General features: G+C 48.3%; 2 protein-coding genes across 2 annotated transcripts; both read left to right on the top strand.

Annotated features, from left to right (window-relative positions):
- Positions 1–18,503: 18,503 nt before the first annotated feature.
- Positions 18,504–54,769, top strand: CAPN5 (calpain 5). The gene is made up of 12 exons (XM_068181744.1): positions 18,504–18,694; positions 34,063–34,194; positions 42,702–42,910; positions 43,328–43,520; positions 44,070–44,263; positions 44,911–44,988; positions 45,551–45,746; positions 46,831–46,953; positions 47,633–47,829; positions 48,306–48,427; positions 50,986–51,122; positions 51,443–54,769. Exons 1-12 carry the CDS (start codon positions 18,533–18,535, stop codon positions 51,623–51,625), a joined length of 1,926 nt encoding a protein of 641 aa, XP_068037845.1. The 5' UTR covers positions 18,504–18,532; the 3' UTR covers positions 51,626–54,769.
- On the top strand, positions 36,686–39,050 carry OMP (olfactory marker protein). Its single transcript, XM_068178446.1, has one exon. The coding sequence runs from the start codon at positions 37,422–37,424 to the stop codon at positions 37,899–37,901; it is 480 nt and encodes a 159-aa protein (XP_068034547.1). The 5' UTR covers positions 36,686–37,421; the 3' UTR covers positions 37,902–39,050.
- Positions 54,770–65,739: the final 10,970 nt, after the last annotated feature.

Raw genomic sequence — 65,739 nt, 5'->3', positions numbered from 1 at the left:
GGATGAAATCTCACCTTGAGGTTCCCTGCATGAGAAGGAACAAGAAATATTCTTGGGAGGAAAGAAAACCTCACTAAGTCATCTGCTTTGAAATCCCAGAGTGAATCATGATATTCTATTTGTTGGAGGAATCACTGGCTGCGGCTTTCCTCATCCACTTTGCCTTTTACCTTATTCCTACTTATGTTTGGGGTCTGGTTTTAAAGAATCATTATTTCTTCTTTTCCCCTGCACAGCCTTCATGGGAGCCCTGTCACTGTGGCTTCATTTGCATGACACTGAGGACACGTGAAGGGTCGTTATAAATTGTACCTACATAATTTTCCTTCCCCCGCTGAGGCTGAAATCGAAAATGCAACTAAGATAATCAGGAAGATCTGGGTCTGCCACGAGTGCAGGCTGGGGCTCCACTTCCCTGTGGGGCAAGAGGAATGTCTGGGGACCCATTTGCTGCTTAAATGCAGTGGAAAAACTTCTCCCTAATGTTTTCCAGCTTTTCCCTAGTGCTTTCCAGCCTGCTAACAAAATAAAAGCCAGGCTCCTGCTGTTGATTTGTCTCAAGGGTAAGTCCTTTTTATCTTTTCATTTTTCCTCTTTTTAATCCTTTCATCCAGCTCTGTACAGCATCACTTATCACCCTTGTGGGTGACAAACTCCACCCTGTGCCCCTCTGTCCCCATGTCCCCAGTAGTGAGATCCTCCCCTTCAGCAGCTTTGGGGTCAAATTGGTGAAACAGCTCAGTAGGAAATTACTTTTTACTAAAGCAAGCCCACAGTGGTTAACTGGGCAAGAGGTACTTCTACTGGTGAGAGGAAGGATGGATGGCATTAATTAATTTACACTGATGGAGTATCTCTCAATTAAAACACATCACAAATCAAAAGAGGCTCTATGCTCTCCTTGCCCTCCCAGGGGGCAGCAACAGCACCTTCCATCCCTGCCCTAGTCTGCCTGCCAGCTCGTTTTAAGGCTATTAGGGGGATTCTGGGGTTGGAGACTTGTTTAGGGTCTACTCTTCCCCTTAAAAATCTTCAGAGACTGAGGGTTTGTCTTTTATTTTGGTCTTTGCCTTTTGCTGCTGGAGTTTTCCACCATGGAGGGGTGATGGTTCAGCACTGCACATGGACAGACTTGAGAGCTAAATACAGCAGGGGTTAGGGTTATTTTCTTGGGTGATTTTGATGAGGGGAGAGAACATAGTATATGAAACATCTGGTTTTGAGCAGCCCTGAGATCTGTGGGGGAGAGGGCAAAACAAGCAAAGAGAAGGAAAATGTTAGAAAACAGCTTTTGCTGCCAAACATAGCCTTTGTGGAACTACAGTGTTTTGGCTTTCCTAATCATTCAACTAATAAATGAATTGAAATAATTGTAGCACAAATACTGCATGAATTGAATAAGTAATGAAATTATGAAACTATCAGGAAAGTACCTTAATATGAAAAGTTCAGGAGGGTTTCAGATATTGAGAAATGGCTGGTCCTGGAGGAGGTGAATCACTCATGTGATTTGTAGTGACCACGTACAACTGCAGGGGACACCTCGATGGGAACAGAAGCCTGTGCCAGGCCGTGCTGCTCTGGGCATGGCCTCCTTTCTAATTTTATCACCAAAATTTCACTGCATTACCGCTAATGTGGCAAGCAGATGTCCTTAAGCATTCACACTCTCACTGCCAGGCAGCAGCTAACCCTGTTTTTTAAGCCGTTTTTTTGTTGTTTAGAAGAGTCTGACCTCCCATGATTTTAAACGTGAGAAGTTTATTCTTGTCACTTCCAAATGTTTTAATTGTTCTTTCCTTGTCATCTATGTTTGGCTTAAAATATGATCAACCATGAACACTACCAATAAAGTTTGTGTGTCAAGTCAGCACATCAGATCAGAGCTGCCCCTGACAGAGGGTCTGTAAAACCTCACTGGCTCCTTCCCACCAAGGGGGATGCACTTTGTATGGCTCTTGTTTGGTTTTCCCCTCTTGAATGTCTTTTTGTGAGCTGGGAAAGCTTTCCACCAGTCTGGACACCTTGGCCCCATCACCAGCCCCATGATGCCTGTTGCATATCTACCTCCATGGATGTGCAGGTGGGCCAAGTGCATGTCCAGCCTTTGATCCTCCCCATCCCACTGCCTCAGCTTCCCTCTTACAAAAGAGAAAAGGGGATTAACTTTGGTCTTGGGCTGGAAAACACTTCTCCTCAACCTCTGTGATCATGGCCCATGCTATTCCTTATGGAAGATGTGTCCTTTGCACCCAAATCCTGCAATCTCTGATGACTCTCCCTTGCACCCTCCACGAGTTATGTCCCAGCTCGCTGGTGTCTAGGTGGCCCAGCTAGTGGTGGTGCATAGTGCTCCAGTTTGTCCAGTTCCCAGTGCCAGGGCAAGGTCCCAGGCAGGGCCAGGGGGACCTTGTCCTACTATCCGGTGCCAGGGCAATGCTGGGCCAAGCGCCAGTGCCTGGAAGGTCCCAGTGGCTAGTGCCAGTGTCCAGGTATGCAGGTGCTGGTCCCAGTTCCAGCTCCCAGCTGGTGCTGCTGGTGTCAGGGTAGCCCCAGTTCCCCATTCCTGTTCCCTACCCAGAACGGTGCCAGCTCCTGCTCCCACTGATGGGCCCATTTCCTGGATGATCCCAGGTGTTGGTGCCCGGGCAGTGTTGGACCTGGATCCCTGTTCCCAGTTCACCACACTGGTCCCCAAGTCCTGAACAAGCGCCAGCTGGCGTCGTTCCCATTTCCCACTACCGGGTGGTGCCAGTCCCCTCTCCCAGTAGTGACCACAGTTCCCAGCAGTGGGGCGTGCCGGTTTCCGGTGTCGCTTCCCATTCCCGGTGAGAGTTCCCGGTGCCGGTTCGCTGCCCAGTTCCCGACCCCGTTCCCGGTTCCCATTCCCGATCCCAGTGCGGGTTGCCATTCCCGGTGCCGGCCCTCACTCCCGGTGCCGTTCGCAGTACCGGTGGCCGGTCCCGCGGCGCGTCCCGGGTGCCGGTGCCGGTTCCCTTCGCGCTCGGAGCCCGGCGCGGTGCGGGGCGCAGGCGCGGTCGCTGCCCGCCCGCCAGGGCGGTGCTTGCGGGAGGCGAAGCGCTGCGGGCAGCGGCGCGCCCGGAGCGGCGGCACCGGCACCGGGCACCCGCACCGGCCCCGGGCAGGTAAGGCGACCCCCGGCCCCGGGAGGGGGTGGCTCGTCCCTGCAGCCCCGCCGCTGCTCCCTCCGCGGGGGGACGGCTCCGCGCCCCGCCCGGGGGTCCCGCCGCTTTCTCGGGGGATGCTCGGGGGCACCTGTGGCTTTGGGAACCGGGTAGCAGCTGCATTCCGGGGTGGGGGGGCAGTGTGTGTTTGCATGTGAGCCTGTGTGTGCGTAAAGGGTTTTTGGGGGAAAAAAGCCCGAAGCAGGCATCCTCCTCCTCCCCTGCGCGGGGCACGCTGCTGCCCTTGCCTACAACGAGCGCTGGTGTGAGCGCTGGTGTTTGGGGGTGCTGAAGTCGGGGTACTCCGTGTGGTGCATAGGAAAGTTGCGTCCCGGATGGTTAAAACCCCACAGCTGCCCCCCAGTTCAGCTTGTGGAGCCAGGCTGGACAGAAACTTTGAGCACCGAGGCCTGGGCGCTGGCTAGAGAGCAGCAGGATTTCTGCACTGAGAAAAAATCCTGAGGTTTCAGTATTGTTCTTTGTTCCGTTTTTTTTTGGGACAAACGCAGGGGCTTTTAGAAAGTCTCCTGGAAAGTTAAGGCGAGAGAGAGCTCCTGCACTCAAGAAAGGCTAACTTGCTGCTGGGGTGCAGGACACTGATGGCTTTTGGGGTTTCCAAGCAGAGGTTTGAATATGAGTTTCCCAAATCCCAGTCTTTCCTCCCTTCCCTGAAAAATGTTGTTTTGAGCCTGAGACACCAGCTTGGTGCTTTCTAGCAGAGGGTGTCCCATTGGATGTGGCTGTGGTCTTCTATCCCTCACCTCCCACTCTGGTGGCTGCAGGTGAGTGTGGGCTGCACGCCTGGCTCTGCAGATCCAGCCTGTGTCATGCTTGGATATATTGCCAGTTATTTATCACCAGTTACCATTTCTGCCTGGAGGCTGTGTTAGCTCTGAGCTTGGTGCGGAGTGCGGCCACGGCAAATGGAGCTGGAAGCAGAGCAGGGAGCTCACTGCGTGGTGGAGAATGCTCTTAAATGCTCAGCTGCTTGTCTTCTGCATCCAGCAAGGACCGTGCTGCAGGCTTTCCCCAGGGCACCTTTCATCTCCATCCCATCTCGTATCTTCGGGGATCCGCCTGCCAGGGTCAGCCTGGGTTCCAAGCGTGCTGAACCGCTGTTATACTGGAGGGAAGGCAACGTGGGGTCCCTGGAGCTGCATCTCTCACCCCTTGCTCTGCACATGGATAGTGTGTAGCCCAAGGTGCAGGGAGCCTGGCTGGCCCCGCTGCTTAGGGTAGCAGTGAACTGAGGAGGAACCAATTTTGGGATACAGGTGAAAGCAGGTATCACCTGTTGGCAGCATCCCTGGGGCAGCAAGGACTAGTGCAGGGGAAAAGCAGCAGAGTCAGGCATGGATGGAGGTGCAGTCTGATGCAAGTGCTCACCACTTACTCCTGCTCAGTGCAACATATTGCTACAGGCACATCTGTCCTGGTGGGATCTATTTCCCCCTGCTCTCCCCAGGAACATCAGCTGCCTCCTACTTATTTAAGTAATTCTTTCATGTGGATTACCTGGGGCTCAGCTCCAGCCCATGACCCAGGCAGTGGGGTTGTAAAACCCAAGAGGGAATGAGATATGCTCTTTCAGAAACCCTTTTTCTACCCTTAGGAGTGGGATGTGAGGTCTGAACCCCTCCTGCAATGGGTGCATGTGTACAGGTGCTGCTGCGTGCATGGGGGCTGGCTTGTTCGGTGGCTGGTGCTTGCCAGCAGCCATGTGCTGGAACTGGTTGGGAAAAACTTTCTTGTTGGCACCAGAATTAAGGATCAAGTAATGAGTGAAAGGAAGAGCAGGTTTTGAGGAAGCCATCAGGGCTTGCTCTAGCAGGCCCTGCTGAGAGTAGAAATCAAGTCCCTTTGTCATGGTTGTAAGGGCACCATGATGACACACAGAAGGAATAATGCCACCTGCAAAGCAGTGACACATGAAATAGGGGCAAAGTGACATGACCAAGGCACTCAGGTTTGTGGCAGACTCAAGTTCACCCTGCTTCCTGTCATCAGCACCCCAGTCCCTGTATGAAAGGACTTAGGTGTGGCTTTGACATGGCCACAAGCCTAGGAGAATCCCTGCCCAGGTGCTGTGTCCACCATGGCATTTTCTGTTCAAGGGAGCTTTCAGCTGGTGATGGACAACTACTGTGGGTATTCTCAAGCCTCTGAGGTGGAGGGAGATGGAAACCCAGAATTATTACTGAAGGGGACTGACCCGTAGCTGTGCCCTCGTTTTTGGGGAAAGGAGATGCTCCCGGTCTCCTTTACCTGGATGTGCTGGCAGTTTACATGGTTCATGTGGGAGTATGTCAGTGGAGAAGATTTCTGGCGGGGGGGGGGCTGGGGGAGGTGACAAAGGGCACTGCTGGACAGATTAAGCCCATGCAGCAGAGCTTCAATCTGCTTAAAGCCTTTAAGGGAGGATCTGAGCTCATTCTCATTTTTCATGCCGAGATTCGCCTGCGAAACCAAGCTGAGAGGTGGATGAGGTGCTCAGCCAGAGGGCAACAGCTGACCTCGAGGAGGGGTTTCAGGCTATGGGGCTTTCCCCTAAGTTGTATACCAGCCTGTACAGTGGGGCACGCTGTGTCTGGACTTTGTGCTATGTTTAGAGATTGAATCATATTGGGATAGCTGAGACTGGGGGTACAGGGCTGCTTTGATCCTGGATGCCTCTGGGAGCATTGCAAAAAAGCAAAGGGAAGCAGGCAAAGGATGTTTGTGGGACATGGGTACGGAAGAGTTAACATGGAAGAACCAGGCTCTTCGATCTGGTGCTTGAGAGGGATTAACTCAGCCTGGAGCAGGTGCAGGGAAAAGGGCTCTGAAGCTGCTCAGAGGGATGAAGAGCTGTTATACGAGGCTATAAAAGCCAAGCCCAGCGAAACAAAGGCAGAGAGAGGATGTGCTTGCTGACTCCAAATACATCCAAGGGGTGAACTCCAGGCAGGCAGAAGAGCGATTTAAACTGGGGGCAGTGCTGGTGTTGGGGTGTGAATTCTTTCAGTTTAGCTTAGGAGGCTTGCCTAGAGGCTCTGCAACTGTGTCACATCAGAGGAGAGTAGGAGAGCATGAATTAGAGCACATCACCTCTCTTGCAAGGTGCTTGGCTGTGATATAAGGAGGTCTTAGCATTTGTCAGTGTAAGAGGCCAGGACTCTGTGGTCCAGACACCCTGTCCTGGTGTCTCCTTTGGGAAGGGCTGTGTTAGCCAAGCAGGTCTCACCATCTTCCTGATGTGGGACCAGACCAGCGATGAAGCAGATGAAGCCCAGCTGAGATAATTTGTTGTCCTTGATTATGCCTCAAAGAAATGAATCCATCTCTCCCTTTCCTGGTTGCCGCACGGATTAATAACAAAGCATCCATGCTTTAAAAAAGGCTTTGGCTCTTATCCCAAGAGGAATTTAGACACTATTCGTGCTGGGCTATGGTGATACAAAGAACGGGTGCATCCTCTAAATCTGCTCATGCTTGTGCATTAATTATTGGATATTTTTGGCTGTCCAGAGATGCCAAGATTCTTCTCCTTATGCTTTCTCCAAGCAGGGCAGCATCAGGTTAATACAGAGAGAAGGAGAAGGATGCAGCTGTGCCTTGAAGGCTGGGATCAGGCAGTCTCTCTCTTCCTCCTCACTAATCTCCAGAGTTGTCAAGTCCTTTCTCTGCAGATGTCCAGAGGTGAAACCCCTTCCACAGAGAAGCCTCCTCAGCCCAAACAGAGGTGTGCCACACTGCTCGTGCCGTGGTAGTGCAGGGCACACTTGGGCACCGTTTACTTGCTGATGTCTTCATGCCTTCACCTTCACCTGCTCTTCTGAGGGGCTGTGGGGCACAAAGCCTCAGCACTGGGCTTGTGCTGACCTGCTCCTGCATCTCCCAGCCCCCGGGGCAGTGTCACGGGTGGGGAATGAAGGGTGGAGATTACTCCACTCTGCTCACTTCCAGTTGATTACCCAGGGAGAAAGGGCCAGGCTCTGGGCACTGCAGAAAATGGACACAGACCCAGTGGCTTCATGGAAGCTATGTTTTTCACCAGTCGAGCATCTGTCTGGCTGCATTAACCCTTTACCTGCTCTGAGCTCTCCCTTTCACACCGTAGAGACTTTTCATCCATAGCTTATTCCTACTAAATTCACTTGCGCTGTAGGAGGCACTCCTTCAACATAGGGGTGACTTGTTGAGGTCGTGGAGGGAAATAGGATGGTTGCCATTCAGTTTTTCACCCTCTCTGGGAAAAAATCCTTTCTGCTCCACACTCTGTGTCCAAGGAGACTTCACAGTTTTTGCTTTTTCCACGTGATGCATTGGTTTTTCAGCCAATATTGCAGATCCTCATGCTTTGGGGATCTTCCTGGACTGGAGATGTGACAGATGATACACCTGCAAAGCCGTGCTGGGAGCCTGCGGGTTTTGCAGCATCTAGGTCAGAGACTGGCTCCTTTGGGCCTGGTCCAGCCCTTCAGAGGGGCTGGACTGAGCTCCTAAGCCCCTGCCTGCAGCTTTTGTGTCCCAGTTCAATAACACTTTGATGCATTTTGCCTTAAAATACTCTTCTGGCAGAGGAAAACTCTCTCCGCCCCTTGATTTGCCCTTGTGCAGAGATGACCAGTTTTAGTCATTCCACCATCCATCTGAGCATCAGCTTTGTTCCCTCCTGTCCTGTGACTTCCATCCTTTGGGAATGCAGGTTAAAGGGAGAGGGGACTATAAAGCATCCCAACCACCTTAAGTCTGGCCCATTCTGGGAATGGGCTTCTTAATGTGAAGCTCTGAAATGATTTGTGGGGGAGGGCTCCTTCTCCATACCATGCAGGGACTTTCCTAGCAGCCCCCAGCAGAAGACAGATGTATTGGAAAGGCACCAGAAGAGGTCATGAGGACAGTCAGAGGGCTGGAGCATCTCCACTATGAAAACAGGCTGAGGGAGTTGGAATTATTCAGCCTGGAGAAGAGAAGGGTTCAAGGCGACCTTAGAGCACATTCCAGAACATAAAGGGGCTGCAAGAGAGCTGAGACTTTTTTACAAGGGCATGGGGAGATAGGACAAGGGGGAATGGCTTCAAACTGAGAGAGGGCAGGTTTAGATTAGATGGTAGGAAGAAATTCCTTCCTGTGAGGATGTTGAGGCACTGGCACAGGTCACCCAGTATACAGCTGTGGATGCCCCATCCTCTGCAGTGTTCAAGGCCAGGTTTGATGGGCCTTTGAGCAACCCGGTCTAGTGAAAGATGTCTCATGGCAGAGGGCTTGGAACTAGATCATCTGTAAGGTCTTTTCCAACCCAAACCATTCTGTGGTTCCATGATTCTATGAAATTTTCTCCTTGCCTGGCTGCAGCTCATCCTTTTATGAGGGAGACTGCAGCCCTGGTTGATTCTTCCAATGTTTGTCTTGTGACCTAGACATAGCTATCAAACAAGGCTGCAGCAGACCAGGGCAGGGCCATGTTTTTACCATCAGGAAAGGTACATAGAATATTGCTTCCTATGTAGCTACAGCATGACAGGCAGCAACAGATCTCTGAACTCCCAGTGAAAAGGCAAAGCTCCAGCTCTGCTCCTGCGTTACCTTCCCTTAAACCATGGTGCACCGTGTTTTTGTGCTTGTTCCTGGAGTGCTTTTGTTACCTCTCCAAATAATCCATACAGTGATTTCTCTGGGTGACAAAAGGCATCCCTCCCTTGCAGCAAGCACCCTCCATCCCAGTTTTCATCACATTTCCACTGGTTTGAGCTCCCCTGACTCCTTGGTGCAGGATGCAGGTGGCTTTGGTTGACTCCATCCCTTCACAGCCCCTCCTGGGCTGTTCCACCATTTCCTCCAATCCTGTATAGAGACGAAGGATGTGTGTCTGTTTGTCTCTTGGGGTTTGGGGGTTCATTTGTTTTATTTTTTCTGAGGCACACCCTGGTAATCAAAAGCTTCCTATGAAATGTTTGCAGGCTTGTTGCTCTGAAATCCTTGAAGAGCTGGTCCTACCAGTTGTTTGAGCATGTGTAAATACTGTGAGGATTGCTTAGGGGTGGTTAAGGGAGGTGATTTCTCTGCTGAGCAAAGGGAAGCCTTGATTTGATAAAAGCTGCAGCTGCAAACTCTACTTTTTCTGAGCCAGACTACCACTGCTGCATGAGTGCAGGATGGGGATGGTGGCCACTGGCTGCCTGCCCAGCAAGTGTTGCCTTTGGATCCTGGCAGGCCTTCATGCAGAAGCAGGAGAGTGGTGATTTATTGCATCTAACACGGGGCTGTGTCAGGGTCCTGTCCCATGCAGGGGAGTGAAACTCTTCCCTGTGTCACAGGGTACATCTCATACATGCTCTGAGACTTGCTGCTCCAGCTCAGAGCTGCTGCAACATGAGAGTGTCTAAAGAGATACAGAGCAAGCACTTGTGACAGGGTAGTGTCTGGGAGAGGAGGAGAGGGCTTAGTTCTGATCCCAGAGGGCTGTGTTCAGCCCACACTCTCCTGCTTGCTGCTCAGCATGGGTTAGGAACATGCTCTGAGCCTCCTCCTGAAGACAAGCCAGGCTGTGCAGAGAATCCAGGCATTTTTGTTTGAGTGAGAGCAGGGTGATGGATCTGGCTGCCAGCCATGGTAGCAGGAGCAAGCACCAGCCTTGCTGAGCTGCAGCAAAGCAGTAGGTCTTCATAAGAGGAGGAATCCTCACCTGAAAAGTGAGAGGTGTACCTGTCCATGGCAGAAGGTGTTGGACTTCATGACCTTTAAGATCCCTTCCCACCCAAATCATTCCATTACTCTGTGATCTGGAACAGAGTGGATGCAGTGCCCAGCATTGTGACCTGTATCCATCTCCCTGAATGAGGGGGAAAACTTATGTCCAGTCCCTGCCTAGAGAAAGCAGCAGCCTTTCTGCTCCAAAGGTTGTATGGCAAACTCCTACCCCTGTGTTTGGAGAAGGGCAGCACTGCTGAAATGAAGGAATAATGGCGGGAAAAGCTGGCTGGAGGTTGGGGGAGTTGCAGCATCCAAGGCAGAAACAGTTTGAAGAGCCCAGATGAAGACAGTGGGAACTTGCATTCAGACCTTTCAGCTTGTAAGAACTGAGTGGATCCAGTAAAAAGGATTTCTAGTAAATCTCGCAGATTTGAAGTGGTCCAATCTGCTTAAGAGAGACCTGTTCAAAAGCAGTAGCACTATCAGTTGCTGCAAGCCTTTAAATATTACTTTTGTGCTCATGATGCTTTAGAATAGTCACAGAAAGAAAAATTCATTTAAGACAGAGAAGGAAAAGGAGGTAAAATTAAATTTAAAGCCAGCAGATTTGCTGGGCGATCCTGAAAGTTTTACAGACAAGGAGAATGTTCTTATCAGTCAGTACCAGGTGTGGTCTGATATTTGCTGTTGTGACGTTGGAATTTATAGGAAGTGGGTTTGGGGAAGTGACTGGCAAGTGGGTTGAGGGCCTATCAAAGACAAAACTGAGCAGGGAGAACCCAAGTCTGAAGTGGACTTTGTGCCTTCTTGGACTTTTTCACAGAGTGCCTTGGTGCTTTTATTCAGATTTGGGTCAGGCAAAGAGAAAATCCTAAAATGGTTTATTAGCAAAAGCTGGGAGTCTTGGCAGAGGTTTGAGACCTGACTTGAGGCCAGCAGCTGTAGGACTGGGGCAAAACCTGTGGTGTGGACCCTATTGTCAGAAGCATTTGGGGTGACCCCATCATCTGGAATTGCAGGAGATGTCCCTATCCTGCTTGAAGTGGAGCAGGTCAAGGGGTACATTTCTGGAGTGGCCAGGAGCCTCTCAAGAGGAGACCTGAAGGATGTGGTTGTACCTCCGGGCCTCTGTGGGGATGGAGTTTTGGGCTCTGCCTGCAGCAAGGGGTGAAGGTGATGGAAAGAGAAGAAACCCATTGCCTTGGGGATGGTGTTGTTATGGAGTCGCAGAATGGTTTGGGTTGGAAGGGTCCTTGAAGACTATCTCATTCCAGTACTCTGCCATGAGCAGGAACATGTCCCACACGCCCCATCCATCCTCTCCTTGTACACTCCCAGAGGGAGATAGGGCATGTTATGAAGTGGTCAGGGCTGAAGCTGCAGGAAGGATGCTCTGGATCAGCCAGAAGGACAAACATCACAGCTAGCCTGGGAGGGATGATCTTGAAGGATCCAGCTGCCTCTCCTCACTTTCCTACAGAGTAGCTGCAGCCTGTTATCTCTTCTGCTCCTCCCGAATGCGTCTCTGTGCGAATGCATCTCTGTGCGTCGTTTGAAGTTCAGTTGCTTTAATCATCCCAGAGGCTGCAGAAGCTATTGAAGGCAGAGCATTGCATTTGCATGGAGACGTGGTGCATTTTATCTGTACTAATGATGAGTTTTCTGAATGGATTTTCCAGTTCCTCAACCTCTTAAATAAACACCTATGTCACCTGTAATGTCCAATAAAAAGGCTAATATGGCCATATCAAGCAATGCCCTGTTACTCTTCCGTCCTAGTCTTCCCCTCTTTCCGCCTCATAAAGGTACAGGCCTGCCTTTAGACCATAATTCTGTTGCCCAGCTGGCAAGAAAACCAGTGTGAGTGTATTGATGTGGTGCAAGGCTCCCACTGGAGTCAGTGTGACTGGACTTAAAAGGAGCAGGTCTAGCTGTTAAATTAGAAATGCTGAATAAATAATAAAAACACATTCTCAGTCCAAACCTGCAAAGATAGCATCCTCTCCCCTCCTCTTCTGGTGATCAAAATGGATGCTGAGAAGGGCACAGCGTCTCTGTAACCTCATGGGGTGTGTGGTTGGTGTTCAACATGATCCTCATGTGGGGTGACAGCCCTCCTGGGCTAGGCAGGATCCATGTGTCTGGATGACCATCGGTGCAGGTGGCTCAATGCTGTATGTGTGAGTCTGCTCTTCCTAGGTTGTATTTTTCCAGTGCCTGAAAACCTGCTCTGCGTGAGCAGTGTCATGTACTGGAGAAGGTTCCTGCCTTCTCACGCACAAAGGTGTTTTTTTGGAAGCTGCATTGGCTGCTGAGTGAGCTTGGGAGTGCTTTGGTGTTGCTGGCCCTGTGCTGCTCCTTACAATTATTAACCAGGGTCAGGGTGTGCTGAGGCGTGAGGGGTTAGTGAAGTCATGGCTGTCTCCAGGGACTTGGCATTGGGAAAGCTTATTAATTCACCTTTTGTTACTTGTCCTGCAACTCCTGGTGATCTCCAAGGGTTTTTAACCCTGCTGTGGCCTGGGAAACAAGCCTAACATCACACAATCAGTAGTGCTGGGTGAGGAACCAAACAGAATGTGGAAGGTACCCAAAATTTAGCTTCTGCATTGTCCCCAAACCGTGAGTGGATTGGGGTGAGCTGGACCCTGAGTGGTGAATATATTCAGCATGTCTCTGCTTTCCCTCAGCCAAGGCTGGCTGCCTGGTGGCATGTTACTGCCTTGCTCTTTACACTGCTTTTGGGTCTGTCTTTCTGCCACCACCTTTTGCCGTTGTTTCATTCTTCTCCCTGCTATTCCTGCATCCCTCCAGCCTCCTGCATTTTCTGATCCAGTGGGAGATGCTGCCACCAGCTTTGCTTTGAGCTTGTTACTCGTTCCTGTGTCAGGATGCTTTCAGACATGCGTCCTGGTCCCATCTGATCTTCGAGTCTGTGCTGAGGGAAGGGCTGGTCTGGCTGGTGCCACAAGCCCGACTTGTGTGCAAAGCTCTGGCCAGGCAGAGCTGGAGCCAGCACAGGGTTATGAGAGTGTTGCCAGTGTGGGGCTCCTTTTCTCCTGCAGCTCCAACATCTGACTGTGTTTGCAAACGGTGACTCATAGCTGCAAGGAATGAGGAACTCCCCAGTCAAAGGCCTCTGTCCCAGTGTGAGTCATGCAAGCAGAAAGGGAGCTCCTGGCCAGCACACCCAGCTGGCTCCTAAAGGAGATGGGTATTCAAGGATGCCCAGACCCTCCTGTTAACCCTGGCCTTCCCAGGAAGAAAATATGCCAATCTTGCACATACATGCAGACCTGCTGACTGGCTATGTCTCTCCCTGTGCTGTCATCTTGCTGTTAAGCAATAGAGGAGTGATGTTCTGGTGGAAAAAATCCAGAGGAAATAAAGCAAGTATGATAAAGGTCACTGTGCATTGCCGGAAACAGCCTCCAAATGTGACATCTTATCTCCAGTTGATTTTGTGCAGATGCTGACAGCCAGACATGTTTTGGTGATATGGAGCCACTTGCAGTAGCTTTCTGCCAGGATGCAGATGCACTTTTTAATGAAAAATTGCTTTTGATTCATACAACCGTAGAATGATTTGGCTTAGAGGTACCAACGCCCCAGTTCCAACCCCCTGCCATGGGCAGGGACACCCTCCACTAGACCAGAGTGCTCAGACCCCCATCCAGCCTAGCTTAGAACACTTCCAGAGATGTGGCAGCCACTGCTTCTCTGTGCAACCTATGCCAGTGCCTCACCACCCTCACAGGGAAGAATTTCTTTCTGATATCAAATCTAAATGTACTCCCTTTCAGTTTGAAGCCATTCCAGATTGTCCTATCACTACATGCCCTTGTCAAGAGGACTTTTTTTTTGAGTTTATTTTCAATAATAGCCAGCTGTTAGACAGCAACTTCCTTTGCAGGTCTTGGAGTGCTTTGCAGAAGGGACCAAAATCTCTGCAGTGGGAGAGTGATGCTTTTTCCTGCTTCATGGAGGAGGAGGATTCATCAGGGAGCATTTGCTCTACTTATATGCTTGCAAAAAGCCAGAGGGTTTACTCACTTAGAACAAACAACCCTTAGCCCCATCAGGATGTTTTTTGGGGCTAAATCCATCACCTGAATTTCTGAGGGGGAGCAGCTAGTCCCTGTAGTTGCTCATGCAAGATTAACCCTCAGGCTGAAAGGGGCCGTGTTAAGGTGTCCTGATTTGGATGCCATCTGTGCTGTAGCAAATCACTGATTAAAATCAGAGCTTGATATAAACAAAATTAAGAGTAAAAATTATTATTTTTTTTATAATTATTATATAATTTCAACCTTTAGCTCTTAAATGAGAACAGAGATATGACCTGATGAAGAAAAGAGATAAAGGCCAGAAGGGGACATTCAGTGCTCTGTTCTTCAACAGTTTTATTTCAGCAAGTAACCACTGTAAACGTTCAGCAATTTGTATTTTGGCTAAAGCAGCTGCTCTGTAAAGATATCCAACTGTGCTCAAAAACATCTGGACGTGAGCTACCTGTAACTTCCCATGGGAATTAGCTTCCCTGGTTAACCACAGTCAATTTGAGAAGAAATGATGCCTTGTTTTCTAATTTCCATCAGTGTGGTTTCAGCTTCCCTCCTTGCGGACATCGCTAATGCAGGATGCTGCACTGTGCTGCTGGCTCTGGGCCATGCCATTTGGGGTCCAAAGCAAAACTGTGGTGCGTGCACAGCTGGGAGTGGGAAAGGGCTTTGGGAATGTCACAGGCTCTGGCACAGGTTGCCCAGAGTAGCTGTGTGAGGAGGGTTGGAACTAGAGGATCTTTAAGGTCCCTTCCAACCCAAACCATTATATGATTCTAAGAGGACTTGAGGCTTTTTTGTTCATGGTTGGCATAGAGTTATTGGCGAAGAGATGTGTAGTGCTTATCTTATGTTCAGTGTAAACAGTGAGTGGCAATTCAACTGCTTCTTCTTCTTCCCTGGGGCCCAGAGAAACAGTGTATAAAGCTCTCCTTGCATCAACAGGGCTTCCTCTGCTCAGCTGGACTTTTGTGTTGGTAGGTGAGATGATAGCCCTGGTGTTGCCACATGCCTGTCAATAGAAACACCCAAGGAGGCTGTAAAAAATTATTACATAACATTGAATAAAAAGCCTGCCTGCTGCTCTGAACACGCCACTACTGAGTCCCGTAACATTGCATCTGGTTGAGGGTTGTGCAACCACATGCCTGGCTCCTTCTTTGTCTTCTCCTTGGCTGATCCTGTGCTTTTGCAATGTGATATCAAAGCCCTCTCCTGTTTAGTAGGAGCAGAGCTGAAGGGCAGCAGATCCTGTCCTTTAGAAAAAAGTGTTTTGTCTGACCTGGAGGCAGGCTCCTGGAGGCTTTGCTCCTGGCCAGGCTGCAGCCTTGCATAACACTGGCTTGGTGAGCCCATGCCAGCCACCCAAGAAGCCCCTGAGCTGGAAGGCAAGGAGAAGAAGATGTTTGGAGGGGAGGAGGGAAGAGCCTTTCAGCAAGTATTTGGTCCTGGCCAGTGCAAACACTTTCAGTCCTTCTCCCTGTTGCAGTTCTTAGAGCCATGACTGTTACCAGCTGGCAGGAGCTGGAGCACCTGGATGATGCTGGAGGTGAAAGGGGGAGTCCACGACACCACTGAGTCATAAGTCTGGCTCAGTCTTCCAGCAAATTAGTTTTTTGCTTGACTCCTTCATGGCAGGACTGAGGTTGGGATCAGACCACTGTTTATAAAAATTTGTGCTAAGAGTGCAGATTCCCCTCCCTGCTCACAGGCAAACACATGCATATGCAAGTGTAAAGTTGTTAATTCAAATCAGGCATAAAAACACCAAGTTCTTGCGCTCCTGGAGCATCTGAGCTTGGTCCAAGAAGGCAAAGAGTAATTAGACAGCCTTTGGGCATTTTAATGTGGCAGAGGTGAAGTTCAGCCTGGTAAGCATGAAATGTTGCAAATTAGAGAGAGTAATGAATTTTAACACTGCCCTAAGAACATTCCCTCTGCCCCTTCCTTTTAATTATTTTGCAAGGTGCTTTTTTATTATTTGTTTGTTTTTCTAAATTATCCTGAACAGTATCCCTTCCCCTTCTGCTTGGCATTTCCTTTGCAACTCAAATCCGTCTACACGCTGTCATGTGAGAGTAGCCCTGCAGCGAGGACAGATGGCTGGCAAGGGTACAGTCACTGTAGGGTGGGATAGCAGGGCAAATTTCAGGCAAATCTGGGCATCAAAAGGGCTGGAACTCCTTGGCTGAGATCACTGTCATCCTGTTCTCATAGGGATGGACATTGCACAGGGTGTCTCGTGAAAGTCAGTGTTGCAGGGATCACTGGAAAGCACAGCTCCAAGCTGCAGGGTGTACCAGCAATTTTATGAATGAGCAGCCAAGTGCCAGCCCTTGGCCATGGTACAGGCTGCAGAGAAGCATCCAGCATCTCCTACATCAAACCCAAAACTCCTGCCTTTAACTTGTGTGGCTTTTAGAAAGGCACCAGACCTCCCTCCTCCCCTCCTTTCCAGGCTCCCTTCCTGATGTCTCTGGTTCTTTCTGCGCAACCTCCCATGGAAATCTTCTCTCGTGTCTCTCAGCCCACTTTATGCACCAGTCCAAGCAATTCATCTTGCATGTCAGCTAGCAGCATCTTCCTCCTCTCTCAGCCTGTTATATTGTTGCAGAAGGCAGTTGCCAAGCATCCTTTCCCAGCACTGCTGCTTTCCCCATGTCTCTCTGTAGAAATGGGTGCTACCACTGTGAAAGTCTTGGCCTCATTGTCATTCAAAAGCTGCTTGTTTAGTACCAGGATGTCCCCATGACCTCCCTGGCTACACCTCCCTTATTTTTCACCCCTTCCTCTGCTGGAGATCTGAAGGCCAGTAACTTCCCTGACCCTCTTAGCAGGGTAGTTTGGACTGCTTTCCTGACTGCTCAATGAGGCTGTCAGCCTTTCCACAAGGATCAAATTTGGTGTATTATTTGGGGGTTTATATCAGGCCATTTATTTTTAAGGCTTTTCTGAGGGCAGGTGATGCACTTGGGCCTCTTTGTAGCATCTGGGATGCTACAAAGCATCTGGTACTGATGGGAGGGAGAAAATCCCCACAAGCTGCTTTTGCAACTCCTCCTCAGTAGCACAGACCTGTGGAGCAGCCAGCAAGGGGATTATTTTGGGTTCACTTAAGCTCTGAGTGATGAGCACTTGTGCTGCTAATCAAGCTGATAAATGTTGTCAATTAAAACCTGTGCTTTGCTCTTCAGCTTTCCATAAGTGAAGTGTTTTTGTCTTTCCCAGAGGAGAGAAGGCTGGCTGGGTGGGCAGTGCTCCTGGGGCATCAGAATGGGCATTAGTTTAGCCCTCAGACGCCTATCTTCCTTCTGCTAATCCTAGTGGTTCATTAACAAGGGATGTGACATTGCTACTTAAATTGGTGCCAACCATAAGTGATCATATAATCCTTTGGATTTTGGGTGTTTACAAATTAGCTGCTTACAATTAGCTGTTATTGCAACTTCATTATCCCTCCACATGTTATGATGCCACAGCAAGCATATGGTTTCTATATGTCTTGCTAGGAGGGATGAGAGGTCAGCTTGCTGGATGCATCCACTCACTGGATGGGGCACCCCACCCTTAGTTTTACCATGTTGGAGACTAAAGGTGGGATTATGTCACATAGGAATGTGCTTTAGTGGTGGATTTGGCAGCGCTGGGTTAACAATTGGCATTGATGACCTTAGAGGTCCTTTCCAACCTGAATGATTCCATGCTTCCGTGGTTATGTGGCACACACATTCCCATTTCTTTAGGAAACCACACTAGATATTTCCAGACTGAGGTCACTAATGGCCAGCTTTTGAAAAAGGACATCCCATTTTGGGGAGAGTAAGGATTGTACATGGCTGTTATAAATAAATACAGACAAACTTTACGGAAGGAGTTTTGGAAGAAGTCTATGATTAGGTAGTGGGGAACTATGCAGAGCACCCCTTTTCCTTGTGCCTGAGCAGAGGGCTTGGTACCCAGTGACCAAAAGGTAGGGGTGATAGAGCAGTGATGGAGAGGTGCTGATCTCTCTCTGGGGGGCATTTGAGCAGTGGTTTCCGGCTGTTGTCTAGATTGCTAAATTCACATCTCTGCCCTGGAAGCAAGATGCTTGTCAGGAAAGAATAATTAATCCAGAAACACGTGGTGCTCTGCCAGGAGACCTTTTTTTTAATTAAAAACCAATCTGATAAAGTCTGCTGAGAAATTGGTGTCTCTGACAAAATCATGAAATGCACAATTTTGTGAGTTGAGGCTTTGTGGTCGGGGTGCTCTGGACAGGGCTCAACCCCCACAGCTGTGCACACCCATCTTGCAGGGGGTATCTTTTCCTCCTTTGCCTCTGAGGGCTGTGGTTTTTTCCCAAATGAGTTACAAATTTGTTGAGAAGTAGGGCACCAGTTATTATCTACTGCTATGCCTGGTTTGGTGTCGTTTGGCCAGCATGGGGGGCAAATGGGAGTCCCAGCCCCGGGGGATCACCAAGGTACACTTGGGTTCAGGGGTGGTTGTCTACAGCCACCATGTCTTGGTGCTGTCGCTCAGATGCAGCAGAGAAGGATTGAGTGTCCCTGGGCAGATCGTGCCCTGTCTCATTCCTGCTCTGCCTGTCCTCCAGAGGCGGTGGGAAGGATGTTTTCCTCAGTGAAGCCGTACGAGAACCAGCGCTACGCCTCTCTGAAGAGGGAGTGCCAGCGGCGGAAGCAGCTCTTCGAGGACCCGCTTTTCCCTGCCAACGATGACTCGCTCTTCTACAAGTCAAGGATTCAGGGCATCCAGTGGAAGCGACCCAAAGTAAGTGCACCTATCCCCTTGCCCCTCAACACTGCTTTCTACCATCTCTGCTATCAGGCATTCCTAAAAATGCACAGTGCACCCTTCACCAAGGTTGTCAAGCCCCAGTCGACATCTCCCCTCCCCAACAGCATTTATTTACCCAGACCTGATACTATGAGCCTCTAGGGTGCCAGGAAGACCTGCTGCACTCAGGTCCAAGCTTTTCTGCATCCAGTGAGGTCCAAGAGCAAAGGAGGCTTTTCTGTGACTCATTTTCCCTATGCATAAACCAGAGAGATGGTTTGCAGCTGGGTTGGTGTTGTGTACTCCTGTAAAGCTGGTGGGTCCAGCAAGGCAGAGTGTTATTACTGAATCACAGAATAATTTGAGTTGGAAGGGACCTTAAAGATCTAGTTCCAACCCTCCTGCCAAGGGCAGGGACACCTTCCACTAAAATACTCTTGGTGGTCCATTTGGAAAGGGAAAAGAAGATAAGCTTTGGGAAGGTGAGGCGATTTTGGCATCTTTGGGCAAGAGGGTGGTCATGCCCTTCCTTCCTCTTCTGTGCAAAAACCATGTCCTCTGCCTCTGCTCCATGCTGCTGTGTCTGTCATGAAGGCAGGTTGCAGGAGGCTGGGGATGACATTGGCTGTCCCCAGCCTTGCCAGTCCCTCTTCTGCTGTCCTCAGTGCCAGCCCAAAGGATCTGCATCAGGACCTGAGGGCACTATGGGGAATTTGTATGTCTTGTTATGGCTGTCCGCTTGGAGTTAACCATGAGAGCTTCTGACTGTCATGAAGCACAAGGAGTCCCAGGTAGCAGTGATAATTGTGGTCGGGGAGTGGCAGTATCCCAGCATCTCACACACCTGGCTTTCCTTCCTTCCCTGTGGGGAGCAGCAGCCCTCTCTGCCCAGTCTGTGCTTTTCCATACATGACTTGGTGGCATTTGAGTGTTGTAGGGCTGCCTGAGCTGCCGTCATCGTCTTCGCCCCTGCTGACAGCCCAGAAAATCAGATGGCTTTCCACAGGACAGTGCTGTGTCTGTCTGGGTGAGGGCGGTCTGGAGGGGGGTGCACAAAAGGCTCTGTGTGAAGGGAGAGAGGGAGCTGAACTGACTCTTGTGTGGTCAGAGGGGCCGAGCCCCCCAGCATCCAACTGGGCTCCTTGTGGGAGGAGGCCTTGCTTCCCTCTGCTCTACCTTTGTGTCTTCCACTCCATCTCTGCCTGGACACCGGATCTGTGCAAAGCCCTGTGTGTTTTTTACTTTATTCCCCTTGTCTGCCGGAAGGAAAAGAGGCTTTGTGCACAGCTGCCTTCTGAAGACAGGGCCCACCATGGTTTGGTCTCACTGTGGGGACCAACATGAACACACCTTGCACATCCCATTTATACAGCAGACAGGTGATAGCTGAGACTTTCTAAACAACTTTCTCTGGGACTAAAATGTGGGGATGTATTTGAGACCCCTTGCTGATTTGCAGTCAGGTCGCACACATTACTTCAGCCCCACGTTTAAAGACAGAGGGTTGGATCCCTTTGCAGAGGGACAAAGATTGCTTGTGTCTGCTGAGCATCTCAGAGCTTTTCTCCATCTGCTTTTCTGCCTTTCATTTCACTTGCAGCCCTTGGTGTTCAGGCAGATATTATCCTCTTGCTGCCTTGCTCGGTAGAGCATGAGGTCTTTCTAAGAAAGCTTTCTGAACCTCATCTGCAAGATGTCGTGTTCACCTAGTCCAAACCCATTCCTGCTGAACCACAAAGTGAGGGAATTCAGACTTCTTCCAGCCACCCAGCTCTGCAGTTTCATATGATCATAGAACTGGGTAGGAGGGGACCCTTAAAGCAATTAGCATAGAATTGAACCAGGGCTCTTTCTGTCATGGGCTGTCATTGAGAATGAAGGCTGGAAGTGGATCCTATGTGCCGGCAATGGGACTTAACATGACATAGAGGTGGTCCTTGTTTTGCTGCCTCTGCACCAGATAAAGGGAATTTTGCCAGCAGTTTGAGAACCAGAAGAAATTCATGCTGAGCAGTGGCAGACTCATGATGCCCCTGTCTGATAGGATTGTTTGATCATCAGACTTACTCATCTGTCTTGACCACAAAATCACCATTAAAAAAAGAATTTGAGCTCACACCTGCCTTGTTTGCTGCTGAAGTTTCAAGAAACCTCTTTCTTAAAAGCATTTCTCTATGTTCTTTCTCTCAATTGTTCATTTCAGGAAAGTAACTAATTTCACAGGGAGAATTGTTTTGTGCCAGCAGAAAATGCAAAATGACATTTTTAGTTGCTGGACCTGATTCTGCCTGAATTCATACTGGCTTTCTAAGGGAGACAGTCCAGGAAAAATCCCAGCATCTTCTGCAAGAAAGCAGTCACTATCAGCTTTTCCAAGTTAATGCAGGACTCAGTAGAGTCCAAAATGTCCATCAAGCTTAAGTCAACTGTTCTGCTTGTGTGCTATTGAATGGCATGGTGCATTTATTAAACCACAGCATCTTGTTTCTATTACAACCAGCAAATCTTGTCTTAGGCAATCACAGTTAAGTCTCTTTCAGAAAAAAGCAAGTAGTGATACTCCCAGCTTTTGGCAGATGCTGTTTTGAGGACTTCCTTACCAAGAATTGGAGTCCCCAGTCCCAGGGATATTGTTTACAGGGAAGGGGTGGTGTGTACACACTTTTATCTCTCAGGGCCATGGCCATGCGTTGTTCTGGAGTGTTTCAGCTAAAATTGTGATAAAACATAAGATCTCATTGTGTCTCTAGCTTTGCTGTGAGAACAGAGTGAGTGCAGAATGGAAATAAAAGCTGTCCAATATTAAAAACAACCACTTGCTATCTCAGAAAAGTTGTCACTTGTGATCTACAGAAAGAAATCAGACACAGGAGATAAATTGTATCTTGAGAAGCTGTAACTGCCCTATCTCTGGAAGTGTTCAAGGCCAGGTTGGATGGGCTTTGAGCAATGTGATCTAATGGAAGTTGTTCCTGGCCACAGCAGGGCAATCAGAAATAGGTGATCTTGAAGGTCCTTCCCAATGAAAACCATTCTGTGATTTTTTCAGATAAAGCATTTGCATGTGAAAAGCAACCACAATGAGCTCACTGGGGTGCTGGGAATGTGCTTTGGCAGAGGCAGGATCTTATTTCTGTATACTTTCATGGTGCTAGTATGGATCTAAACAGTCTGTCCTCCATGTGTGCATCTCTACCTTCCCAACTATTCTTCCAGCATCCTCTCTGTTCCTCCATGCACTCCCAAAGCTTGAAGCTGCTTTGGCAAAAAAAAACCCAACAAAACCCCCAATCTCTGCAGTGCTTTCCCTTTTGTTCGAGGTTTTTTTTTGGGCAGAGGGGAAGAGGAGAGGGTGAGGAACAGCTCTGGTCCCTTCCCTGGTCAGGCTGTTTTGCTTCAACTTCCTCCTGCATCCAGCACTGCAGCCTTTCCTGGAACAGGCTCCACCTTATTATTTCCAGCAGGGTGTCCTCCCTCCCTCCCTGCTTTCCTTGGCCTCCAGCCCTGCTCTGGATGCCAGATCTTTGCAGAGGGAGCAGCTGTTTGAGCCCTCTAATTGTGTTTTGGCTCCGGTGGTTGTTTGCTGGATGCCTTCGTGATGCGACCCGGCGAAGCCAAAAAGCCAATTACTGGAGTGCTTCGGAGGGAGGGAAACCACAGCATCAGCCTGGGCAGGGAAGGGGGTCCTGAAGTTACCTAGCCAAAACAGATTTTGTAGATCACTCAGGCAGCATCAGCAGCTCCTTTTGGCAGCAGCACTCAGCTGTTGCATTAGAAATTAAACAGAACTTTTGAGCTTAGCCCAAATCCCAACACCTTGCTTGAACCTTCTTGCTCTTGTGCTCTGTATGCTGCCGTGCAAAGGAGAGGTAAATCTGTATCCAGGCAAGTAGTACCACTTTCAGTGGAAATCTCAGCCTGATCCTCAAGCTCTGAGTTTTGCCCTTCCCTTTTGGGACAGGAGTGCTGGCAGAACACCTTGGAAATGAGAGGTTTGGTCTGTGCATTGGGTGAGCTGGTCTGGATGCCTGGGAGATGGATAAATAAGAAGGAGTGGCACAAAGATGAATAGAAGGGGATGGATGAGGTGCAGGATGGATGGCAAAAATAAGGGGAGATTTGGGGCATCTGCTGTGTCTGTTGATCCCCTGTGGAAAAAACGATGATGGTGTAAGGTAGAAGAGACTCATCTACCCGGTGGGGAAAGAGGTAATCTCTTCTAATCATCACTGTCCCAAGCTCTCTTCTTGAGTGCTTCCAGTGATGCCATGGGATTGCTACAGACTTTGATCAGGATCTGTCTTTAACACCTCTGGGCCTTACCCAGGGCTTGTTTTCTCTGCAACAATAGGGCCACTTGGTTCAGGTTCAGCCCACCAAGCTGTGACCTGCTGCTGGGATGGGTCACCAGCCAGGACAAATTTGGGCATCACTGCACCTGTGGGAAACAAATGAAGCCTGGTGGATGTGGCATCCACAGCTTCTCAGGACAACCTGGTCCAGTGTCTCACCACCCTCACAGGGAAGAATTTCTTCCTAATATCGAATCTAAATCTGCCCTATTTCACCTTAAAGCCATTCTCCCTTGTCCTGTCATGCAGGATTCGTTATGTCCATTGTCTCCTGAACTGGATGCTGTTGTCTTTGGAGGAGACAACATTTCCCTCCATGCCTGTTTCTCAGTATTTTTATCTCTCTCCTGTATTTAGTTGCAAGTGTGGAATTATCTCTGCAGGAATTAACTGAAAGGGGAGATTGTCACTGATTAAAGAGCATAAAGGTAGATTCTTGCAAAATGGTAATATTATTTTGTCTGGATGAGGGCAATGTCATTTGGAGGGGAAGGCCTCAGAGAGTAGTTGTGGAGGAGAAAGACAGGCCAGGTGTTTTGGGAAAAATTATGTAAGCAGGAGATCTTAGGGCACTAGGACCATGGCATTTTCAGCCCTACAATGGCACTGGGGAGAGATGCTGTCAGTCTCAGCCCTGAGATTTTTTCCCAAACAGACAAGAGAAATCTTGTTTTAGCAACCAAAAAATAAGAAATTTTTTACAGCCATTTCCTGCCTTCCTGGTATATATCTACTGTGACTTGTGTATAGGGCTTTTGTCCATTCACAGAATTATAGAACGGTTTGGGTTGGAAGGGATCCTAAAGATCCTCTAGTTCCTTGGGCAGGGGCACCTTCCACTAGACCAGGGTGCTCAGAGCCCCATCCAGCCTGGCCTTCAACACTTCCAGAGATAGGGCATGCACAGCTTCTCAGGACAACCTGGTCCAGTGTCTCACCACCCTCACAGGGAAGAATTTCTTCCTAATACCTAATCTAAATCTACCCTATTTCACCTTAAAGCCATTCTCCCTTGTCCTGTTGTCTTTGGAGGAGGTGCTGCAGGATGGGAGAGTATCCCTTAGCTCCACTCTTCTTTACATTATTAAGCACTTAGCTCTTTTCTCTTGCTGAGTGGGGATTATACAGTCAATCCCCTTGGGGGTTTCCTGGAAGGGGAAAGGAGTCAATGAACTAATTCACTAAAAGCAGGACCAGTGCTTCCCTGCCCACAAGTTTCTGCATTAAAAGATCTTTTCCCCAATGTGTAGTGCAGGCTGGGGATTTGGCAGAAACACAAGAATGAAGATAATGGGGAGGACAGAGGTTAGGTTCTTGCAGTTCTTTGCTCTCCAAAGCTCACCAAGAGTTTAGCAGGGAGGCATTTCTGCTGGCAATGGGGATTGGGTGCAAAAACCTTCTGGTGTCCCACTTGGAGGTGTTTCTTCCAGAAAGACTAAAATACTAACTTCTGTGCTCCAGAGGTGTCTTTACTCAGCTTTTTGCAGTGTCTTGGCCTGGCTCTCTCAGTTTTTGTGTCTCCCAAAGAAAGCTTGGGGTTAGCCCCTTGGCGCTGGGGCTCCTTCCTGGCTGAGGGATCATCTCCTCTGAACAGAGTCAACAGACTCTGCCTGGGGTCCATCACAGGGGTTAAAATCTTTCCAGACCTTTGCATTTCTTGTCTTAAGAATTTATGAGCCACTTGCCTGTTAATTTATCTGCTGTTTTCAGTAAAACTGGAGCTGATTGCCAGTCTGGCTGCTCCTTGCCAGGAAAGGATTTGGTCATCATTTAATGCAACCTCTGAATTGACCTTGTTTTTACATTTTTGAGCCATTCATAGGCTACCCCATCCCTCAAGGATGAACAAGAGATTCATTGTTATTATTTGTACTTATTTTAAAAGGTCTCTAGTCCCATTAGATGTGATGCTGACCCTGGCTGTGTTCCAGCAGGTCTCGCCAGTTCCTCTCAGGGCCACGGCCTCATGGTGCCAGGCAAGCACACTTTCCCCCTTAGCCCCAGTGAGGACTGGAGTTGATAAGCTGCTTGGCACTAGTGCAGCCTTTGATAAGAAATTTCCAGCCAGTCTGCTCTGTCCTCAGCATCAGAAGGACACGGTCTTAAAAGCAAAAGCGACAGTAAAATCCCTGAATTAGATTCACTGCGTGCTTCTTTGTGCTTCTTAGTGCAGCTGTGTGTTGGTGACAAGAAATGATTGTGTTGGTAATGAGGAAGAGCAGAACAATAGCAGAGGGTGTGGCAGAAAGGAGTCCTGGGCATCCACTGCCTCTGAGCTCCATGGCAGGGAATGTGCAAATCCTCCCTCCCAGACTGGTCTCTGGGGTCCTGGAGGGGCACACTCGACCTGCAGAGCAGCTACAGAGCTGCTTATCACAGAAACACAGAGTGGTTTGGTTTCAAGATCACCTAGTTCCAATCTCCCTGCCATGGGAGAGATACCTTCCACTAGACCTGGTTGCTCAATGTTAAGGAAACTTCCCTGTCCAACCATCCAGGAGCTGCTCTGGCAGTCACACTCCCACCACCTGAGCTGGGACCAAAATTCCTTTGTAGTGGGTAGCTCCCAGGAAACAGTGGGTGCCCCACTTGACTCCCTACACTCACTCAGAGCTGGTTTCCTTACTGTGACCCCAGCTTTCCCAGAACAGAGTCTCAGAGGTGTGGATCATTAGAATTATTTCATCTTGATGCAGTGATAGAAAAATGGCCTGAGCTGGAGGGACTGAGAGGAGTGACCCTGAACAAAGGAAGCCTTAGGATTTTATCCTCTCACAATCCGAGCATGGGAAAGCCTGGAGAGTCTCCTAGTGTCTCCTAGGTCACATGGATGGGACACAGGTTCCCTTGCAGTTGCTCACCGAGATACCTACACTGAATATGTTCCTCACCACTCAAAGCCCTATCCAACCTGTCCTGGGGATGGGACATCCACAGCTTATCTAGGAAACTTGTGCCAGTGCCTCACCATCCTCACAGGAAAGAATTTATTTCTATTATCTAACTTAAACCTGATTTTATTCAGTTTAAAGCCATTCAAGCTATTCCTCCTTGTACTGTTACTTCATACACTTATCAGAAGTCCCTCTCCAGCTTTCTTGGAGCTTCTTTAGGTACTGGAAGGAGCTCTAAGGTCTCCTTGGATCCTTCTTGTCTACAGACTGTACAACTCCAACTCTCTCATAGTAGAGCTGCTTCAGCCCTTAGAGCATCTTTGTGTTCTCCTCTGGATTTGTTCCAGCAAGCAAAGTCCATGTCCTCCTTATGGTGGGGTTCCCCGAGCTGGATGCATGCTCTGAATCAGCCAAGGCTTTTAATCTTGGTGCAAGCTGGGAGTTTCTGCACTGCCTGTGAGCTCTAATCTTTGAGCCTTCAGAGAGGATGGGATTTTGGGGTGATTTGCCTGTGTTAAGGGCAGGCGTTCCTGCTGGAACAAGACTTGATCAGGCATGGTGCTGCCTCTTGCAGAAGGAAAATAAAATACAAGGAGTGTGAGTATGTGTGTGAGTGTGTAACTGTGAGTGTGTGAGAGTGGAAATATAAAACAATGCTTCTTTGATATTTTGATCTTTGTGAAGAAACCACTGCTCAGTGATGCATTTCTCCCAGTCCCCATCCAAGATGGAAAAGGATGAACAAACCATCTTAATGAAGAGTGGCTGTGGATGGTTAAATTTTGACTGTGGTCTGATAGAAATGCCACTGACAGAGTTAGATAAGAATTAATGTTCCTTCTCCCAGTTAGGAGAAGCTCATGACTCCACATCTCTAGAGGGTGGTTTTCTCATAAAACAGGATTCTGTTTGTAAAGCTACACCCAGTATATGAATAACCAGAATAGGCGTGGGCTGGAAGTAGTTTCTTTAAATGGCTTAAACTCATGATAACCTCATTTTTCATCATCTTTGCATAGTCAGGAATTAATTTAGACTGTGGTGAGGTCAAGTCCTGTTTTTGAATGGAGGTCCTATGAATGGGATACAATCACAAATCAAAGGGTATTTCCTTGCCCTGGGAGAAGGAAATGGAGAGAGTATGGCTCAAGGGGGTGTGGGAGGTGTCCCCACAGAAAAACAGTTTGGAGATTTTGATCTGAGATACACACAATGGAGTGTGGAGGTAGTTTCCCTTTGCAGCTTTCAGTTCTTCTTTTCCCATCAATAACATGACTCTTAAGTTAATTAAAAGCAAATAATACCAACAGAACACCTCTGCACAATTTAGATTTCAAAATCCTATTTCAGAAGACTGGCTTTCAGTGGGACACAGGATTTGGGATTCAGGCAGGGCAGCTGCTGAATTATGTTGCTTGGAGGCAGAAACAGTGCAACTGAGCTCCTGGCCACATCAGCTTGCTGCACGATTTCACATTAGCTCTGTGATGAATGGCTGGGTTTGGACCATTCCTCCTGAAATACTACAGTTTTTCACAGCAGGACTTACTTGGATAGGCTCCTCCCTTTCCACCAGCATGGTCCCACCTCTGCATCCTCCAGGGTGGGTACTGATGGCTCAAAAGTGGTGCAAGATGTGGAGCATCCTCTGGACTCCTGCCCGTGCTTTGTGGTCCCTCACTTGTACCTGCCTGACCGTGATCCTCCAGGTCTGGGCTCGATGCATATAGTTTCAGGCCAAAGCAGTTCCTCTGTTTGAGGTTAAACCTCACAACTAAAAGTGTTGGAGCAACTGAGAGCATGGTGTGCCATGTGAGAGGACAGGCTTTGGAGTGTGGGTGTATTTTAAACTCACAATACTGCCAAACCAGGGTTGATTCACCCTGCAAGTCCTTTCCAGGGGAAGGTGGTCAAAGGAGATTTGTAGGAGAGCTCAAGACTGGGATATGATGGAGGATGGGTGAAGGTGGCCAGCAGCACTGTGCTGAGTCAGAGAGGTGTATCTGTCAGAGGGTGTTAAACAGCCTTGGGAGCTTATTTTTTTCCTCTTCCTTGCATGTCATCTCACTGCTCTGAGCATCCCATCCCCCAGTTTGTCAGTGAGCCATGTGAAGATTTTCCTGCTTTGGCAGAGACTTCTGCAGACCTCAGGGCTCTTGGTATCCAGGGAAAAATTTTTTTTTTTAGTGGCATTGCCACCAGACAAAAGCACTTGCTGTGGGAGAGATGGTTTGAGGAGGGCTGTGTGGTGATGCTAAAAGCCAGGCTGTGCCAGCCTCTGCATCAGTCTTGGCTGGGTAGAGACTGAAGAAGTCCTGGATGGACTAATGGTGGCGCTTCCCAAGAATGCATTCCTGGAAAGGGCATGTGAGAGGAATGACAGGTCTGGGGTCTCTGTACTTGTGCCATTGTCCTTCCAATCCCTCTCCATCTGCTCCTGGGGAAGTGCAGTACTCTCACAGCCTCATGTGTCTCTCCACCCCTCATTGCTTTATCCTTTTTGGGGTGCCTTTGTACTTTGGATACCTGGAAAATAAAACTGCAGAGGAACCTGTCAAGGTCCTGCAAACTGACCTTTAGATCTTGTTTGCCTCTGTCCCTGCTCTTCCTGGTGCCAAAACAAACACTGTCCCCACTCTTCCTGGTCCCAGAACAAACGCCATTGCATGATGCTGTGGTACACAAACTGAGTCAAGGAGTTTGTGGTGAGCCTGTGTTTTTGGATGCCTCCCTTCACAAGCAAGTCCTGTTTGCTGTGGGTGGAGTGTCCAGTGCCCTCTGCATGGTGAGGGAGCTGATAACAATACAAATGTGTACACACTGAGATACTGTGAGTGGATTAGCATTAGGGATGCCTGACTGAGGCAATACAAACCCCCACAAACAATTCTGTAGGGTGTAGATACTCCCAGCCAAGCCTATCCTCCTTCCATGTGTGTGAAGCTGATCTGCCAAGTATATATATTTTTCAGTAGAGCCTGTAGTGACAGGACAAGGGATAATGGTTTTAAACTGAAAAAGGATGGATTAAAAGTAGATATAACAACGCAATTTTTTTATAGTGAGAGCAGTGAGACCCTGTCACAGATTGCCCAGAGAACCTGTGGCTAGCACGTCCCTGAAAGTGTTCAAGGCCAGGTTGGATGGGGTTTGAGCACCCTGGTCTAGTGGAAGGTGTCCCTGCCTGTGGCAGGGAGTTGGAGAGAGATGATCTTTAAGGTGCCTTCCAACCCAAACCACTCCATGATTCTATAATCTTATATTAATCCATCTGAAAGCATAGACACCTGGTATTCTAAATTCACCCCATTTCCCTTTCCTTTGTCACCCTGGTGCACATTTTATTAATTCCCCTTTTTTGCAAAATCGCATCCCAGTTGCAGATACCTGCAGCAGAGCAACACAGGGACATTTGTGTCTGCTGTGTCACCATTGCTTGCCATGCTTGGGGCCTCTTGCTCTCTTGTCTGTGTGAGTGACATTTAAGACATCATCCTTTCAGTTCCCAGTTGCTCAGAAGGGAGGGAGAGAACACAGCCATTCTAATAGATTATTTTGCTGATTTTACAAGTCTGAGTGAAGGCATTGTTCTGAAACAGCCAGGCTCTGCAATGAAATTAGACTAGTCTGTTCCTTACAAGATCTTGTTAGCAAAAAATGGTCCTGGCATGCAGCAGATGTTGTATCTCCCGTGGTTATTCCTCCTCCTGCCATAGCTTTTTCCCTCCCCACATCTGGTTGGACATGATCCAAATCCCCATTGAATCTGAATCTCAGAAACCTGCACCAGGAAACATTTATGGTAAAACAGTCACCAATTCTAAAGCAAATTAGAGAGTGATTTTCTCCTTACAACCCTGTGTGGAATTGGACTAGCTGGAGAAGGTGAGGAAGATATTTTCTGCTTTAAATATATTTGGAAGAAAATTGTGTGAGTTTTGAGAAAGTATCCCAAAAGGGAGAGCAGAGGGAAAGACCACATGCTTTTGGATGGGAAGCAAAAGAGTACAAGATAATTGCTCTGATTGGATCTTTTTTTTTTTTTTTTCCCTTAATGAACTTCAAAAACCCAAAACCAGAGGGAGCAAACTGTCCCAATCTGGGCTCTCATAAGCCAGACCTCTGCAATCAGCCCCTCATCGACAAGGATCTGCTCTGGCTCTGATTTCCGCCTCTGTCCCACATCCATTGGAGGAGGGAGGGTGTGAATCACCAGAACTTTGAATCACAATTTTGGTCGTCTCTGTGTTATCAGTCTGAATCTTTCCATAGAACCATCCACACAGGCTTTCTCTAAATTGTGTTTTGTTGCCTGGAGCTCAGCAGGCATTTCAGTGGACAATTTCAGGGAGGGCAGATCATCTCTGATGGTGCTTAGAATCCTTGTAATAACCATCTCCGGAAGTGTACAAAGAACATATGTGTGTGGCACTTGGCAACATGATCTAGTGGTGAACATGGAAATGTTGGATTAATCGTTGGACTTGGTGATCTTAAGGGCTTTGCCAGCCTCAATGATTCGGTGATTCTTGGAATTCTCCAAGATGGGTTCTCCTTAGGGATAAAGAGACGTGGATGACTCCCTTGGCCAAGGTAGAGTTAAGAACCACACATTAAAACCATAGCTTCCCTGCAGCCATGGCTTTTGGCTTCCCCTCCCTGTTCCTTCCTGTTCTCCATCTGTGTCCAGACTAGGAGCAGCCAGAACCCAGAATCTGGCTGTGATAAATGAAGGACAGGATGGAGTTCCTGTCTGCTGAAGCCTCAAGTGTCAAGAGACAGTTTGAGCTGGTTCTGTGGTGGCTGAAGCCTGAACCCAGAAGGCCCTAGAGTGTGTGTGGGTGTAGATGTTGGTGTGCTGCCCTCCTCTCTCAGGGTCATGGTGCTGGGAGGGTGATGTGGTGTTTGCTGCCTGGATAAATGTTATTGCTCACCTGGATTCTGTCTGTTGCATGGGGGGGAGGAAATCAAGGTCATGACCTTCTCTGGTCTGGGAATCTCTGCTTCTCTTCTCCCCTTGCACATGCAAATTCCAGGCCCTGTAATTCCATCTGTCTGCAGAACAAGCTCCTTATCAGTTCCAGCACTTTTCACAGGAAAAGGAACACTAAATGTTCCAAAGCTTTTCTTGGCTTTTTGACCTAGTTCCCACTGGTATCTTGTTCATCAATCACCTCTGTACTTGGCCATGGTGCTCCATGGCTCTGAGCGTGCTTTGCATCACACTGTGCCTCACTGTGCTCCATGCAATCCTGAGGCATTGCAGCCTGCCTGAAGCAGTGCCTTGGTCCTTGGCTCCCACCTAACTACAGCCAGAATACAGGGGATGTCATCCCAGTGGATTGAGGACACACAGTCTAGACCAGGTACAAAAAGTATGAGTGGAAACTTAGCATCTTCCATAGGGACTGAAGAATCCAAGTAATTTAATATTGGTAAGCTCCAGTCTAAGGAATACAGCAAAACTTCCCAGGGGGTTTTGCTGTGGAGACTGACCCATAGATGAGACTTATCCTGATAGAATCAGTTTCATGGCATTGGAACAAGAAGGCAATTCTGCCTTCCCCTTTACAAGGATTGGATATTAGAAAACATTTCTCCACTGAAAGGGTGTTCAAGCATTGGAACAGACTGCCCAGGGAAGCAGTGGAATCACCATCTCTAGAAATATTCAAGAAAAGTATAGATGTGGTGCTGAGAGACATGGTTTAGTGGTGGACTTGGCAGTGCTGGGTTAATGGCTGGATTCCATGATCTTAGAGGTCTTCTTAATGATTCTGTAATTCTTCACTCTGGAGAAGAGAAGGATAAGGGGAATCTTAACAATGTCCATAAATACTGGATAGCTGGGAATGAAGGACACAGAGCCAGACTTCTCAGTGGTGCCCAGTGACAGTACAAGACACAGTGTGTGCAAACTGAAAACCAGGAAATTCCATTTAAGTATAAGAAAAGACTTTCTACTGTGTGACTGGTCCAAAAACTAGCACAGTCTTCCCAGTGAGGTTGCAAAGTCTCCATTCCTGGAGATATTCAAAATCTGACTGAACACAGTCCTGAGCAACCTGCTGTATCTGACCCTCCTTTGATTAGGGGTTATGAAGTGGATGATATCCAGAAATTCCTTGTAACCACATTGATTTGATGACTCTGTACTTAGGATCACTGGGAGTCCGCTGGGACCGGGCTCAGTGCCAGGGCTTGAGCGTGGTGTGTGGGCCTTCTGCAGGGAAGCGTGGTAGCCCCGCTCTGCACTCCAGAGCAGACCTCACTGCAGCTTCTCAGTACTTGAAAGGGGCTTATAAGAAAGATGGGGACAAACTTTTTAGCAGGGCCTGTTGAGATAGGACAAGGAGTAGTGGTTTAAAACTGAAGGACAGTTGATTTAGACTACTTATAAGGAAGAAGTTTTTTACAGTGAGGGTGGTCAGACACTGGCCCAGCTTGCCCAGAGAGGTGATCAATGTCCCAGCCCCAGGAAACATTAAAGGTGAGGTTGGGCTGGGTTCTGAGCAACCTGATCCAGTTGACAATGTCCCCACTTATTGCAGGGACTTGGACTAGATGGCCTTTAAAAGATTCCTTCCAACCCAAACCATTTTGTGTCTCTTGTGTTTCTCATGATTTTGTGTTCTCACCTGTCTGTGTAATACCAAGAAACTCCTTTATTGTAATCTGCAGATCCCCCCAGGGGCAGAAGGGCACCTGTGGTCCTTAGATGGAATAAAGAAAGAGCCTCTGCTCCCCAGAGCAGGATCACAAAGAGCTGATCTTACTGACATCCCCACCACCAGAAGCATCCCCACTGCTGGATGCTTCCCGGTGCTGTGACACTGGAGCTGAACCTGATCCTCTCCCATCCCTGCGTTGCTCAGCGATGCCGAGAGGCACAGGTGGCTCCTGCCTTTGCTGGTGTCGGCTTGCCTCCCCCTAGCGCTCATCCCAACATCTTGCAACGCCAGCATTAGGGCATTAGTCCATTTTCTTGGTCTGATCCTGGCCAGTGTCAGGTTAATTTGGAGGTATTTGGTGCTGGCTGGGCTAGGTGGGAATAGCAGGAGGTTCTTATGGTTTTCCTCCCTGTGATGGAGCCCTAGGCAACCTAATCTAGTGGGTGAGGTCTCTACCTAGAGTGCAGGGTTTAGAACTAGATGATCTTTAGAGTCCCTTCCAACCCAAACCCTTCCATGTATCTATGGGTAGAGGTAATTCAAGTCCTCATATGCAAAGTTCAGGTGGGAGGGGCATATTATTCTGGATGCAACCAGCCTGAAAAATTGGGAGGTGTAGGGGAAGAAGAATAATCTGCTTTTCCTTTTTCCTCTTGAAATTAAATGTAATAACAAAAGGAAAAAGTTCTTTCAGCTCTTTGTCCTTCCCATCTGCTCCCAGCCTCCAGCTGGACCCGAACTTACAAACTGGATTGAGCAGGAGAAAAAAAAAATTTAAAAAAGCATTGTGCCACCTGAAGGTTGCTCAACACCCTCTGTTATTTAAGTGCTTTCTTGGCCAGGCTTTAAGTGGGAGTGGGAAGCAGGGAGGGCAGCCTGGCAGGAGTCAGGCAGAGAAAAGCTGATAGTCTTGGTGCATGGTTGGATGAGCTTACCTCCCAAATGCCTCCTACCCAAGTTTCTCCATTCACGGTGTCTATGCACAATCCACCATCCTGGTTTTGATGACAGAATGAGTATTTAATCCTTCTGACCCAGATACAAAGCTTTTGGCTCACCGATTTTTTTTATCTGCTGTGCTAGGGTCTGGAAGAGCAGATCCCTCACTCTTCGTAAAACACTCACGGAGTAAAGGCGACTTAGAAGGGCTGTAATGGTGTGAAACTATACCGTTATCAACAGGGATAATTATAACAAAGCTGCACTGGTGCTGGGACACAATAGGGAATAGGTCTTGTGATGCTGCCCATGTCCTGGTGAGAGCAGAAGGCAGGACAGGTCCTTCTGCCACCAGCCTGATGAGCGAGGCCAGCAGAACGCTGCAGGCCAGGTTTACATGGAGTCTGAGGAAGAGAGGAAGTGACTTTCCTTTGCCAAGAAACACCACTCCTGGTTTCCCTGTCTGCTCACTGAGCCAGTGTGTCTGTTTTTCTCCTGTCCCACAGGAAATCTGCAATGATCCACGTCTCTTTGTGGATGGGATCAGCTCCCATGACTTGCACCAGGGCCAGGTTGGGAACTGCTGGTTTGTGGCTGCCTGCTCCTCCCTGGCATCTCGGGAGTCTCTGTGGCAGAAGGTAAGTGGTTCCCCATGCCAGGGGAGAGCCTGTCAACACCTTGGCTTTGCACTGTGTTTGTCCAGGTCAAAAACTGGTTCTCAGGAATGCCTCATGTCCTGAAAAGCTGATAATTTGCAAAAATCCCCCTTGAAAGACTGACTTACAAAGGGCATTAGTCATCATGACTGCAGTCACCACACTCCAGCCAAACCCTTGGCCAGTTTCTCCTTAACCAAGTGGATCAAATCGCATCCTGTTTTTCAGATCCCAAATTTGACCCTTTGAATTCCAAAATAACCTAAAAATTAGCAAGAGGAACAAAATTCAGGATGCTCAGCTGAAGCATCTGTTTCCCTTGTTCCCATGGTGTCCCCTCTCTTTGGCTGTTTACTGTGTTCCACCTTGGCAGTGAGACACCTCATGCTGGGGCAGGTGGGTTGATTTCAGGGTGTTAACATCTCTCCCAAGTCACTGCTTGCCCAAAGCTCCATCCCTGGCATGTCCCATGGCTGGATGGCACCATGTGGCAGTGTTTCTTCAAGTGTGGGGTCCAAGGGGAATGTACTGGGTGCCAGAAAGCCACCAAGGAGTTGCACCAGAGCGAGGGACTGCAGGCCTGGGGAGCAAGAAGAGAGGTACAGGGGGAAGGAGGTGCTCAGTGCCACGTCCTTGGACAGTCTGTGCCCGTGTCCACCACGGCCTCATCAGTGCAAGAGGTCAGCCCTGTGAAAGCCGAGGCAGGGGGACTTCAGCCTCTGGTGCAGGTGTGCGTCATCATAGGGCAAGAGACCAGCAAGTTGCAAGCAGCTTTTCCCAGATTTTACTGTAGAAGGCAGCCAGTGTGTGCAGGCTGCACCTCTCCTTCACCCACAGCCTCCTACAGCCACGGGCCTGAGACAGTTTCCTCCATCCCACAACTTTACATCTGCTCTGTGTGCTGTGGTTCTTCCAGTTTCTGCTTCCTGTGGTGAGCATGAGCACCAAGCTTAGGGATTTCTTGCAGCATCCCCGTTTTCTGTTAAAATTGAGATTTTTCTTTATATGGGAATAGGATAGCTGTTGTTGCCTTCTAGATAAGCAATAAGGCTTCCTGCCATGGTGGCTGTGGTGACTGCTGTGGCTCTCATTACAAGGGTGACGCACAGGGTTGTTTAGCTTGTTCCTCACCATCAACATCCCCCAAGGGTGAGTGGGCAAGTTGTCATCCTTCCTCACCATTCACTTCCAGCTCTGCCCTGGGAAATGGCAACCAAACAGAGGCTGGGTCCCTTTGGACACTTCATTATTTCAGTTTGCCAGGCATTGCTTTTCCTCCCTTGGCAATTTGGCTGTGAGTGTTTGTGACTTCTCATTTTCCATTGCTTTAACTCTCAGAAGCTTTTTTTTACCTGTCCTCTCTTTTCTTTCAGAAAGGTTTGATTTATTGAATTATGTAGGTTGGAAGGGACCCTTAGTATCATTTAGTTCCAGCTCCCTTTCACTAGACACCTTTCACTAGACCAGATTGCTCAAAGCCCCATCCAACCTGGCCTAGAACACTTCCAGGGATGGGTCATCCACAGCTTCTCTGAGCCACTTGTGTCAGTGTCTCACCATGCTCACAGTAAATTTCTTATTTGCTGAAGATCTCAGAGACAGAAATAACGGGCCCCTTGATCCTAAGTGTGATTACACATGCAATGTTATCACACGTTGTGATAACATTCCTGGACACCAAAATGACTCTATTTGGAGTCTGGCAAGAGCTGAGAGACGCTGATGTAGGCTTTAGTATCTCTGAAATATCAGCCCAGGAATCTTGGCCCAGATAACCCATGGCTACTGCAAAATGTATTCCTGGTGTACACCAGGATGTAACATAAGCTCTGTATCTCCCTTGCTGTATTTCACACAGTGTGTCTCTTAAGTGTGGGGAGGGGGAATACCCTCAAGAAAATAAGGCAGGCCAGCACATCCCTGTGGATCCCAGAAGGTTATTTTATTCAAACATTTTCTTCCACCTTGCTTTCTCCATGTCCCTGCTTCCCATTATGCCTGTGTGGTGTGAATCACTGAGTGGGAATGGGGTACTAGAATGTAGTTGAGAGCTGTTTTCTAATTTTCTGAGTCTTGGATGACCCTACATGGCTCTAAGTGTGATCTGGCTCTATAATACCCTTTCTATGACCCTTCAGATGTGTCTAGCTTTTATGAAAAGAAATTGAGACGTTAAAATGGGGGGCAAAACCATGCCAGAATGCTGGTGCTGATTTGCTGCTGCAGGAGCAGTGTGGTGTCTGATTCCTGCCAGTTGTGCCATCCAGAAAAGGGCATGATGGTCATGTTAGTTTGCTATTCATTGACTTATAGTCAATTTGTCCCTTGGGATCCTCGTGCCCTTCTGTGGATGGCACAGCCTGATGGAGGCCAGGAGGAAAGTGGATTTGTGCATCCAGGAGGAGAGAAGGTAAAAGGAGAGCTTATTGCTGTGTGCAGCTACTTAACAGTGGAATCACAGAGTGGTTTGGCTTGGAAGGAACCTTTAAAGGTCATCTAGCTCCATCCCTCCTGCCATGGACAGAAACACCTGCCACTGAACCTTGTTGCTCAGAGCCCCATCCAGCCTGGATAGCAGAGTGTGGACAAGATGGAGCCAGGCTTTTGCGGGGATGCACAGTCAGAGGACAAAGGACAGCAGCACAAGCTGCAGCTTATCATCTACATGAGCCCAGTCAGACCCCGGAACAGGGCCCAGAGAGACTGTGAGACCTCTGTCCATGGAGATACTCAAAGACAGACTAGATGAAGCCCAGAGAAACATGACTGATTTAATCTAAAGTAAGTCCTGCTTTGAGCAGTGGGTTGGACCAGACTCCTCCAGAATCTCACTCTAGCCTGAATTAGCCATGAGCCTACACTCAGAGAAAGCCACTGCCACTATTCCCTGCCAAGGTGGCATCCCTGGCTTTGTTTTGGGATAATGAGCCATGATTGTCAGAGAGGTTGCCGGGGAGGCTGACATGAGACATCCCTTCCCTATAGATTATCGTGCACAGCAGCACCAACAGTTCTGAATCTGCAAATGAGTCGGGAGGGCACTCAGGGGAAGCCCCAGAGGTGTTTTGCGTCACTGGCCTAGGTTGCCTAGCACTGCTGCGACTGTGGAGAAAGGACACCAGCTCCAGGGCCTGTCTGATCTTTCCCCCTGCGTGTCCTGTTTGAGAGCCACACGCTGCTGAGGACAGAGCAGAGGAGCAGCCAAGGTGATGGCAGCTGAGGCAGGGATGCTTGAGCTGCCCTTCACCTGCGACGAGCAGCTCACCCGGCGCATGCGGCTGCGATTCCAGAGCCTGCAGCAAAGAAACATGAGGCCCCAGGATGGTGAGAAGCTGCTGCGTCCCAATGAGCACATCTACCGAGTGGATTTCATCCAGCAGCACAAACTGCGCTTCCTCCGCTGGAACGTGCAGCTGGAGAGACCTGGGAAGGTCACGGTGACTGGCACCTCCCAGCACTGGACTCCTGATCTCACCCACCTGATGAACCGGCAGCTGCTGGAGCCGGTGGGCATCTTCTGGAAGAAGCTAGGGGCCGAGGAGGTGGAGTGCAATGAGGCAGATGCCCAGGAATTTGGGGAGCGGATAGCAGAATTAGCCCAGATCCGCAAGGTGATGTATTTTCTCCTCACTTTCACTGGCGGCCTCGAACCAGCCCAGCTGAAAGGCTCCATTGTTTTTAAAGCCTGATCGCCTCTTGCTCAGCTTTTCTCGCTCCAGCTGTGCTTCTTTCAGTTCAGTTCTTTGTTCCATTTTTATATCTGTTTTTTTTTTCTTTTTTTCTTCTTAATGAGAGACAGCACCGTGGTAAAGCAGAGAACAGCTCAGTGCTTCAGGAGCCCCTCAAACCTGTGAAATATTCCCCAAATGTGCTGCCCTCTGTCTAAATGATGAGAAGGGGACCACGAGCTTGCTGCTGCATTTGTCTGGAGTATAAGACTGTGTGCTTTTCAATTCATTAGGGATTCACACAGGGTCTTACTGGCTTGGAAATACAAGGCTGCCCTAAGTCCTCTCACTGTAGCAACTGCACACCAAAAACCCACTGAAAAAATAAGTAATTGCCATGCCAGAAACCAGCAGGGACCCCCGGAGAGAGCCCTGCTTTCCAGTTTCCATCCTAGCCATTAAAAAGGGAGGGCTTGTTTGTGATGAGTTCCTCTCCTTGCAAGATGCTGAGTGCTTGCAGGCTCTGGTGACTTGTGCTGCTGCTGTGGCTGCTTGGAGTCTCTGAAGACCAGTTCCGTGGAGAATCCACCTTGCTGTGAAGCTGAAATACTTACACTTGGACTCGCTGTGTTCTGCAGATTGTAAACCCACTGGACTAATGGGGAGGTTGGACCAGCCTTTTCTGACCACTGACATCATTTCTTGTCGGGGGAGGGTGGAATTTGTTGGTCCAAGATGGGTTGGAGTGTGTGTGTGTGGGCAGAGCCAGCAGCTCAGAGCAGCCTAGGCCTGCAATGAGTCCTCTGCAGCAGAGCTAATCTGTGCTTTGTCCTGTCCTTAAAGCACCCATGAAAATATTTACTCTGAAATGTCTCTAGAGAGCCAGGAGGCTGCAGAGCACTTTGCAAGCCACAGAGCAGGAACCTGCTGCTTCTGTCCCTTAAAAGCAGTGTCTCCTCCCCTCTAAAACACATGGAAGGGTGTCTGGGTGACCATGGGAGCAGAGGGTAGTGATACATTTATAAGTATTGGAACAGGAGAGTGTTTTGAGCCCAGTTTGCCCCATGACTGCAAGTAAACTACTAAGCTGGGATGTTTCCTTTTCCTCCACCAAAAAGTGGAGAGTACTTCAATGAGCTTCTGAGACACACAGATAGAAAAGCCCCTTGAAAGAGCTAAGTATAACTATCGTTGGTCCTCTGCTCAGATTGCACTCAAATGTTTGTGAGTACTCCTCAAGGGGCAGCCTGGCATCCTCCAAGATGAGTAAGGAGAGAGCAGTGATGGGAAAGCCAGGGCAAGGTGACTTTGTACCTGTGGCCTGCAGACTTATGCAGACCAGCCCCAAAAAGAGTCCAACCTCTTCTCCAAAACCTCCAGAGATGCAGACCCTATGCCTTCCCCAGCCCAACAGTAGTGTATAAAATGACATGCACAAGTTATGCTAGGCAGAAAGGAGAAAGAAAGCAGATCAGCTACTGGCTGGAGAGATGGTGGGAACTCTGAGTCTTGCCCAAAACCAAGGCCCAGCAACCACCAAATCCTACAGCTGTGTCATGGCCGTTGCAAGACAAGCTGACGTCTTTGTTTAGACCCCAAGAAATGCTGGACTTGGTGAGTAGAGAGAAAAGTGGATGCATCCCTGCTTGGCCAAACACGCCTCTAGGGTCCTAGCAAACTTTGCCATATAAAACCCCTCCTTGTACATCCCAGAGCAGAGTTCCTGACTACAAACCACTTTAGACCAAATAACAGGAGCCACTGGCAACATCCAAAGTGGTTTTTGCATGCTAAGTCTCACAATATGCCATTGCTACGTTGCTATGGTAGAGTTCTTGCTGCAGATATCTTGCTGGGTGTTGGTGTACCACAGTAAATAAAAGCCTAGACAATGGGTTCCCCTTAAGGACTGAGGCTGTTTGTGTCTTCTTTATGCTCCCTTTGGAAGCTGCCTTAATCCTGCATGCAATAATGCACCAAATTTCAATATTGGTATTCTTGAGCCCCTTTTAACTTCCTGTAAAATGTAAGATGAACATTTACTTTCTTCTCTCTTGGTGTGAAAGGCTTCACGGAGTATTGAGTAGGTTTTTTTGTGGTCAAGAGGGGGTTGAAGCTGGGCATAGAAGGGGAAATGATTCTCAGGTGGATCCTTGTTTCCTTCAGAACTGGGAAAGGGAGGTGAGGGTACCAGTGTGATCTCTCTCTGGTGCAGGGAAGATGAGCCTCTTTTTACCAGTCACTGAAAGTATCCCTACACAGTTTCAGCATCCCATAAAGACTTTCAGATATATCACCCTGTCCCATCTCACAGAGGAATTTCATCCCAGTTTGTACCACAGCCCAGCAGATTGGTACAGCTGGGTACCTCTCTCCTTATTCTGAAGAGGCAAGTTCCCAGCAGAAGCCTTGCAGAACTTGACATGTACCAATTTCTCCTTCTCATCAGGGACATTTTTTTCCAGGGTCACAGGTGCATTTTCTCTTAATTAGCCACTCTTAAGAAAATTGAAAAATCAATCAGCTTAGGGAGGTGAACCTGGCATTTCTGACCTCCCAATTTACCTATCTCTCAACTCTTTCACTGTAAATTTGTCACACTAAATGGTGTTACAGCTCCTGATTTTGTGAACCCCTAAGGAAAAAGCAGCACAGCTGGGTGAAGGAGAAGAATCTGGTTTCCACTGCCCCAGTGTCATGCAACCAAGCTGAGGGCAGGACTAGTTGGGATGGTGGGATGGGTGGTCCATGGCATACTCTCCAGCAGGGAACACCTGTGGAGATCAGACTCCTCTCATTTCCTCCTGGATCAGTGTAGAAAACGACCAGTCCTTGCTCCTGGACCCTGCTCTGGATGGAAGCTGACCATTTTTGCTGCCTTCAGTGGTGGAGGGTGCTCCCAGAGCTGTCCCCAAGTGAAGAAATGAGGAGGATGGTGGGGACCTGTGTGTCATGCCACCAGTGACAGTAGGAGCAAGTCTCAGACTCAGCCAGCTGGAAGCTGTCACTACCAGCCCTGGCTGATAAGCTGCCTCTAATCAATGCCTGGATCATTTCTAAGCCCGCATTAATAGCGAGTTGATTATCACAATGGCCCTCTATGACAATTCATTAGGATGAGCTCCAGTCAGGAGGGAATCAGTGAGCACTGATGGAGGGCTGGCTGACATCTCCTGGCAATCTCCAGAGAGGACTCTGGGACACCATTGTTAGCACTCCTATAAAACACCAAACCCTCCAAATGTGGCTCTTTTTCATGGCTTTGTCTGCTCTGCTTCTATTGAACTGGACGAGTCAAGAGTGCCTGTGAGCTTGCAGGGTTGATGGCATCATTAATATTTCAGTGTAGGAGCAATAAGAGCCCTGGGCTAGATCATTGTTGGTAGCTAAGGAGTTGGGGGGCTTTTCAGAAGGAATTCTCTCTGCACAATTCCTGCTTTGTGACAGCAGACAAAACAAACAAACAAACAAAAAACCAAAAAAAAAAAAACAAAACAAAACAAAAAAAAGGCAGCTCTGTCAGCTGGACAAGGACACACAGTAAAGGTGGTTTCACCATGTCCTGTGACTTCTTGAAGAGACTCTTTCCATGCAATGTAGTTGTGTCCTTTCCTGTCCCACTCCAACATGCTCAGCTCTCCACAGGAAAGTGAGTATTTGGTGTATTGGGACATAATAACATAATGCATACTTGCATGGACACCTTGGGGTTTTTTATCACTGAGCTCATGATCCTTTGGGAGCAGGTAAGTGAAGTAGCAGGGGTGTCACAGGCAGTCACATTACTGCTGCTGTCCATACTTGTCAGCATCAGCTACAGTAACTACACGTGGTATCGCAGCCTGCCCTGGCCATGCAGTAAAACCACATTGCCTCCACCCTCAGCAAAAGCTAAACTGCAGTGCAGTAGTTCCTTGCTTTGTGCCTCTGTATTGTGGTTCCAAACAAGATGCAGATTCCCCTACATGTAGCATCTGTGCCTGGCTGTGCTCATTTCTGTCCCAGCTGTTGGGTGAATTTTCCATCCAAAGCAGAGCTGGTGGTCCCTGCAGCCATGATGGGCTACAGACTTTGGCAGTTCCCCTTTGCTTGTGCCTGTCCTGCTGGCAGTGACACCAAACCTGTGCCTCCTCTGACTCCTCAGCTGCTCTAGGGCTTCTTTCAACTTAGGCCTTCTTTTCCATCTTTCACCAAATCACCTCCTTGTGCTTGCCTGGGTGAGCGTGGTAGCTCTTGACAAGAAAGAATGGAGACTTTGAAGGAATTGGGATCCTGCTTTTCCCACTTCTACTTAACAGAGTAGGTTCATGCAGAGTATCTGCTGCCTGTTCATTTCCACCAGGTAGATGAATACCACACTTGCTCTTGGGCCAGTCAAGTCACACCAGAATCAAGCAGGAGAACCAAAGAAGGTACCCTTTATTAGTGATACCCTACTGACACTAAAAAAAACAAAAGACATGGTCATAAAAATAACCATCCCTGGTTAAACAAAGAACTCATCTGCTCCAATAGCCTGTCTACAGAAGTAGATGGCAGCAGATGTCCAGGGTCGGGTTATAAGAAAGACGACAAAGGTCTTTAACTCCACCTTCTAAGGGACAGTGAAGTATAAGCTATTCCAGTACAAGTTAATCTAGTTTGCATTGGTAGAACCAGGTCCAAAATCTGGCCCCAGAAGACTGTAAGCAAGTCCATCCCCCTCATATTCTTCCTTGTCTTTGATAATGCCTGCATTAGTTCCAGGATGAGAGTCAATCCCAGGAAAAAAAAAAGGAATAATAAGGAATAATTTGGGTATATGTGCCTCTTCTTCTGCAGGTCATCCCAGACTGGAAGGAGCAGGAGTGGAACCCTGAGAAACCTGAGAGCTACGTGGGGATCTTCCACTTCCAGTTCTGGCGCTTTGGTCAGTGGCTGGATGTGGTGATCGATGACCGCCTGCCCACACTCCACAATCAGCTCATCTACTGCCACTCCAACTCCAGGAATGAGTTCTGGTGTGCCTTGGTGGAAAAAGCTTATGCCAAGTAGGTACCCAGGCAGTTGTAGGATAAAGTGGGACTTGGGCACTCTGTTTTTCCTTTCTGTTCATTCATCAGCTAGTTTGCAGCAGTGGAAACAACGTCTTTCCTGCAGAGAAGTAGTACATAACTCAAACAGGCAAACACTAAGAAAAAAACCCCTAATTTACCCTCAAAGCAAAATACCCTTCAGTGTTTCTTTAAGTAACACCAATTCTAGAGATTTCAAGTTCCTTTTACCTTGGTCCTATGACAGCAAGAGTGCAGCAAGGAATGTAGGTTCTATTTTTATACCCTAGTTTGCTGTCCTCTCCCACTTGAAGTTCAACTGCAAATCTCCGTTCTTGAGGTTGCCCCAAGAATCGTCCCCAGCCCCTTAAAATGTCAGGCCAGAATCGTGCCATCCCTGTCACCCTCTTTCAGGTTGTCAGGCTGTTACGAGGCCCTGGATGGAGGCAACACAGCTGATGCCCTGGTGGATTTCACTGGTGGGGTCTCTGAACCTATCGACCTGACCGAAGGGGACTACATTGCTGATGAAGCCAAGCGAAACCTCCTCTTTGAGCGCGTGCTGAAGGTGCACAACAGGGGAGGCCTCATCAGCTGCTCCATCAAAGTAAGCAACATTACCAGTATGGTCACGGTGCCACAGGAATTGGCGTTTTAGGATGTAGTTATCTTACACAGTCATAAATTTCTAAATTAGATCAGATAAATTGTGGCCAAGGGTTCCGACTTCTGGATGATGGCAAAAGGAGTGAATCCTGAATGTCAATCCTCTTTATTCCTTGTTGCTATGTCCAAGAGTCCACATTCATCCTACTACCCTTTAAATGCTAGGAGGTGATCCACTCCAGAGAAAGACATTTTGGTGTCTGCATCTGGGCATCTTTACAAATGCTGGTTGCCAGACCTCCCAGTATAACCATTAGGATGAGCTTTATCAGTTGCCAGTATAGGAGCTCAGAGACATCATGAGGCAAATTAAGAAAAGGGGGGATCCAGCACATAAAATGGCATCTGAGACGTGCCAGCTATTGACTATTGATGCTCTTCTTTTTGGCTTAAAGAAATCTGCAGGGAAACCTGAGTTGCTTTCTTTCCCAGCCCCTGCAGAGGTGGTCATGTCCCCCTGGTCTGAGCACTGTCTGTATCCCCCTGCCAGGCCACATCAGCAGCTGACATGGAGGCTCGCCTGGCCTGTGGACTGGTGAAGGGCCACGCATACGCGGTGACGGACGTGCGGAAGGTCCGTCTTGGCCATGGCCTTCTGTCCTTCTTCAAGTCAGAGAAGCTGGACATGATCCGCATGCGCAACCCGTGGGGTGAGCGGGAGTGGAACGGCCCTTGGAGTGACACGTGAGTTGGGATGGACAGCTTGTTTCAGTGGGAAATTCTTCCCTGTGAGGATGGCGAGGAACTGGCACAGTTCCTCAGAGAAGCTGTGGATGCTCCATCCCTGGAAGTGTTCAAGGCGAAGTTGGATGGGGCTTTGAGTGACCTGGTCTAGTGGAAGATTCCCCTATTCATAGCAGGGGGATTAGAATGAGATCATATTTAAGGTCCTTTCCAACCGAAACCATTCTGTGATTCTATGATTCCATGTTCGTTCATACTAGTGAAGGATGTTCATAGGTGACCTTTGTGCTCCCAGTCTTATTCCAGCAAAATGAACGCCCAACAGAATCAACCTCTGCCACCACCAGCTGCTGTGGTGGCTGGGGATGAGATGAGGAACCAAGGGCTGGTACAACCAGAGCCTTTGGCCAGAGTCAACTGTGTTATCTTTATGGATAGGGCTGTGATTGTACTGGCCAAATAAAACCTTGCCAGACTGGATTCAACTCCACTGGTCAGGAAGGAAGTTCCAAGCCGTGCTGCACTTCCCCCATGTTTGGCAGGTGACCTAACCAGAGCAGCATAGGGACTGGCTTTATACAGTCCTTGTGCCTCGAATTCTTGTGTGTCCCTTACCTCTGAGTAATGATCCTGGTCTCTTCCCACAGCTCTGAGGAGTGGCAGAAAGTGAGTAAAAGTGAGAGAGAGAAGATGGGAATGACAGTAGAAGATGATGGAGAGTTCTGGTGAGTCCCTCCTGGGTTTGTCACCACAGGCCATGCCCACAGCATCTTCCCACCCCATGGAGCATGTACATCTTTTCCATGCATACAGCTATCCAGAGAAAACAGTCTTCCAAGCCATAGGATCTCTAGTGAAGCTCCCTACTTGAGCCCATGGGTGTTAGCTTTTGATGGCCATGACCCTGAAATTGCAAGGTGCTCTGCATCACTCGGGGGCCAAACCATTTCACCACGGTACTGAGAACCTGTCATAAATGTGCTGAACTTCACAGCCTCACCAGGAATATTTTAGTACAACATTTACCCTTATGGGGAGAAAGAGCCACTGTGCTGCTTCTCCTACTCCCAAACACAGAGATCTGTTGATTGAACTCAAGAAGTATTTACTGCAGGCATAGAGAAAGGTATCTCCATGTCTTTTGGAGATATTTGATGAATAACTTTTGTTATTCATCAGCCATCAGAGACAACCCACACTCTCTAACAGGTGATCAAGAAAATCCCTGCAGTGTACTTTTCCAGGGAATGAAGCAGCATAACCCAGTTCTGCCCTTTCCTGACTTAGGATGACCTTTGAAGATTTCTGCAAGTACTTCACGGACATCATCAAGTGCCGTCTGATCAACACCTCCTACCTAAGCATCCACAAGACCTGGGAGGAGGCAGTGCTACATGGGGCATGGACCAGAAGCAGTGATCCCTTGAAAAACCGCTCCGGAGGCTGCATCAACCACAAGGACACTTTTCTGCAGAACCCCCAAGTGAGTAATGGGGCAGAGGGCCTTCTGGAACCTTCACTTGTGCTTCCAAGTGTTTAACTCTCCTATAGGCACCTAGAAGGCCGAAACGCTACTAGGCCTTTAATAGATTATTTGTGCTTATGGCAATTCTCTGGCACAGCATGACCAGCATTGAGGCCAACTCTATTAACATTATCCCTCTTATCAAGGAGACTGCATCCAAGTGCTTAGTGTAGAGCATCTTGGCACAAGGGAAAAGCAAACTGTGCCACAGGGTAGCAATGTTGGCTGGTTCCAGTCAAACAGGGCCAGGAGTAATTTCCAACAATCTGGACATCTGAATGACCAAATTCCAGTTTTTGTGCCCAAACTTTGATGCTGTTAAATTTACCAGGACAGATGTAGCCCATAGAGCCATTTCCTTCTGGCTTCAAGTTCATCTCCTGGAATAAACTTTTCTGGAGAAAAGGAGGCTCAAGGGGACCTTATGGCTCTCTACAACTACCCGAAAGGAGAGCATGTGCAGATGGTATTTGGTCTCTTCTCCCAAGTAACAAGTGGTAGGACAAGAGAAAACATCCTCAAGTTGTGCCAGGGGAGGTTTAGATTGAATATTAGGGAAAACTTCTTTACTGGAAGGGTGAAGACATTAGGAGAGGCTGCCCAGAGCAGTGGTACAGTTACCATTTCTGGAAGCATTCAAAAGGCATGTGGATGTGGCACTTGGGGACATGGTTTAGCGGTGGACTTGGCAGTGCTAGGTTAAGGGTGGGACTAGATGATCTTAGAGGTCTTCTCCAACATAAATGATTCTATACTTGTCCTCTCTGAAATGGGATTCTCACAATCATGAGCCAGGTCCTTTTGAGTCTTTCATCTAACAAGCAGTTGAAGAATGGTCTGGTCCATTGCAGAAGTTGTCATCAAGGATGTGGGAGAGTTGTTTCCAGCTTCCAGCTCTGTATTAGCCTTTTGAAGCCAGGCTGTCCCTGCATGGACGCAGACTGGCAGAAGCTGATGTTAGATCTGTTAAATCCATCCCCACCCATGCCCAGGGATCCTGTATTAATAGATATTTCCCTTACTTTCCTCTCTTTGCTTCTAGTATGTGTTTGATGTGAAGAAGGCAGAAGATGAAGTGCTGATCTCCATCCAGCAGAAGCCAAAAAGGACCAGTCGCAAAGAGGGCAAAGGAGAGAACTTGGCCATAGGCTTTGATATCCATAAGGTAGGCTGGGGTTCCTGCATGTTGGCCTGAATGCCACTGTAAATTTGTTGGTTGTGGAGTGGTACACCAGCCCTGCATGACCAGATTGTTCATTTAAGCATTATCAGGGCGCTGCTGGGGTGCCATCAACACAGCCTGCCCTCCTCTAGAGAGGAAGAGGGCTATCAAAGGGGAAAGCATGGACAACAGGTTGACCAGAAAAGCTGTGGATGCCCCATCCTTGGAAATGCTCGAGGCCAGGCTGGATGTGGCTTTGAGTAACCTGTTCAAGTGGGAGGTGTCTTTGCCTATGACAGGGGATTGAAACCAGATGATCTTGAAGGTCCCTTCCAACCAGAACCATTCTATGATTCTGTGCAGTTCTTGCTAAAAGGAACAATTAGTCTTTTCTCTCCAAATGTTGAAATCTGTTAGACTAATCCTTATGTGTTGTTTGCTGGGTCTGCAATGTTAAGCTGGGATGCAAGAGATGACTCCTTGAGTAAAAAGAATTGGGAAAGCCACATCCACACTTGTTTTCCACCTAGCACAGTTGGGACCCTTTTTCCTGGTTCTCCTATCTCCAGGTCTCCTGGCACTGTGGACTCAGTCTTTGCAATCTTTTCACCCCCATGGTGGATACCAGTACCTTTTCAGCCAGTGACAATCCACTGACCATCCTGCTGTGGTCTCTGCCCAGGTTGAGTTGAATAGGGACTATCGGATGCACACCCTGCAGCAGAAGGTGGCCAGCTCCATCTACATCAACTCCCGCAGTGTCTTCCTGAGGACAGACCTGAAGGAAGGCCGCTACGTCATCATCCCAACCACTTTTGACCCTGGTCATGAAGGGGAGTTCCTTCTCAGGATTTTCACAGATGTGCCTTCAGATTGCCGGTAAGGAGCACGAGCAGGGATGGGGAGGAATTGGCTCTTTGGAGACAACCCTGTGCTTTTGATTTGTGGTTTTCCTGAATGGTCATAGCCTTGCCTGCAGTTGCTCTTTGGTTTTCTGTTGAGGGTGGTTCAGAGACAGGACATCTTTACAGGTATCCCCACAGACACGCAGAGAAGTTCCCACTCTGCTTCTAGGCATGATATGAGAGAGCATCCCAAACCCAGGTTTGGGATTGGAGTGGGGAACAGAGTGGGACAGCGGAGTGAGGAGATTGGAGTGGGGAACAGTGACAGTGGGCAGTGCATAGTCACAAGATCACTGAATATTCTGAGCTGGAAGGGACCCACAAGGTTCATCCAAAGATCATTGAGTCCAACACTTAAATGAATGGCCTGTACAGTCCTTCATCATGCCAGAGCAAATTCTTTGGGATAAAACTGGGCATCTCTCAAAGGCCACGTGCTTTTCCTTGCAGAGAGCTGACACTGGATGAGCCACCACACACCTGCTGGAGTGGGATGTGTGGCTACCCACAAGTAGTATCCCAGATCCATGTCCTTGCTGCAGCTGGCCTCAAGAATCAGGACTCCCAAGGAGGTACTGGTCTTTCCCTGCCTGTTGTCTGGCCCCAGAGGAGTTGGGAGGTGATTTTTGAAGAGGGACATTGCTGGAATTTATATCCTCAGATATTTTTTTGCAGTGGACATGATCTGGGAACTGTTGCATTTAGGTTGTTACCTGGGACCCTCCCAAAACTTCCCCAAAGCCCTTGGCAGAGGTCCTGTTAACAACCCAAGCTTTCCTCCTGAGTATGAGCAGCTGTAAAAGTCTGGAATTGTATTTAAAGGCTTCTTAGTAAGAAGGACAGAGAAAGAGCCTGATGTGTGGTATTCATCTCTGAGGGCTGGATAAATGTCTTAACAGCAGAGGGTATGCCAAATTTAGCTCACTTTGGGATGCTGTGGATTTAGATCAGTTCTGACATCCATCACTTTTCCTGCATGGAAAACGGCAGAAGGACCATACCTCCCCATGTCCTGCAGCCACACAGAGGCACATGGCAAGAGCCCCATGTTCTGTCTGTCTCTGGACCAGGAAACCCAGTGGTAGTGATGGCTTGTACTAGAAGATTGCTAAGGGATGAAAGGTCTAGAGGCTACGATTAGAGAAGCAAATACCTTTCCACCATGGAAATAGACCAGATCCTAGCTTTTCTCCCCCATTTCCTAAGTCAAGGATATGTGATAATTGTGGCAAGATTTAACCAAACACTTTCAAGCTGAATTTAAAATACAAAAATTGAAAAATTAAAAACTATAAATAAAACCCTATTAAAATTATACATTTTTTTCACCCAATAAATATTATCAGGACTGCCTATCACTATATCCCTGAAAGTAACAAGCAGGATCTTTTCTAAGCAAGGACTAGTCAAGTGTGCTTATTTATCACATGCCACAAAGGGAGTCCTTATACCTTATCTGATGTTTGGGGAGGGAATTTAACCCTAGGCAGGTGTTTTTTTCTTGTGTTATTCACAACAGGTCAGTGCACCTGTAGCAATGCAGGGAAATCTGTAGCCACAGGTCTCTGAAGTGTTCACAGAAACAAGGAGATATATCTTTCCTTCAGACAAGAAGACATGTGGATTCTGGAGTCATAAAACATCTTTTCCACAAAAACCCCTTGGGAATTGCTTTCTTCCAGCTGTTTTCCAGCTGTTCAGCTCCCACCACCAACAGTGTGATTGGTGTTTTCCAGTGCAGTTGCATCTCTCACGCATCACAGGCCAGGCCTTATGCACTACTTTGGAAATAGTGATTTACAGATAGGAATTTGGCTCTGGCTGATGGAATCTGAGTATTTAATGGGACATCCCAAAAGACAAGGTGTGAATAAGGAAAAACAGCTGTGAAATCCAGCAGCTGTGTCTCACCAGGGGAGCCAGGTCCTTACAAACAGAAAGCTAGCAAAGAGGTGGTCTGGCAATCAAATTCCCTGGCCCTCAGAAGGGGCTTGTTCATTCCTCCTCATTTCCACATTTCCCTTGGACAAGAAAACTCATCCAACTGGTCTGTTTCCATCACAGCCGCTAAAGTTCATGGTAAGAAAATGCATTCTGGCAGTTAAATTTCCATAGCAATAGCTCTTTCTCTACTGAAATTCCCCAAACAAGCACTTGTTTGGCAAGATTAAAGTATCCTCTAGTGAGGGACTCCTTCCTTCTCCTGGAAGCTCAAGTCCCCTCCAGCTGTGGGCTGGTAATATGTGAACTTGGTTAACTTTATCCTCCATCTGGTATTTCCTTGTGTGAGCCTCTTTCTCTTCTCCATGGTTTTATTTCTGCCTGCCTCTAGGAGAGCAAATGTTGAAAGGAGATTTGAGTAGGATGATGTCCTCCATGGAACATTTACTGCAATGGTGAGAAGAGTTTGGGGTGATAAAGGAGTGTTCCTGTAGAATATGGAGACAAGAGAGGCAGCCCTTTCATAGAATCATAGAATTGTTTCAGTTGGAAAAGCCTTCTAAGATCATCGAGTCCAGCCCTTAGCTCAGCACTGCCAAGCCCACCACTAAATCATGTTCCCAAGTGCCACATCTACACATCTTTTCATTTCCTCCAGGGATGGTGACTGTACCACTGCTCTGGGCAGTCTGTTCCAGTGCTTGATAACCCTTTTTTTGATGAATTAGTTTTTCCTAATATCCAGTCTAAACCTCCCATGGTGCAGTTTGAGGCCCTTTCTTCTCGTCCTGTTGCTTGTTTCCTGGGAGAAGAGACTAACCCTCACCTCCTTACTTCCTCCATTCAGAGAGTTGTAAAGAGCTATAAGGTCCCCCCAAGCCTCCTTTTCTCCAGGCTGAGCCCCCCCCAGCTCCTTCAGCTGCTCCTTATCAAACTCGTGCTCCACCCAGACCCTTCCCCAGCTTCATAGCAGCTCATTAGCACCAGAAACAATGTCACTTAATAGAACTAAACCTGAACCAAACAGCGGAGCTCCATGGACATCATCTGGGGTGTGACAAACCCTTTGGCAGATATTCATCTCCTCTGGTGGGATATGGAGGCAAAGTACTGCATGACACCCTTGGAAAAGGACTCTAAGGAATTACAGAAGCTACAACAAATAAAAAATTCTCTTTTCTCTCCTCAGGAGCTGATCCTTATGTGATCATCAAGTGTGAAGGGCAGAAGGTTCGCTCTCCAGTGAAGAAGAACACAATATCACCAGAATTCGATGTGAAAGGTCTCTTCTACCGCAAGAAGCCAGGACAACCCATCATTGTTCAGGTACCTGGCAGCCAAGCAGTGGGCTGAGGGATGGAGACCCTCTCTCACTTGGACCCCCCGCCCTCTCCTCACACTGTCCACAGCAGATCTGTTCCCCAGGCTGAGCATCATTAGCTAATGCAGCTCAACCTCTCACCACCACAGTGACATCTGGTAAGGGCATGTCCTTCACCCCTCTCACTACCAGAGTGACACCCCCACACCTCACCACTTCCCTGGCTTCAGCTCAGGGCATGTCCCCAGTAACCCGTTCTCTCCAGTTCGTGAAGGTTGGCTGCATCATTGAAGGAGCTGCCCTCATCCCTGTTTTGTTTCTACAGATCTGGAACCACAACTTGATAAGTGACGAGTTCTTGGGCCAAGTAGCACTCACAGGGGATCCCAGCGACCGGCAGTCGGTGCACACGCTGCACCTCCAGGACAAGGGGAACAGGAGGTCAAACGATCTCCCTGGAACCATTGCTGTGATGCTGCTCAGCAGTAACATCCTCACTAATGTCTGAGTACTCAAGGATGACTCTTCTGGTGCCACATATGTGAATATAAACATGCACACATACATATACATATATAGAGAGAGAGAAACACAGAGTCTACATACCATCTGCAAAGTGTATATGAACCATGCATGCATTCCACTCCAAGGAGCCAGTCTTGTGTTTTCAATGTTAAAAAACTGGTGCCTTTTTTGGGGAACCACAATGATCCTTCTGCTGGCATCCTCTGCAGCCCCCCTGGCTGCCACGTGCGCTGTGAGACCGCTGTGAGCACGCTGTGTGTCCTGACAGCCAGAGCACGATGCCCTGGGGCTGTTTGTTTACACAGGCTGGTACACACACGTGCCACCACGCACACATGTGGCCACCATGGTCCCACCAGCTGCTTCAGTGCATCTTCAATGTGTCTGCTTGGGTTAAGAGTAGTGTGCATGGAGTTGTCTCCCTTGAAATTGCCATGTAATCACTTATCTGTGGAGGCACCACAGCAAAGAAGAAGCGGACAAACAGATCGCAGCCTGTTGGACGATTTTTGGGTATGGGTTTACATACTGCAACTGCAAGGAAAATGCACCAAGGCAGCCCAAATCCACAGGGGCAACAAGACTAAGGGCTCCATCATTTTGGGGACAAGCTGTCTCCACCCAAGTCTTGTTCAGCCCCACACAACTCTGAAGTATAGAAAGATGTCAACAGCTGTGGTGGGATAACTGTTCTCTGAGCCAAGTTTCTTAATCAGTCTGGACCCAGCTCCTGTGGGTGCCTCCTGAACTCCCATGGTGCCTGCTATCTCTGTGTCTCCCTGCCATCCCCATCCCAAGAGCTCACCCCAGGAGCTGGGGTGGGTTGTCTGCTGGGGCAGTTCAGTGTTTAGTCAAGAGAAGATTCGTTCCTCTGAAGGCCAAAGTGTCAAGTTCAAGGGATGGGGAGCTTTGCCCCATGGGCTCCATTTGTACTGCTGCCTACAGTGCATCATTTCTCAGTGCCTCGCTTTCTCAAATTCTTTTTAAAAAGAGTGGGATTTTAGCTTGTACTAGATGAGCACTGCTCCCAGTGCAGCCTGAAAATGCTGGGAATATTTAATTCATACCAGTGTCCATATCTCACCTTTAATTTCCAGGCTCCTATTGTGGAGGATGAGTTGCACAGTCCTAGAGCCAGTCTCACGAGCACCACCCAAATGCATCCTTGGGGATGTGTCTGGGGCTACGGTCTGCTCCTGATTTCCATGAAAACTGGGTTAATCTTCCTTGTTCCACTGGGTGGCAGAATCTGGCTTCTTATAAACCATCCCAGATAAACCGAACAACAACCCGTTGTCTGACCTTTTAGCAGCTGACCAGGACAAGTTTCAAACCATTTTTTTCTCCTGTTGTTTGGGGGTTTTATTCACATGCAATTAAAGTGGTGCAAGTTAAAGGATTTTTCAGTCAGATTTTCTAAGCAAATATTTTGCAGTCACCTGCACGCAAGTGGAAGTTAATACATATGATAAAATCTTTGAATCTTCCTAAATTTTGACCTGGGCAGAGTCCTTTTCCTGCAACAAAAGTGAACAGGAAAGCCTTCTTTTTCTATAGCAAAGGGTTTCTTCTTGTCCTACTAAATACTCATGTTTGTCCTGCAAGTCTGTTTGGGTTTTGTTAAAAGTCCCTAAAGGTCTGCTAAGTCTGAAACATGGTGAAGTGTTCTCCACAGTACCTGCTAGCTCAGTTCTTGATGCAACCAGAAGTAGACAGTGCAACTGCATTGATTTTTGCAGGCTGCTTTTCCCCTTTCCTCATCTTCACAGTCCTGCAGTTAAGAGTTTGCTTTTTTACCAAATTTGCTTATGTTCTTAGGTCTTGTTTCTCAGGACTTAAAGGCAAGCAGTGGTCCCCATGATGCTCTTTCCAGATCTCAATTACTCCTGGCTTGCATTGAGCACCCTCCAACTCCAGGTGCCACCACTGGGACCAAGTTTGGTTCAGTGTCTTGCAGAATTTACTTAAATGCTCCTAGTTAGGTAAAGCAACTTTTTAATCCCATGGTCACAGCAAATCCTTGAATTTAGGAAGACCAATTCAGAGATGCTTTGATTTGATCTTGGTCTTATTTATGACACTCATCACTGAAAATAAATGGAAGCAGGATTGTAGGGTTAGAAGGTGATTTGGGTCTTAGGAGAAGATTTCACAGGCTTATGTTCAGAGTGATATGTGAGGGGGATGCCCAAAGATACCTCACCTGGCAGGGGGATGAGCTATTTGGCATTGCAGGAACATGACAGGAGCTTTGCACCATCATCAGCAGATGGAGGTGTCCAGCCTGCCTGCATTAACCTTGTTTTCTTGGGAAATCTGGCTATGGATAGCTTAAGCAAAGGAGAGCCATTTGTCCAGGAGTGGCCTGCCGTGTGCCAAATGGCACTGTGATCCCCAAGGAGCAGTGCCAAAGCTCACCAAGGAGTTGTGTTGCCCACGGGCAACCTCCTTCCTCCCTACAGAGAATCAAGCCATAAAGAGAGGAAAGGCAGCTTTTTAATAGCTTCTTAAAAAATCACTCTATATCAGGACCAAATTGTCTTAATATCAGTAATATTTGTCCTTTTCTTTTATAGAAAAAAAAAGTTTTGGAAAAGTTAAAGCAGAAGCCTTCTTCCCCCTACATTTCCAATTGAAGAACAAAAATTACCTTTCTTACTCTTTTTCTCTTATTTGTAGAGCAGATGAGGGAGGGGAATTATTAAAATGCCATACCTATTATTGATGCCTTTTCTCTTTGAATGAAGTAAACAGAAATATTCAGAGGGTTTTGGTTTATGGGGTTTTTTTTTGGTTTTTGGTTTTTGGTTTTTTTTTTTTTTTTGAGAGGAGGGCAGATCTGAAAAACACTTTCCAGTCCCTCATGAGTGGGATAGGACACATGTCTGATTTCTTTCACATTTCTTTTGTTAATCATTTCAATGGTTGCAAGCAGCCTGGCATTACACTCTGTGGAATCCATTTCTTTTTGACATCTGCTTGTTAAGACAGGCTGTGACTTGTCTTCATCTCTAAAGGCACTGACGTGTCGCGCTGCACAAGATCAGAGAGTGGTCGAAACAGAAAGCCAACATTGTACAGCTGTAAACCTCCTATAAATAAATAAATTGTGTATATTTTATTCAGACTCCTTGCTTTTGAACTGCTGTGTTCTTCCAGAATGCTTTTGGTGGGTACAAGGTGGCTCTGCAGAGCCTTTTGAATTTGCTTGATTCACCAAACTCCATTCAAATTATTTTCTCTGTAGACTTTGAGACTGAGGCAAGGTGATCTGCATGACTCTTTCACACAAGGTTACACTCACATTCGCTGAGAAAATCCACAGTGGGAATGGGTAACCTCCTCTGACTATAAACCTTTGCATCCTATGCCTCAGACTCACCACAGTGCAGGGAGCTTGGTCTTTTTGAGCCTCACCTGACTTGGAAAAGAGCTCTGTAGATTGCTGAAAAAATAAAAAGTGGTGGGGGAGGGGAAGAGAGTTTATGGGCAAAGTAGAAGGAGGAAGTGGGCTTTGGATGGCTTTCCCTCAGAAAACAAACCTGCACAAAGCACATGGGAAGCATTTGAAAAGCCTGGCCTTGCCCATGGGAATCTCCAGTCTTGCTGCTGCAACACACAGACCCAAAGCTTTGGCACTGGGATCTTGCTTCCATCTCAGCTTCCCTCCACCAGCTGCCTGTGCTCAAAGTCTTTGCAGCATGAAGGAACTGTGGGCTTGTGCAGCCCCCCCTTAAGAGCCTGGAGCAGACATCTTGAAAAAGCCCTTTTATTGTGGCCTGGAGGAATCTTCCCTGATTCTTCAGCTTCTGGGATCATCCTCTGGGACAAAATGTGTCACCAAATAATACACAGAGAAGGAGCATCCTACTCCTCTGCCTCCACCACTGAAACATCCTGGAAGGACCTTTTTTAGGGGGAAATCCTTACAAACACCTCAGTCCCCCAAACATCCTGACATTCTGGAGGATGTCCTGAGCACTAGACCTGGCTGGGCACCTATGGGGCTGTGATGCTTGATACTGGAGATGACATAGCACAGGACCTCTGGTGTAGACCAGGTGCCTTTACTGAGTCTGGCTTTGTGCACATTCTAAAAAAAAATATATATGCAAGCCTGGATAAGCTACAGACCATCATGTAGGCATGGAGGTTGTGCTTTCCCACCAATGTCCACACCTCAGTTTTGCTGGTACTGGGGCAGTGGGCTTTAAAGTGTAAGATGCTTTGCAGCCCTGCCTGTGTCTTCTGGTGGTGCACACCAGCATGGAGATGGAGGTTCTGGAATTGGTGTGGGACCTCAGCACATCACTGGGGAGATGTGCAGAGACTGTGCATGTTTGGAAACCAGCAGCAAGTAATAGAGTAGTGCCCAGCTCCAAGCACAATCCAGCCCAGGCTCACCAAGGGTCCTGCAGCATCTCCTCATCCCTCCAGCGTGGTCATTTGCTAGGAATTTCTGCTCACAACATTAGTTTCATATTAGCTTTCATAGGGGGCTTTTTAAAGGGCTTTTTGTAAGGGCATGTTTTGATAGAACAAATGGGGAATGGCTTTAAAGTGAAAGAAGGTGAGGTTAGATGAGATATCTGGAAGAAATTCTTTACTGTGAGCTTGGTGAGGCACTGGCACAGATTGCCCAGAGAAGCTGTGAATGTGATGTCCCACACCTGGAAGTGTTCAAGGCCAGGTTGGATGGGTCCCTGAGCAACCTGGTCTAGTGGAAGGTGTCCCTGCCCATGGCAGGGGGCTGGAACTAGATGATCTTTAAGGTCCCTTCCAACCTAAATCATTCTGTGACTCTATGATTCTATTATTCTATGATTCTATGATAAATTGGAAGTTCAGGGTCTGCCTTTGACCTTAAAGAGCATCTTCATGTAGGACATGAAGACATCCATCCGATGCTTGAAAGTTGGTGCTGAAGTATTTCTTCTTGTACCTGGATCCCCTATAGCCATGATCTTCCCACCTTAAGCCTGGATACATTCCCTGCCATATGAGCCTCCTGCCACTCAAAAGGATGAGGGATTTCCAGCAGCAAGGGCTGCAGAGATGGAAGGGCCTTCAGCAATGGGATGGGTTCATTGCCTGTCCCTCAGAACTGTTCGAGCTGCCACATCCTTGGCCAATAGCCCAGGTTAATACCCAAGGATCAGCCATTGGAGTCTATTCTGTGGAGTTGTCCAAAGGCTCCTTGCACTCTCCAAATCCCACCTCCAAACCCAGTGGTGCAGTCAGGAAGCAAGTCCACCCCTGTGTTCCTGGCAGAGCCTTCCTCACTGCCTTTCCACACATACATGGGTCCTGTTGGGCACAAGGCAAGGATGCCCAAACCATTCCAAGCACATCGGATGCAGTCCAGAGCAAAGCCCAGACAGCCAGAATCTGCCCTCACATCCACTCCAGCTATACTGACACAGTGAGGAGGGCTTCAGTGATGCTGGGCATGGCCCCAGGTGGTCAAAAATTGTCTGTCCCAAGCTTAAAGTCAGCTGAGTCTGTTCACAGCTGAGGGCTGGGCATCAGCAGGGCATTTCTAAGGGCTGGGGAAGGGACCAGGTCACTGTGCTGTGACTTCTACATTTTGAGCAGAGTTCCCAGTTAGCTTTGAAGCAAGAAGGCACCCTTTTGTTGCTCCTTACTTCTGCAATATCACCAAAAAACTGCATTCAGTCAAGTCCCCAGGAGGACTTCCAACTCCCTCATTCCAAAGTGGAGCTTAGAAACAACTTTTATGATAACACTGCAAATAAAAATATGTATTTTGCACCTTTCACTAGCTAAAATGACAAGCTTTATACCTAAGTAAGAAATTTCAGTGGTGTTTCATAGCACAATTAAATTCCAACCCCACCTTTCTCAGGAAGGAAAAAAGACACTAGACCAGATTTGGGCAGAGAGTCACCAGGTCAGAGTTAAGCTCCTAGGCAAAATCTGAGCTCTGAGTTTCCTGGTCCTCAAGTGTTTTCCTGTCCCAGTTTTCACATTTACAAGTGCACAAGGCTGGTGCATTCAAACAAGGAGGCCTGTCAGCTCCTGGCCTCACCCCACAAGTCCTCAGTACCGTCCCTTGCACAGCCCAGACACCTCTTTGGACGGGGCTGGAGGACCTTTCCAGCCACACTTTTTCCTAGGGTCCATCAGGGCTCTGCACAACGAGGACTTGAAACTGCAGCTAAACTTGTAGCATGGGTGCCATGAAAACATTTTACATGAGCAGATAGTGATAGGTAAAGGATTAAAACTTAAAGAAGGGAGATTTAGATTAGATATTAGGAATTTTTTTTTTTTCCTGTGAGCATGGTGAGGCACTGGAACAGGCTGTTTGCTTGGAGAAGCTGTGGATGCCCATCCCTGGAAGTGTTCAATCGCAGGCTGGATGAGGGGCTCAGAGTAACCTGGTCTAGTGGAAGGTTACTCTGGCAGGGGGCTGAACCTAGGTGATCCTTCAGGTCCCTTCCAACCCAGGCCATTCTATGATTTTATGATACCATGAACCGGGGCAGACTCCAGGGCTGCAGGCGGACGCATCTTTGGAGAGTGTGCATGTTACGGGAGCGCGGCGCTTGCGGATCCCGGGATGGAGGGATCACAGCGCACACACACACACACACACACACACACACACACACACACACACACACACACACACACACACACACACACACTCACACACACACTCACACTCACACACACACTCACACCCACACACACACTCACACCCACACCCACACCGGGGGCCGGCTGTAGCCCGGCTCCTCCCCCGCTAAGAGGCTCAGCCAGGGCAGGCGCTGCCCTCGCTCGGTGCTGGAGGCAGCGCGGCTCCGCGCCGGGCACCAGTGTCCCGTCCCCGCCGCCGTCCCCGGCCATGCCCCGCTAAGGTAAGGCGAAGCGGGGGCAGGCGGCACCCGGGGGAGCCAGGCGGGAGGCTGGGGACGCTCTGGGTGGGGTGCAGGGGGCTGCGATGGGGGTGCTGTGGGATGCGGTGGGGCGCGGTGCGGTGCGATGGGTGCGATGGGTGGGGGTGCCCCCGCCGGGGCTGCGGGCAGCGAGTCGGATCAAACCTGGGCAAGAGGCTGGGCTCGATGGGAGGGGGGAGACGACACGACGCAGACCTGCCAGCAGTGCCCAGCAGCCCCGAGCCAGCTCGGCTCCTGCAGCATGGATTAGCGGCTCGGTAATTTCTAGCTGCTGCTTAATTTGGCCGGGGTCACCTAGCAGGGAGCTGGAGTGAAGGGTGGAGGGCATTGCCCTCGTGTGCTGTGGTGTGCAGCCCTCCACCCCTTTGCTCCACAGCCCTTTCACATTCAGGGATACCTCTGGCCGTGCTCAAACATGGGGAGGGGCTTTGGGGGATGTCCCTGCTACATGGAGCCACTGGCAGTGCCACAAGACCCCAGGTGTCCTCCCAGTCCACTTCACCCTCTCCCTGCTTTCACGCAGCTCCACACACACCATTTAGGTGGATAAAGCACAACCTGTGCTCAGGCAGGTGCTGCTCTTCAGGGAACAGTACAAGTTTCTCTGGCTGCAGCATAGCACAGATTGTGCCCAGGCTGGTTTTTGGGGGTGTCTCCTGGGTCACACCAGTGCTGGTAAGCAGCACCCAGGACCTTCAAGGCTATTTAAATTATTAGGAGTATCCCTGGGAAGGGACTGAGGCTTGCTATGGGATAGGCGATTCCCACAAAGCAGTTTGCATTTTGCTGCCTGGTTTGGGAGTAAGATGTTTTGGACATGGGCTGTGCTGGACCAGCTGAACACAGTAGCAAAGAAAAATCCCAGGATTTCCTAGGGTATTTACAATTACACTAAGGAAAGTGGAACAGTGGAACTGGCATATGTTGGTGTCTCTGGGAAGACTGGGGTGTATGGTGGTGGACCTGTCATGTAGGCAAAATGGAGGGGGAGTTTGAAAGGCAGCACACCAGTGGGTCTAAGATTGCCTGGTTTCCCCTTGTTGTTAAGTCTCCCCTGCAGAAGGAGGGCAGAAGCTAGAGATGGTTTTCTCACAGCCCTAGGCTGTGGTGTTGGTGTGAGTGTGAATGCTTCTCTCCATACTCTGGGCAAAAGGATGTTCAAGAACCAACCCTGTGGGGTGAACCTATGCATTACATAAAGATGGCAAGGACATGGTTGTTGCAAGCTGATTCCTCACCCATCCTTCACTATAGGATGCTATGGCTCCTCACCTCTTATGAGGTGAGGAACTGCAAGCTCCCAGCACTGGTATTGTGAAGGTATGGAATGGATTTGCAGCTTTGACCGAGCTTTGCCAAAGCTGCAGTCAAAACCTGCATCCCTGTGAGGCCCTGTGAAGTCTCCTCCCTACCCTGTGCCTGAACTGTCCCAGGGAAAACCAAAGAGGGACAAAAAAGGACCATAAAAAAAAAAAATCTGTGACAGCACTTCTCTCCTGTTCATTGATGGTCAAAATTGTTTTCACCTGTGGCTTTGCAATCTCTGAGCCCTTAAAATTCCCAAATATGTGTATCTAAATTGTGTTTAACTTTGTGGTGATGGCCTGGTGTCAAACTGTCCTTCTTCTCTCCCTGACCCGTTTGAAAGCATTGATATTCTGTAAAACTAAGATGTAGGGCCAAAGTCTCTTCTTGGGCTTTTTGGGGTGAGACTGGAGTAACTTCATGAGGCTACAGGATCTCCCCACGGACAGTAGCATTTATGAGATCTGAATCCTGGCCAGGGATGACCCACTTTTCAAGGCAACGCTATTTCTAACTCATTTCCCGTCCTCAGAGCAGCCTATTTCTCTCACTAACTATGAAGTTTCCCTGGGCCAAGGGCTGCTGTGCAGCGTTTCTGTCTTACACTTGCTAACTTGTGACTTCGCAATCCGTGGGTTGCCATGGAAAGGATTATGCTGTGATTAATGAAGGCATTGTCAGCTAATAGTTTTTTTTTTTTTTCAAAGCCTTTCCTGGAGCTGCAGAGAGCAGCTTCCAGGCCTGGCAGAAAGGGGCTGACAGGATAGGTGGCTGCAGGCGCTCAGTCCTGGGCACATTTTTGGTTGTCCACATCAAGACCATGCTGGCTCCAATCACAGTCACATTGTCTCTGCCAGTCCCTTTTGAGGGTGAGAGGAAAACCAGGGGGTTTATTGTTCTCTTGGATCTGAGACAGTGGTTTTTTTCTCCCAAATCAGAGTGGGACAAGTGTCACTGTACTAAGGGTTTGGCAGGATGTGGAGAGAGCATGTAAGACTGTGAGAGCTTTGCACTGTGAAACCCTCCTCTCTGCTAGGAAATGTTCTAGAGGAGAACTGATATGGAATGAACCTATGTGACTTTATGGTGCCCCAGTCAAGTGCTAGGTAGAGCCAGAAAGCTTACCAGGACAGCACTGCCCCAGCAGTCTCCATGGTTATGCTGTACTAAACCCCAGGTAGACCCTCCCAGTCCCTGCTGTGCCTGGAGCTGTGCACAAAGCCCCTGCTCTGAACTGTAGACACACAATGGTTGGAAAAACTCTCTAAGATCATAAAGTCCAACTCTCAACCCAGCACTGTCAAGTCCACCACTAAACTGTCCCCCCAAGTGCCACATCTACATGTCTTTTAAATACTTCTAGGGATGATGACTCCACTACTTCCCTGGGTAGCCTGTGCTAGTGCTTGGCCACCCTTTCTGCAAAGAAATTTGTCCTAGTATCCAATATAAAGCTCTTGTAGTCAGACACTTGTAGAGAGCAGAGTGCAGTTGTGCCCAACTGCACAAAGGGAGTGCAAAATGTGAAAATCCAATGAAAAACAGGCACTTGAAGTAGATTGAGTACCAAATGAAAATCAAAAAGTTAGACATCCATAGCCATAAATCTCTGGGGAGCCCTTCATTTCTTGGCATTGTTAGATGAGTCCCCCCAGACCTGCCCAGCCTGAGCAGCTAGGTAGCAGCTTCTACCTCAGCCCAGCTGGAATCTAAAAACTGAGTGCTTGGTCCCACTGTCAGCCTCAGAGCAGTCACAGAAAATCATTGAGCTCTTCTTAGACTGTAGTCCCAGCAAATGCCTTTCCCAGAATGTCGGTTCAGCTGCTGCCATCCCCTTTCCTGCATTTAACCTGGTGTAATGACAGAGCATTTACCCAGGTGCAGATGACCTGAACACAGTTTCACATGCATGAAAGCAGTTAAAACTTACGCTGTTTGTAAGGCTGGCTGTAGACTGACAGGTGCCTGGGAGGGAGGTTTGCACTGCTGCTGTTGCTGCACAACTAGCCTGGTCTTCACCTTTATGACTGTGGAGGAAGGAAGATTTGCAAGAGGCTATGCCTGATGTTACATGGAGTGCTGGGAGAACAGAGCCTCTGTGAATCCTGGTTTTGTCTCCTCTCTCCATCTGACACTGGCTTATACAGTGGGAGCTGTGCTTGGAAGGGGCTTTGCCCTATCAGACAAAGCCACTCTCTTCAGCTGTTCCTGACTTTGGAAATGGGAAGATAAATCTGGGATCATGGTGGCTGTCAATGTCTCCGTGTAAATGTAAAGACTTTTAGTAATATTATAGAATAATGGAATTGTCTGGGTTGGGAGGAACTTTAAAGATTAACTCATTCCTACCCACCCTGCTGTGGGCAGGGATACCTTCTGCTAGACCAGGTTGCTCAAAGTCCCATCCAACTTGGCCTTGATCAGTGGGATTTAGTCTCGTAAGGCTTACAGGTTGCAGCTGGGAAACACCTTCCACCTGAGCAGGACTCACCTGCCCAAAACACCAGGGCACAGGGAAAAGGTCCTGTGGGCTGTGCTAGGTTGGGACCAGGACCCAAATATTAGGACCAAGCCCTTCTGTGTTTCTCCTGATATCTGCCATTGTCCAGAGAGCACATCCCACTCTTCTGATGATTTTTCTGATTGCAAGTCATCTAAAACAAAAATGGTTCCACTGGGGAGAATTTTGAGAATGGAAAAATGGTCAGAGGTCTGGGACATTTCACAGGAAGAATGATTGTTTAGACAAAGGCTCCAAGCTGAGAAGAGATGGGAGGAAGGTATGTTATAGATCCTGGAAGATCATGTTTGCATGGTGAATGCAAACAAAAGATTTTCCTTAATTTTCCTTTGAAATACAAAAATTAAGGAGTATCAAATAAAGCTTATAGAGACCAGGCTCAAAGATAAAAAGAGTTTGCATAATCTGGCATCTGTGGTGTAATTTATGGCAGAACCCTGTGGATTCTCACAGTATTGGGTTAAAAAAGCACTCGGACAAGTTTCATTTACAAAAAGCCTCTAAAAACTATAAAGCATATATATGAAAGGAAAAAGAAAACTACCCCTTTTTGGCTCTAGATGTTCTTGATCTGCAAATTACTAGTTTCTGGGGGAACACTGCAAAGTAATGCCACTACATCTGCTTTTATACTGCTCCTTAGGCATCCTCTGTCAGAGAGATATAGTAGATGGGGAGCCCACAGGCTGGATCCAGTGTGGGCTATTTTATGTGGAGCTCAACTCACTAAAAAGTTGTTCATGCCCAGAGATCCTCCTTCAAAAAATTCTTCTGAGATATGAGCCTCACTTCTTAGTTATCTTGGAGAAGATAAAGTGTCAACACATTATTTAGTACAAGTCCCATGTGTCATGAGGGCCAAGGGAAATACAACAAAACCTGTTCTCTTCTTTTTTCATTGAAAATATTTTTATTCCAGCAGATACAGAGAGGAGCTTAATGGGATTTCTTGCAGGTTCTGTATCAGATTTCCTGAAAGCCGTTAGGGAATTGCCACAAAGATATTGATCAGCTGTATCTCTGCTAGAAAAGCTGCGGTTTGTGTGTGGATTCCTGTGATTTCCAGAGCTGACCCATGACTTTGTTGGGGTGAGGCTTGCTTTGTAAGTCAGTTTTCCATTTGCCTGGTGTGTCTTGGTGTACAGGAGTTTGAATTCATGCCAACAGGAGAGGCTGGGAGAAGAAAATGCTTTGCCTCTTTGTGGCATCAAGTTCCCAGCCCAGGCAAAGCTCCCACTGAGCTCATTGGGCTCAAACAGCTTCACAATAACAGTGGGGCTGGAAGGGAAGGGGGCCCACCCACAAACCACAGCACCTCTCATCACCAGAGGCAGGGTCCTCTTCCCCAGCTGGGGCTGAGGGGACAGGCAGACCTCCTGCACTGGGACAGAGGAGTCCAGCAGGTGTGTGCTGTGGGGAGGTGCAAGGAGCCCTGCCAGCCCAGCTGGAGCACATCAGAGTGGCTGCCTCCCACGTCTGGGCCTTTGGGTGTTTCCCGGCATCACTGGAGGTTGCTGTTACGTTGTGATACCCCAGCTATTTCTGTCCTGCTTCCTCTCATCCCTCAGCTTTACTGGATCAGTGCCATCAAGGCCAGCAGATTTACCCTGGGCTGAGATGAACTCCAGAAACCACACACACACACACACACAGAGGGTTTGTCTCTCATACAGCCCACAGAAGGTTTTGGTCTGGAGAAACAAAGGAGTGGTCACTTAATCTGTAGTTTCTGTGTAAGAGCCTTCCTCAAGTCAAGTCTACTGAAAGTCAGCATGAGTTCTCCGTGGCTGGAAAAAGACTTCTAAGATCTTGGTCAAGTGATGAAGTAAATCAGAACTGCAGTTGATTCAGGTTAATTGTACCAATACAAATTAGGGTGGTGGGTAACAGAAGGTGAAAGCTGTTAGGGCAGCCTTATTTCTCTTAGAAAAACCCTCTAGATCTCTCCCAGTGCTCTATCTGTTTTTCTCCCAGGGCAGACTACTCTTCAGAGTAGCAAACCAGGTCCTGTCCTCCCAGCCCTGAGCTCAGAGGTCAGGGAAGATATTAAGTAAACAGCAACAAAATTCAAGCTTTTCAGGTGGAGCTGTGATGTTGACCTCAGCCAGGGAAATGAGACGTCTCCAGAAACCACTGATTTCTTAAGTGTAGCTGGGAGCAAAGGACAGCTATCAACAGCCACCCCTGTCTTTGTGTGGCTATCTCAAAGTACTGCAAAGAAGGGTAGGAAAAGAGCAGTTTGTTAATGCTGGAATCATTTAAGGACCTGATTAAAGGTCCTCACTTTCTCATCTAGGCTGATTTCCATAGGAAACAAAGCTTGTGTGGCCACTCTGCCTGTCTCTTTAGATGTGTCACCTGTTCACAGTAGTTTGATGATCAAGTCCACTTCAAATTTCAGCTGTGACAAGGAAACAAAGTTCCTAGACACTTCCTGAAATGACACAGGTGAGCATGGGAGAAATCTGGTGCCCTACAGCATGATGCCATTGCCTGTTGGCCATCTCAGGTAGGGTGAGAAAGCTATTATGGATGCCCCATCTGCAGGAAAGTCTTCCTAGGAGGGGCTATGCCCTACTGACCATCTAGAAATCTTATTATTTGGAATTTTGTCATTGTAAATGAGGCTTTTGTTAGCACTGATCCTGCTGTTTGCTAGGTGGGAACTTGGCATGGAGAAAAGCTGCTTTACTTCCTGGAGACTCCAGTCCTTTTGTCCATCCAGGCTGTTTCAGGATGCAATGACTTCTACTTTATGCCTGTGAAACACCTGACATATAAAATCATAGAATGGTTTGGGTTGAAAGAGACCTTTTAGATTATCTCATTCCCACCCCCTGCCATGGGCAGGGTCACCTTCCACTAGACCCGGTTGTTCAAAGCCCCATCAAACCTGGCCTAGAACACTTCCAGGGATGGGGCATCCACAGTTTCTCTGTGCAACCTGTGACAGTGTCTCACCACCCTCACAGTAACATGTTTCCTCCTAATATCTAATCGAAGTCTACCTTTTTATGTGCCCTTTAGTCTAACTCTCTGACCTATACAAGTGACTTCAGCTCAGCCAGATGATGCCCTTTAGAGCAGAGCATCCCATGCACTGAATAAAATCCAGCAGAAGAGCAGTAGATCAGCAGCAAACAGCCCCTGTGACTCAGAATCCCCAGCTGAAAAATTAATATGACTTTTTGCATGTGCAGCCAATGAGTCAGGGAGTGTCTGTCCCCCTCTCATCCGGACTATTACAGGGCTGATGTCTCCCAGCACTGCCTGATACTGCCCTGAGGGGTGAGATGGTGATTACACCAAAGGCATCCTGAAAGGGCAGAGCAGAGTCTCCACTTAATT

This window comes from Anomalospiza imberbis, chromosome 2 (genome assembly GCF_031753505.1).
Source record: "Anomalospiza imberbis isolate Cuckoo-Finch-1a 21T00152 chromosome 2, ASM3175350v1, whole genome shotgun sequence".
Lineage (NCBI taxonomy): Eukaryota > Metazoa > Chordata > Aves > Passeriformes > Viduidae > Anomalospiza > Anomalospiza imberbis.
Note: the sequence above shows the minus strand (reverse complement) of the source record. Positions and strands in the feature narration are given on the sequence as shown.

What these genes read in the sequence shown, in the direction of transcription:
- CAPN5 (XM_068181744.1), top strand. Translation starts at nt 18,533, where the DNA reads ATGTTTTCCTCAGTGAAGCCGTACGAGAACCAGCGCTACGCCTCTCTG. An exon ending in GAATCAGGACTCCCAAGGAG is followed by an intron (nt 48,428 to 50,985) that starts GTACTGGTCTTT and finishes TTCTCTCCTCAG; the next exon opens with GAGCTGATCCTTATGTGATC. An exon ending in GACAACCCATCATTGTTCAG is followed by an intron (nt 51,123 to 51,442) that starts GTACCTGGCAGC and finishes TTGTTTCTACAG; the next exon opens with ATCTGGAACCACAACTTGAT.
- OMP (XM_068178446.1), top strand. Translation starts at nt 37,422, where the DNA reads ATGGCAGCTGAGGCAGGGATGCTTGAGCTGCCCTTCACCTGCGACGAG.